The 62,566-nt window shown below is 39.7% G+C and overlaps 3 protein-coding genes across 3 annotated transcripts in view; 2 read left to right on the top strand and 1 right to left on the bottom strand.

Moving 5' to 3' along the window:
- The first annotated feature begins 1,923 nt into the window (after positions 1-1,923).
- scara3 (scavenger receptor class A, member 3) lies at positions 1,924-27,075 on the top strand. The gene is made up of 12 exons (XM_039782499.1): positions 1,924-2,456; positions 12,245-12,280; positions 13,202-13,243; positions 14,159-14,278; positions 16,397-16,477; positions 18,483-18,601; positions 19,298-19,542; positions 20,351-20,570; positions 22,211-22,299; positions 24,141-24,333; positions 24,895-25,072; positions 25,145-27,075. The coding sequence occupies exons 1-12, from the start codon at positions 2,450-2,452 to the stop codon at positions 25,618-25,620; spliced, it is 1,806 nt and encodes a 601-aa protein (XP_039638433.1). The 5' UTR covers positions 1,924-2,449; the 3' UTR covers positions 25,621-27,075.
- A 20,728-nt stretch (positions 27,076-47,803) lies between these two features.
- Positions 47,804-53,286, bottom strand: LOC120546553 (adenylate kinase 7-like). The gene is made up of 18 exons (XM_039781532.1): positions 53,075-53,286; positions 52,818-52,970; positions 52,575-52,689; positions 52,390-52,484; positions 52,199-52,309; positions 51,927-52,010; positions 51,734-51,822; positions 51,555-51,645; positions 51,360-51,437; positions 50,818-50,967; positions 50,312-50,440; positions 50,043-50,148; positions 49,520-49,648; positions 49,370-49,435; positions 49,005-49,202; positions 48,346-48,563; positions 48,068-48,226; positions 47,804-47,967 (listed from the first exon to the last, which is right to left on the bottom strand). Exons 1-18 carry the CDS (start codon positions 53,156-53,158, stop codon positions 47,932-47,934), a joined length of 2,091 nt encoding a protein of 696 aa, XP_039637466.1. The 5' UTR covers positions 53,159-53,286; the 3' UTR covers positions 47,804-47,931.
- A 5,280-nt stretch (positions 53,287-58,566) lies between these two features.
- The window catches only part of actc1a (actin alpha cardiac muscle 1a), a 4,844-nt gene continuing 844 nt past the window's right edge, over positions 58,567-62,566 (top strand). Inside the window, exons 1-6 of the mRNA XM_039781530.1 lie at positions 58,567-58,719; positions 60,643-60,793; positions 60,917-61,045; positions 61,155-61,350; positions 61,456-61,617; positions 62,435-62,566. The exon at positions 62,435-62,566 is cut by the window's right edge and continues 60 nt beyond it. Coding sequence (XP_039637464.1) covers positions 60,665-60,793; positions 60,917-61,045; positions 61,155-61,350; positions 61,456-61,617; positions 62,435-62,566 — 748 coding nt within the window. The 5' untranslated portion in view covers positions 58,567-58,719; positions 60,643-60,664. The remainder of the gene's footprint in view (positions 58,720-60,642; positions 60,794-60,916; positions 61,046-61,154; positions 61,351-61,455; positions 61,618-62,434) is intronic.

The raw sequence follows: 62,566 nt of genomic DNA, 5'->3' as shown, positions 1-62,566 counted from the left end.
GAAAAAGGTAACAAACCATCGGCTACTAGTTCCTTTGTTTCTGTAGTTATCAGTCAGCAATTTATGTAAGCTAGATTTTAACATCACACAGGCCAACAGTGCACATGTGGAGCAACAGTTTGCTGGCCCCCAGGTGTGTGTTGATCAGTGTTGACAGTTTACCAGCCAGAAATCCAGTGTGACTAAACTAATTATCTGTTACGTGACCCTTTGCAAACCTGTGTTTTGCTCCACTTGATCACTGTGTGTGTGTGTGTGTGTGTGTGAGAGAGAGAGAGATAGTGTGTGAGTACATCATGTGCCAAGCTGCTCCAGGATTAAATTGGCCAACTATTGAACTGAAACCATGTAGCTCTGCAGCTAATCCTCAACCAGTGGCATGGATTTCAACAATTCAACACACACACGCAAAGAGAAAAAGAGAGCTCTGAGTGAGCTGCTCTACTGGCTTCTAACACAAAACATAATTATCACCAGGCTTAATTGGTCCCATCGGTGGTACTTAACGACCCGTGGTTGACAGGCCGCAGATGAACTTCAAACATTTGGATGATTCTGGTATCAATTTAGGGGAAATCGTGTGGATGCATGAGTATGAAATGTGTTGGAATGTGCATGAGCCGAGCTGATTAAGAAACTTCACGTTCTGATCAAAGGATGGTGACTTTGTGATCAAAGTCCAGCTGGCTGATGTGGGTCATTAAATTGCCTTTCTCATGGGATCCTCATTTTTACAAACTGTAGTATCCAAAGTCCAAATAACGTGTAAAGGGAAAGACGGAATGTGGCATCAAAGCCATTCAGGGATGTAGAAGCAATCATCAAAGGGGCGTTAGTCACTCAGTTTACAGTTGAGATGGAGATGTAATGCCAAACAATTGGCAGCACTGAAATGTGGTGGTAAGAGAATCTACAGTATATTTACAGAAAGGAATGTTCCTTTGGGGCTGGAATGTGTTTATCTAAATAGTTTTTCTTGATTGGTTGACCATTTGTTGACTGTATACCTTGTCCTTTGTCATGTTGGCTATTTGCCTGATGAAGACCTGGTTGGGCTGGAAGTGGCAGTATATAAAGTAACATTAGCTCCACCTTTACCAGCTGCAACATTAAAGTGATACGTACATTAATCTATTGATGATTATAATCCAATAATTTAATATTATTTAAAATGGGCCATTCTGCATAATGACTCCTTTGACTTTTGGGTACTTAACAGTAAGTACAATTTGATGCTAATACATTTTTACTTTTACTTGTAGAGTCTTTCTACACAGTGGTTTTGCTACTTTTACTTAAGTATCCTAAATTGAGTACTTCTTTCACCACTGCTTAAGTGAGAAAAAACAGCAGCAGAAATATATCTACATTTTGTGGATTAGTATGAATACATATATATATATATATATATATATACTGTATATTCAAGTGTCATAGTGAGTGCAGGAGAGGAAATTAAGGAGCTGAAACTTCACAATGCCAGACCTCATCAGCTGGATGTGTGTGATGGTGAGAATATTACACCTGCTGTTTAGTCTTATACAGTGGTAGTCGAGGTTAGCAGAGAAGGCTGCGAGCTTGTGTGTGTGTGTGTGTGTGTGTGCGTGTGTGTGTGTGTGTGTGTGTGTGTGTGTGTGTGTGTGTGTGTGTGTGTGTGTGTTCACAGAAACTATTTTCCTATCTCGCAGGCCAAGGCCACAGATATTCAAGGTGCTCACTCCACAATGTTCAAACATTTGTTAGCAATTAGCCTCGGCCACAAAACTGACTTTCAACAAAACACGGACCGTCCCTCCCTCTCCCTCCCTTTTCTCTTTTTTCACCCTGTCCCTTTTCCAGTCCCTCCCTCATTTTCCAGTTTCTTTGTTCCCCTCCCATGTCTCTCTCACTTTCTTACCACCCTTCTTCTTTCTCTCCATCCCCTCTTGCTCCGTTTCCTCCCTCCCTCTCTAAAGTTGCACATGGTTTCTGTCTGAGGAGGTTTAGTTTCCTCAGGCTCTGGATGGGAGAGGTATAATGCCAGAAATCTGCAGGCAAACACACATGTTCAAAACTTTAGAGGAGCTTTGACCTATAGCACTGATAGACGATCAAGGATATTTGAAGTAATCTAGAAAGCAGGCTGTTTTTTAGGTTGCAGAGGTGCATTTTTTGCCCATATGGAATACGATTTAATGTGGCTGTATCCTGGAGTGTTTGCTTGTTGTTCACCAATTTTCAAATATGTGGAAGTAAGACATTTTTGGACTTTTGGGCCTTCTTTGGAAGACTGGAAAATGTTTCACGAATGAGTTTGCTGGCAACGTTGCAGACTACCTTTTGTTGTTGTTCCTGGACACTTGCTTTGTGAAAGAGAAACGTACAGAGGACTGCAATATCACCACTATCAAGTTGAGCATCAGCAAACTAGACCACAAGTTGTTTGTAAAGGATTCTTGAGCAAGGAATCATGAAAGGTAGAGTATTTTTACTGATTAATTCTGATATATTGTGTTAATTCTGAGCACCTACAAATCCCATCTTCCTACTCTAGTCGTACAAAAAACCATTTCTTACCAATACCTGGTGCATTTGCCAAAAATACAAAGAAAATGTAGACGGGAACAGCATGTGTCATTGTGGCATGCAGGCAGGCACCTGCGCAGAGCACTAGCAACCACATCTGCTGTGAATCTTGGCAGTATGGATCCTGAGAAAGTGTCGGTTTGTTGTTCTTGGATGTGAGACTTTGATCAGTCAGCTTTAAATCTCTATGTGTGTGCGTACACACACACACACACACACACACACACACACACACACACACACACACACACACACACACACACACACACACACACACACACCACAGTCCCATTTCATAAAACATATTTGTTCTCTAGCCCTGCCAATCTGCCGCAGATTGACTTAATAACCCCCTTTTAAAGAGGGTGAGTGAAAGCATAACATCTGAATTCAAGCTTTTTCACAACACGGCATGAAAGGAGAGCTGCCACCGGCTTTGAAGAGACGTACAGTATGAGAAGTGAAAGGCAGAGATGGAGGGATACAGTGGGAAAGACGGGAAAACAGAGAGGTAGCAGGAATTAATCCCACATGTGGGGTAGCAGCTTGAAAAGATGTCAAGAAGTGTTGCCATATTCATTACCAACAGTCATTGGCATGGATCTACTCCTGTATTTATTATTGTTAACTGAATTCTAACAGTATTATTTTCCCTTTTTAAACTTGTCGTTCCTTGGATCTTGTTGTTATGGTGTTTCAGTTGAGTGCCATTTTAATTGACCCTTCACTAAACCCAAACAGCAATTATCCAATCATATAGCAACTGTAACTACACTCCAGCAACCCCAGCCATAGTTACTTAAGATAGCATTACTCATGATCATTTAGTCATCATCCTAAGTGCCATATTTCTCTTGTAACGTTAAATTTGAAAACTGTTTCGCCAATCTGATCTTACATTTTTCCTTATTATACTTGAACAAATTGGCTCTACACAGCAATACAAGAACAACGCTGTTTCTTTAGTTGGCATTAGCTTCAGTGTAGGGTAACTACTGTGGCAATAAATTGCTTTCTGATTCTTACATGTCGTCTACATAGATCATCAAGTGGTAAAGATACTTTTGCCCGGGACGTCGCTTCAGCTATTGCCTTTTAGCACGATATCATGTATGTGGCCATCAAGTTTATATTTAAGATCCCTTTTACAAGTCAGCTGTAAAAATTTAACAGCCAGCTGAAGACTGTGTTTGACTAGTCTTGCTTTGCCAGACCTTCCTCCACACGCTGCGGAGGAGGGTCTGGCTAGTCCACACAGCATTCTGGGATGGGAGAAAAACGTGCTCTGGTTTATTGACATTTCTCAATCACAGTCGTCATGGGCGGCGCTAAGCTCCACACGGAGCCACTACAAAATAGCCTCGGGAAGGAACTTGTTTAGGTGGAACGTGTAATTCAAAAGTTGTTTTAGTCGTGCGAGACAAAACTCAGACAGATAGTCTAGCTAGCTGTCTGGATTTACCCTGCAGAGATCTGAGGAGCAGTTAACCATAGTCCTCGTAAATCCACCAGAGTTTTAAATTCCAGGTTACATGCCGCCACTCCGACATGCTTCTATTCAGACGACGCTATTCCGACATGCTGCTATTCCCTAACCCTAACCCTTAACCCTAAACCTAATGGAAAAAAAAATTGTTGGAGTGGTGGGACGTTTGATAACAATGGAAGTGCCACCACTCTGACAATTAACGTCAATGTCGGAGTGGGGGTATGTCGGAATGGATGGCGGAACCCAAAATTCCAACACAAAGAAAGCGGAAGTAAACGGACATTGGCGAAAAGACCGGCATCCGGTGGAATTTCCTGCGGCACCGGAGCAATCCCGGAAATGGAACGTCGTCGTGGATATAGACTTGTTTGACCAACTAGCTTACTAAACTAGCTAGCTACAGCCAATGAAGTCTGCTAGCAACACTTGTAGCAACAATTCTGCCGGCAAACTAGATTGGTTGAAATGACTTCCTCTGTTGGAAATTAAGGACTTATTTTTTACATAGTTTCTTCTTTTACTTAGCTTTTACAAAATAATTTAGTTGTGTTTTATTTCCATCTGTGGTAGACAGTTGCAAAAACATGTATTTAGGTGCAGGTTAATATTCTAGTTATTAGCATTTAATAATTCAATTGCTCAATATGTTTTTTTTTTATTTGTTTATAGGATGTGGGTTCTTGGGGTTTTAGTGCCGTTTTTCAGACTTTGAAGAGTGTGAAGGATTTTACTTACTTTACATGACCAATTACAGGAAATCACGTAAAGCTTATTAGTAAAAAGGAAATTAACTAAAAACTAAAATTCAAGTTGACACATTGTTTCTTTTCAATTGTGGCTCCTGTCGAGTCTTGAGGAGAGATGCTGCCTAAACCTAGCAACTACGAGGCTATGGCAAATTAACTCCGAAGAACATATACAGTACTCTCCTCGGCCAAACAGTACAGGAGGTCTGTTGATGTGGTTTCCAGTCTTGCTGAGAGTGGGTCCAGCCCTGCCTGACCAGAACTAAACATGCTGCCTCATACATTCCTAACAGGGCTGGAGAGGAGGGGGAGTGAGAGGAGGTGAGGCAGGTGTATGTTTGGCAAAGGAGAAGGAAAGAGTGAGAAGAGAAAGGGAGGTACAGTACACAAAGAGACGGATTTTCTTGTTTTCAAATCCACTTTAGCTGTGGCAGCCTTATAAATTTACAATCAAATTGAAAAGAGAAAATGAGACCGTCATATTGACTTGTTCTCTCTGTATGCAGTGTTCACTTTTTAATTTATTTATTTGTGCTCGCTTGGATTCACTTTCTGAAATGTTTCTGCTGGACTTTTTTCTGTTGTTACACCAACTCCAGCAGCATACACATAACAATATTGAGTGTGCAGCAACTCAATACTTAATTAAGAAGGTAGTGATGTTATTAGCTTGGTTAGTGATAACAGCTGTTTATTTTTACTAGCTTTTCTTTACTTTTACATGTAACTTTTATACCGATAAGGCAAAAGGTAAGTGGAAACTCCTGTCCACGTATAGTTCCGTGTACTTTTGGTTTTCAGAAAAATCTCTGCTTATAACTTTGTGTCAACAGTGTTCCTGTTTGTGTGTAAAGTCCTTTCAAAGTTCTTCCTAACTAGTAGCTAGTTTCAAATTAGTGATTAACTGGATGAGGTTGCTTTATGAAAACTTAAAAATCAAATACAATCAACTATGTAAACAGGAAGTTACAGTAGCACTCATCATTTGAGCTGACAATTTGTTGAACATATAGGTATTGCTGTTTTTTATACAGTATATGTCTGCATACATAGAGAAATGTGGGTGTTTCAGAGTGAGCTGTATTCACGCAGTTTAGATTGAGTGACCATAACTTAACCAACGCTATTTGGTCATTTAGTCTGACTGTGCAAGTAAAAAATAGTTAGAGGCGTTAGAGAATATAGTACACGCCCTTTGTCCTTGAAGCCCTGTAAACCTAACCAGGCTTGTCTTTGTGCCTCAGCCTGGCGGTCCAAGATGGTTTTGGTCCTGAAAAAACACGATAAGTTTATGGGATCGTGAAAATCTCCCGTTTCACTGCCGAACCACAGAAAAAGAACAATTTCTTGTAATAGCCCGTCCATAACTTCAGCTTTTCAATCTGCAGCAACACATACCAGGTGTTTATAGTTTTGCGAGGAGACCACACATTCCATTCAGGGGGCACCTTAATGGCTTGGATGTCAACAGAGGGTTAGAAAGGGACTCATTTGGCTTTATGGGTTGTGGTCCAGACCGCCACTCTGATCTGGAGCAGGGCCCATCTCGTGACTCCTGGTTTCACTGAACGCTGGGACTTGCTGAGGTTCTTGAGGGGAATTTTCTGGTCAAAAGAACTTAAATGAATTAATGACAGGAACATGGAACTGCATTTCATGTTTGCTATATGCATCTTTATATGGAGAGTGCATCTCTATTTGCACGGACATTCAGGACTTGCTACTCACCAAGGATAACATTTTGCACAATCCCATGGCGAAAGTAAAGTCCAGAGGGGAATAAAGGGAGGGACAGCCTGGGGAAGGGGTTTGGAAAGTCCAAAAACCCCCTGAGAGGAACCACCACAGAGGAACCACAGACATGAAGTGGTGCTGATGGTTAGCTGACTCAACTACAGGCCTGGCGCTGCGCTCACAAACACAAAGGTCCGATGGCGAAAGACAATGGAGGGAGAAGGGCTGAGTGACTCCATATGGGTGAAGAACAACATCCTGATACTTGAATTTTTTGTTTTTTTGTACTTTATGAAGTTTCTAGCCTTGCCTTTGCTTGCTCCTAACCCTGTGGATAATTCTGTAATTGATACCCACATTCACCTGTACATGTATCCATATGGAACTGATTAGAAACAATCAGAAATGTTTAGGAAAGCTCTGTAAACTAACCTGTAACATGTCCCTCTCATATCCTGTGTGGGCTGTTTTATGCTGCTTACCTTGATATTTTCATAGGTGTGGTGGCTGGTCCACTGTACACCATCTGACCCAGCAATATGCAGTACAGTATACTGACTGAAACAACAAAAAGCTCCTACCTGAATGGTTAAGAATATAATGTTGCTTTGAAAGCATTTTTTGAGAGGATTTTGTAGGGATTATCTTTTTTTTTTTAGAGAACATGTATTCCTATTTTCTCTTTTTCTGAGGTTTGCTCAAACTCTCTTAGCTACATTGTTCTACTTTGTGATGGTGATTTGACAATAGGCCTGAAAAAGATCCCAGTTAGATCGAAATGTTGCTCTATTAACTTTAAAAAATTAGGAGCTATCAGTACAGTGTAAAGATCTTTTATCTGATTTTTGCCAACAGTTTGGGGAAGGCGAACGATCACATTTGGGTGTAATGTTAGGGTGTCGACATACTTACGGTCGTGGAGTGTAGTTCTTATTTCACCAAATACTACGTATAATGGTATTGTAGTATTTCTGTGGCTAGCAGCAGTGTTATTTTCAGTTCAGGGACCTTGACCAGTGCAGAGTGGTTAGCTGCTTTTAAGGTTAATTACAAAACCAAGGGACCAGATGTTAAAACTGCACTTAATAGCGTTGTGATATTATTAGTATTCTTGGTAGAATTGGGAAATGTGGCCATTTTCCTGATCTTGATGTACTGTTATTGAATTATCCACTGTTCAGTACTACATCCTTTGGAGAAAAAAAAAACTCTTGAAAACCCATTTTTCAAGCCACTCCACACATCCCTACTGAATATTTACTTCTTGTCACAGCACAAGTGCATATTTGCTGCAGTGTATTCAAGCTGCGAACATTTCCCATCCTCAGTCTACCTCACTGTCTGGATAAACAGCCAAAACATGTCTAGTTTGGTCTTTCACTGCTGCAAATAATCCAAACATTTCATATTATAATTTATGTTGCATTACAGATTTGTAATGTAGAATGTACTGTATTTCTCAATTTGTCAAGAACAAAGCTTTTCTATTGTATTTTCTACTGTCAGATGTGCATTCTACTGGTTAAATGTTAGAATATGTTTTATTGTCTATTACATTCTTTTCAAGTTTCTTTATACTGCAGAATTTGGTCCCAAAAGACATTCAGAATTGCTGGTTGTTGTTTGTAAGTAGTGCATCCCAGTAGTTCCTACTACTACTACTACTACTACTACTACTACTACTACTACTACTAAGGTAGGTACATAGGTTGGTGTATTTGTGACTTATTGCATATGTCTTCTGCTAATTCTCAGAATGCCCCTTTATATTTCAATAACTTTTAGAGCCCCAAAGAAGTACAATTCTCCAGTAATCCTCAGGAATAAAGGCATAGATTAAAAGAAAAAAACTGTCCCTTGATGCAGATTGTTTAGCAAAAAAGAACACACAAATCCAAACCAGTTGGACCTTGTTGATGGTGGTTTTGAATGGTCTGATCCCACTCGGGAAAGTAAAGTGTGTTATCTGTTAAACATGTCATGAAGTCATGAAGGGCAGATGCTCCGTGTTTGTGCTTTGCTGCGCCAAATTTCTGACCAATGAGGTTGTTGATGAAGTACAACTCACTTGAAACTTTGACACATAATCAAATTGAAGTGTAAATTTGACAAAGAAAGAGTATGTCCACTGATTTAGTAGTTCAGTGTTGCCATTGCCTGACTGTGTAGGTGTGACCTGGCCGTTGTTCTGCTGCTGTCAGATCAGATAATTTCTGCTCTGTGAGTGTTGGACAAGTCCACTTCCTCACTAACGAGACAGACATGAGGGTTCTTTCCACAGAGAGCAGCGGAAACATGAGGAGAGACAGAAAAGGAGAACTAGGGAGGTGAAGGAAGAGAAACATAAACGAGGAGCAGCCAGATATTTGAGGGTGGATACTGATGAGGATATTTTGGAATTTCAGCTTCCAATAGCGAATAATGTGCTGACATTCAAACCTTTGAATCCAACCATTTTTATACCACAGAAGTCCAAAAATGACAGGAATTCAGTTTTCCCCCCAGAAATGTATTTAAATCACGGTGGGAAAGTCAATGAAACAGGATTTACACCATATGGGACATGGAAACTCTCCACTGGAACCCAGAATAATGATATCTGTGTTCCACAATTGAAAGTAGTTAACTTTTTTGGCCACTTGGGTTGAGCAGAACAAGCTGTAAACACATTTTCAATCATCTTATAAAGTTGATACCATTCCAGGAGACACGGATCAACATTAGCATTCATTTTGTCATGCTTCTGGCAAGCTGGCCAACAAAAGTCCAATATTCATGCTGCGCGTTGGTCTTCACTCTCTTTAGCTGCTAAATGTCTGCTGTTTGTTGTTGAGCAGGTAGTGTATATTGGTTTATCAGAATTTGTTTCTGCTGAAACAGCTGCTGTGAAGCACAACAGTAAAGTCAAAGCCCTCCCCTTGTCCTTGTGAACTATCATAAGATGTTTTGGCAACACCAAAGCAGCGACAGAGTTTTCCGAATTTTTCACTTTAAAATATTCTGCGTGGACATGCAATTCTTTCTCACTTTCTATCTTTAACGTACTTTCTTAATTCCTGTCTTTTAGTTCTTTAAAGATGGCTGCCTTCACCTCTCCTACTTTGCTCTCTCCTCCCTCCATCATAATGTCAGCCTCAGTGTTTTGTGACTCAGACCCCTCAGCTGTTCCACCGCTGAATGAAATAAACATTCACGTCATTGTGGCGTTTGTATACTTATCTAAACTTTACAAAAAAAAAACTTTTTTTTAAGAAGATTACATCATGGGCTTTATCATTTCTTTTTCTTTGTTTGGTTGAAGCATATTTCTCAAATAACATCCCTGTTTGTGTCACCACCTATCCCATAATGCTACAGTACGTGCAGACTGTAATTTGCTTCTCACAGACAGTGAACGAAGGTAAACTTTGATTACGAATATGCAGTTTAAGGTAAAACATTTGCACTAAAACAGTCGTGTAGAAGTGTGGAATACATGATGAATACGAATGTTTTGAAAAATCTTTATTTATGACAAATGATGTCTTTGACACTTTAGATCTTCATCAGACATTGTGTGCAACTGCTCCTGGTTTTATTCACTTCCCAGACATTTTTTCTCTTGTTCTCTCCCAACGAGAGGCCAGACTTCTCTTCATTTTGAACTGATTATGTGGTTAACCACAGATACTGATCTACAGCAAACATTTTGGTTTCAAAAATGTTTTGTTTTTTTACTGGCTTGAGAAATGAAATAAAACTGAAAAATAAAATATCCTTTTACAACTGAAAATGAAGTGTAAACGAGTAAATCCACACTTACAGTTACACCAACTTTTCACTTACATAAAAACACACTAAAGGGAAGTTAAGGTTGCACAGTGGGAGTGACAGAAAACACAAGTCACACTTTATGAGTATCACACCTTCGTTCCAAAACGACTACAATGGATTCCAACCCAGCAACCCAGTTCCTTTCAAACCATCGTATGCTTACTATGTTCCAATATTTAGCCATATTTTCACCAAAATAGGTAGTAGATTATAAAGGCTGCTGTATTACCAGTGTAACTATTGTTGGATGTTATCAGTGAAATGATGAATGAGCAGCTGATACCAAGCATGGCGTCAGTTCTCTGCCTTAGCTAACGTGAAGCACATTAATATACAACAAGGAGAAATCCTGAAACCTTTCAGAGCAATTTTAAAGCTTACAGTTGGTGAGTATTTGATGATTTTGGTGGAATATTCCTTTTAGATTACATCACATCTGTCTAGACTCAGTCAACACACTTTCCACATTTTCACGATCAGAAACGCCATTGCAAAGTCATTTAACTGTGCTCATTTTCAGAAACAGGTCGGCAGTAACGTGCAACCATATACAGCGATGTTTCCGCAGTCTGACACTGTTTGCTTTAAGGCCAGCTCCTTTGGCAGTGTCAACACCATTGCAGTGTCCAACTGTCTCTCTTCAGCTTGTCAGCAACCTGCCAAACCTCTTTTTTCCTGTCTATGAGTGTATATGAATATGTTACCCAGCTCTTTTCCTTCAGGAACAGCCTCCCCTGCAGCTCCAAGTGTTTTTGCTTCCTTAACATAAAGGGCCCTATTTTAACGATCTAAGCACATACGTTTGTACCCCTTTAAAAGCCAGGCTCGTTAGCGCATTGCTATTATGATGGCAGATTTGCTAAGCAGGAATGAGAGATTTTCAGGAGAAGAAACTGATCTGCCCGTACGTGAAGTGAAAGCGCCAGTAACCATAATAACATAACAATAATACTATTTCACATTGTAATATTTTTTATTTTTTATCTTTTCGACCCTGTGTGTGTAACAAGCATAGTTTTCGTGCACATTTTACTAATGTGCTGTTAAAATAACATTGACTAATGTGCTGTTAAAATAACAATGAAATGCTGCGCTATTGACTTTAGACCAGGTTTTTGTTGGTCAATGTCGTGATCATTTTCCGCTGCCTCAAGATAGCAATACGCCAAGAATGCACCTGAACACACCTCCCTGTAAGACCAGCACGCCCATGGGTGCACAGATGGGTGTAGGTGCATTTGCTATTTAAACGACGTGGGCGCTGGACGGGAAATTGACAACTGCATTGGTCTTAAACCAGCGAAGAAACTTGCGTTGGGCTTTGCACTGCGCCAGGTGCAAGATAGGGCCCAAAGTGCCTAAGGTGTGGAGTTGGGTACCAGTTTGGGTGGTGTGCAGTTAATGACATGTTGCATAAAGTCCATTACTGTTATATACAGTTATGAAAACATGACGTTGAATGTATCCTTCTAGGCCTTGTGTGGTTTATTAGGCCCTTTGGTTACATTCTGTGGACGTCATGCTTCTTATTTCAGTCCTTTTGAGCAAAGAGTGTGTGATGACAACCTCCTCAGACACACAATACTCCCACCAGAATCAGCACACAAAACCAACAACTGTTCTCATACTTTCCACCACTGTGGGGCTGATTCCTCCTGAGTGAGCAGAGAAAACATTTGAGCAGAACAAAAACCTTCCTTTTTTATTGTGCTGAGATAGCAGCTTCATGCTGAATATGCTCAGTAAAATGCAGAGACTTCAGGGGGAGGCTGTGGGGGATTGTGAGGTTTGTATGATTAATGACAGGAGCAATACATCTTGTTAGTAGCTCCAGCAGAATTGGTTTCAGTCAGTTAAATGCCTTTATTTTTTTCTCTGTTTCTTTCTTATTTGGCAGACAACTATGGAGGATACGAGAACCAGCTTTTCAAAGGTAATGATCACAGTTCTATTGTCTAAGAAACATAAATGTCAACCAGTTCGTCATACGTGATCATCGGCCACATGATAAATGTGGTACAGTCAACTGAGAAGTTACACTTTTGAGTTTTCACAATCTTTTGTTAGTGTTTGCCTCCCTTATTTGATCTTGCAAGATTCATCTTGATAAGTTTCAGAGAAAAGTAAATGAGGTTTAGGCATGCTTTTTCCATTATATGTTAAAGTGCTCATATTATGCTCATTTTCAGGTTCATAATTGTATTTAGAGGTTGTACCAGAATAGGTTTATGTGGTTTAATTTTCAGAAAACACCATATATTTGTTGTACTGAACATTGCTTCAGCTCCTCTTTTCACCCTGTGTGTTGAGCTCTCTGTTTTAGCTACAGAGTGAGGCATTACACTTCTGTTCCATCTTTGTTGGGAGTCGCACATGCGCAGTAAGTAATGCTAGCTAGTCAGTTGCAGAGTATGAGGGAGTACCATGCTAGCAGCTAGGCGAGCATTATAACGTGTGTTACAAAGTGACACACATTTGTCACGGAAGTAAAGGCTGGACTACAATAGAGCTGTATGGAGCAGTTTGTGAACAGTGTTTTCCGTTGGAGATGGTAAGTTCCTTTGGGTGGACTTTGGGCTTTTTCACTTTGTAAACCTATAACATGCACAAAAAAGATATGTAACAATATAGGGAAAGGGGAAAAGCCAAAAAGCATAATATGAGCACTTTAAAATAATTTTGGGACATTTTTTTGCATTCTTTACAAGAACTGTGCTGCTGAGTGAATAATGTGACTCCCTTTTAGGTATTTCCAAAGAAATATTAAAGTTTTTATATTCCATGAATATTTCGTCAGTAGTAGAACATCGTGTTTTCAAATTATCATGTATGAATTGTTTTCCTTGTTTTTCAGAGGAGGATTTCACTGGAGAGGAGGAAATGCCTTCATTTAGAGGTTAAGGACACACACACACACACACACACACACACACTGTCAAACTACAACTAAATAAACAAATGTAAATAATGTAATCTGCATTATGTTTTTTTCCACCAATGACATACTGTGTACACACAAGCCATGTGTGTGCATTATTTGTGTATAAATGTATACACAAATGTATGACTGCGATGACAACACTCCAATACATTTCAGAAGGAAATAATTACTCAACTACATTTATTGATTTAATAGCTATAGTTACAATTTCTCAGATTCAGATTTTTCTAACAAAACATCTGATAAAATATGTTGCATCATTAGAGATTAAAGTACTACTAAAGCTGTTAAAATTAGCTCCACTTCAGTCATACATCATTTAAATGCTTCTATCAGTGAAAATGATCAGATATACATTATAGTATGAAAATGAGCAACAATTTTAGATAGATTAATAATGTTTAAGGAACAAATGCATTTTCTCAGTATTCTATGATAGTAAACTAAATAACTTTTGGTTTTGAGCTGTAAATTGGCCAAAATAAGTAATTTGAAAACGTCAACTTGAGCTTTGGGAAATTGTGATGAGATTATATAGATCAAACCATTAATTTGGTCAATCAAGATAATAATTGGCAGATTAATAAATAATGGAAATAATCAGTACTTCCAGCCCTAATAATAATGTTACATAACACTCTAAACAGGGCTATTCTCCTATAATGAGTACTATACTTTTACGTCTCATACTTAAGCACATGTATTGTTATTACATTGTAATACATTTATATTGTATCATCAGCAAAAACTCATATTATAACTCATATTTCAACAAAGTTGAATAATCACATCAAGTCAAATGTAGGCGCACATACTTATCATATTCTGATCGTTTTAATTTCTGTGTATATTTAATTCTTGTTCTTCCAGGTCGTAGCAGAGGTGGCTGTATGAGGTGCCAGCAGAGCCACTCTCTCCAGCTGGCTGTCAAAGTCCTCTATGGATTTGTTGCATTACTCATCATTACTGTGGCAGTGCTGGCTTCCCTTGGTGAATTTTTTTATTTTTATTTTTAAATTTGTTTTAACAATCAGGTTAAAATCAATGAATCCTGTGAAGTAAAAGTCTCTAAGCCAAAAATCCCCCAGATATTATCTCCCTGACTCCCCCACAGATACACTGATCTCTAAGGTTGGATGCAGTCAACAGCCCTGTGTTTAATTAGATTATTCTACCAATTAATGCTGACACTCTCCATTGAGAAGTAGGCTTCTCATGGGAAAAAGATCATACTTTTCTATGAATGTGTGGGTCTTAATAAAACACAGCCCATTTGCGGTAACTCCCATAGATCAAATGAATGTGGTCCTGGGCCCCATGTGCCATGTTTTACCTGACAGCTGCTCAGCACCAACAGACGCTTTTCACATCACATTTTATTGGGTTTGAAAGCTGTAAATCTTTATCGTTTACTACCGTTCGGGGATCTCAAGAGTAGAGAGAGAGTGAGGCTTGGTGAGAGTGATGTAAAATCCCACAACTTAAATAAAAATAAATAGCTCACTAAAGAAAAAAGAAAAAAAGAACAGGACTACTGGTGACACCCATCCCCCAAATAGATCTCCATATATTACACTGGTGAATGTGTGTTTGGATGTCAAAGAGTGAGAGAAAGGAAATGTGTGTATATTTATACTGCACATAAATACATTTAAACTAAATTTTTTGTTAGTTATACTACCAATAATATTGAGTACATGCATAGTGAGGGTAGAAGAGTTTAAGTAATACCAGCTGTCAGATGCTAGCAGGTTAATGTTTAACATTATAATGATATGACATGTTTCGCTCCCAAGTGAAATGTCTGCACAAAGATGGAGTGTCCTCCTGAATTTCAATGGAGCATTTCAGCATCCTGGGGACAAGATCAATATTCTGGGGAAACATAATGATCATTTTGTAAATGTCAACATTTTTATATAGTATATTGAGCATCAGCAAAGACAATTGAATCAACATTTACACAATACTAATGCCAACACACATATAACATGCGCACCACCCTATATAAAATCACTGCTTTTACAAACAGAAACAGAACTCACATTGTTTGTGTAAACTTCCAGCGCAGCTGTACAACACCAAAGCCCTGGAAACTTAAGTATAAACAGAAGATATTTCACTTGGCTGCAACTCCCAACTGTGCATGAGGACAAGGAAAAACAGAAACAAATAACCTTTGATTTTATGCTGTTCCCTGCTGAACATCTGTTTTATAAAAGAAAAAAATAGACATTCTTCAGCAAAAATCTGTTAAGTAACAAACTAACATATGTTTTGGTCCTTTGCTTCATGGAAAAAATGAAGAGTTTGGAGTAAAAATGCATTTTGCCAAGTCATAACATCCAAAGCATTAAAAAAAATACTGCTGGTAATGAATGTGTAGAAATCTGTAGTGGTTGATTTACACACAAACTATAAGAATACTGCTTAAGCATTGTTGCACAGAGTTTACCAAAAGCCCCGAGCCATGTTCAGCATCACTGTCACAGCAGCTAATACAGTAGAGCAGGTGGTATGTGCATGCATGTGGAAGCATTTATATATGCAAACACTATGAAACAGACCTGCATTAATCCCCTGAGTCAGGGCTTAGGATGTGCGGAAGAAAAAAAATAGACATAATACAAACTTGCACTCTCACAAATGCACACTACACACACAGAACCTCACGCTCGCTAAATTGTTGTTGCTCTCTTGGGAAATATGTTGGGAGAGCATGATGTGGCCGGCTGGCTAAACCATAATTCATCAGTGTTTTGGTTACATTTGTTAGCTAATGAAAATTTCCAGTGTTTTGTTGTCAGGGCTTAAATTACAACTTCCTGTTTTTACTCCTTAAAATACTTCCTATGTCCTGTTAACACCAACTGCTGATGTTAATCATTTTTCTATCCACTCCACAGCATTCAGAACCACCCTCCATGGTTATTTGCATGGTTACTTGCATGTTTAATTCAATTACCTTGCACTGACTTTCACAATACCATGTTTCTTCACTGAAATGTAATTCCTGAACTCAGGAATGATAGTATGACATTTTATAACCCTTAAACTTTTTTTTTTTTTTTTAACATCTTAACTTAATCAATGTTGCTGTGTCTCCAGTGTTCAGGAAGGTTGACAACCTGTCTGAGGAGGAGTCGGTCTACCACAACACGATAACCAGGGTTCAGCAAAGAATAGAAGGTGAAGTAGCTACAATTACTCACAAATGGTCTTTTTTTGGGCATTTTAGGTCTTTATTTGTATAGGACAGCTTAGACTTGAAAGGGGAGAGAGAGGGGCAATAACATGCAACAAAGGGCCGCAGATCAGAGCCAAACCCACGGCCGCTGCGTCGAGGAGTAAACCTCTATATGTGGGCGCCCGCTCTATCAGGTGAGCTAACCAGGCGTCCGCAAATGGTCATTTTTTGAGTCAGGGAGACCTCATTGACCCATGTTATGGGAAAACAATAGCAATGGAAAGACTCTTATGCAGAAGTAGTTCAGAAGTTTCCTAAATCGATTAATTTACAGCACTAAAAGGATAAGATAAATACACATTCAATAGATGTTGGAAAACAAAAATTATAATAAGAAATAGAAAAAATAGAGTAATAATAGCAATAGTAATATGTAGGACTATAAACACCCTTATTATATACAGACTGGTAAAACATATATACAGATTTACAGATGAGATAAGGTGCGGATGAATAGAAATGGCATATTGCATAGTAGGAGGTGACACAGAGTAATGAAAAAATGTATATGCGTAGTTCAGAATATTGTGAAGTGATGGCTCGTGTTGCAGAAACAGCCAGTAGTGCTACATTATAATGTTGTACTAAAGACTCTGACTGCTGCTGGAATGAAGGCCCTGCGGTAGCGCTCCCTCTTGCACTGAGGGTGCAGCAGTCTGCTGCTGAAGGAGCTGCTCAGGGAACTCACAGTCTCGTGCCGGGGGTGAGAGGTGTTGCCTATGATTGATGCCAGCTTGGCTAACATCCCCCCTCCTCCTCTATAATATCCAGAGGGCAGAGCTAGCCCTCTTCACCAGTTTTTTTTCTGAGCACTTTAAGGCCTTCTTGTTCCTGTTGGCTTAGAAAGAGATTTTACATACAGTAAACAATCTTGTTAACGAGCAGCACAACTCATTTCACATACGTGAAATATTTAATATTTAAAGCATTTAATGAACACTCAATCGAGGAGACATTTAAGCAGGCAGTACAGTTTAACCACGATGTGGTATCGTGCAGTGCCGTCCCAACTCTCTGAAATTCCTGTCTTCCTGAAGGTGTATTTAAACTCATGCTGGAGGCGTTATGTTTAGCTGAACCTTTAAGGTAAACATAGATATTACAGGCGCCCAAACACAGATGCTAAAGCCTATATTTCAGTCTCTCTCTCTCTCTCTCTCTCTCTCTCTCTCTCTCTCTCTCTCTCTCTCTCTCTCTCTCTCTCTCTCTCTCTCTCTCTCTCTCTCTCTCTCTCTCTCTCTCTCTCTCTCTCTCTCTCTCTCTCTCTCTCTCTCTCTCTCTCTCTCTCTCTCTCTCTCTCTCTCTCTCTCTCTCTCTCTCTCTCTCTCTCTCTCTGGGAAGTATGCTAAAGTGTGGCTGGCCCACCGACCTCCAAAAGGAGACAGTCCTGAGACAAAACATTCCCTTATCATGCAGCTGCCTTGATTCCCTGAATCTGTAGAGACAAACATAATTATACATGAACAGGTTTGGTTATTAGAGACTGGCCGAATATTCTCGTCCCCTGACCTGTGACCTATCAACGGCCTGATGTTGTCTAAGCTTTCCCTTAGTCTCATCATACTACAACATGGTGTTTCTGGAAATTCCACCACAGATCTCACAACAATGTTCATTTAGTAGCGGTTTGGTAAAGTTAAAATTACATTTGGTGACATTTAGTAACTTCCCATCTGCTGAGGAAAATCATATGAACCTGAACAGCCACTAAATGGACCTTGTGGTCTGATTGTTTTTTTAACTACATAGAGTCGCATAAGGTCATTCATGAAGTGTGTAGTACAGATGATTCAGTGTGATGTCAGGGGAGCTCAAAAGATCTTTTTCTCTCTCACACATATGGTTACCAGAAGCTCGTATATGATATAAATACATCTAGAACTTTCATCCATCTGCCTCACTGTCTCTCATCTACTCTCCTTTCCTTTCTCTGACTCCGTCTCTCAGGTCTGAGCTCCACCTCTAACTGTTCAGCCTGTCTGGATGTGACTCTGTACAGTGAGGAGATCAGCAGGCTAAAGAGGGAGTTTGAAGACATCCAGAGAATGATACTGGGACAGGAGCAGGTACTTTATGGTGACAGTCGATTGTTGTGTTCAACCAAAAGCTTAAAACCCAAAGACATTTAATTTGTTAAAGTGCTCATATTATGCTCATTTTCAGGTTCATAATTGTATTTAGAGGTTATATCAGAATAGGTTTACATGGTTTAATTTTCAAAAAACACCATATTTTTGTTGTACTACACATTGCTGCAGCTCCTCTTTTCACCCTGTGTGTTTAGCTATCTGTCTTAGTGAGGCATCTCACTTCTGTTCCATCTTTGTTGGGAGTCGCACATGCGCAGTACCAAGGTCAGCAATACAGTCGGTTGCAGAGTATGAGGACGTGCCACGCTAGCAGCTAGGCGAGCATTATAACGCGTGTTACAAAGTGACGCACGTTCATCACGGAAGTAAAGGCTGGACTACAATAGAGCTGTTTGGAGCAGTTTGTGAACAGTGTTTTCTGATGTAGATGGTAAGTGTGGGGTGGACTTTGGGCTTTTTCACTTTGGAGGCCTATTACATGCACAAAAAAAGATATATAACACAATAAAGGAAAGGGAAAACGGCAAAAAGCATAATATGAGCACTTTAAGTTATCAAACGAAGAAAAGTAGCAAATCCTCACATTCTTTGCTTTTTAAACCTGGGTACAGCCCATGTTTACAAAAGGTTTTGATCACTAATTCTGCCTCTTTGATCCCGGTCCCCCTCCAGGTCCTTGACCAGGCCTCCCAGACCCAGACCACACTAAAGACCACCAGCAACCGGCTGACACGCGACATGCAAAACCACCTCATGTCGATCAAACTTCTCAACCAGTCGCTGGAAAGATACCTGGATCGGGTGGAAGGCTGGAAGGACGTGATCGAGGAAACTGAGGAGAAAATGAAGACGCTGGCAGAGGATCAGTACGACATCAAAGCTACAGCGCAGCAAGTCAACACGACGGTGGCACTCAGGTGAATGAAGAGATGTAGAGAAGAGAGAGATGGCCAAATACTCTAAACCCAGATATCGATATGTGACACATAAATTCTTCTGCTCGATTGTTTCTACAAAAATGGATACGATTTTGTTCTAGATTTTATTTTAAAATTCCATTCAGTCAGTTGTTTTTGTCAGCGATATTCGTTTTTTTTAACTTCTCGTCTTCGTCATGAAAAAAAAAAAACATTTCCCCACAATTTTCCTTAACAAAATTAACACTGCTACTACTAGTATTCATATGATTTTATGAACCCGATGGTACAATAGATTATTATCACATCTGGTAGCTACATGTTCACGTGTTGTGATGACCTTTTAGTGAACTGGCCAAGTGAGAACTTAAAATCAGTGGCTGACAGCAGACAGGAAGCCAGAGTCAAAGCTGCAACTGCAATTTTCTGACAAGCAAATCATTATTTATGAAAGCCATTAAGAATGAAGGACATTAAGAATAACAACTGGATTTCAAAAAAGGCATGGCTGGGCCACATAATGCTAATGCTTAAACCTACTGTAGAATGTGACCAATGGAGTTTATCATCCATTGTTTTTTTAGTTGTTTTGAAATACTACTATACATATAAATGGGGTGATATGTCTTGCAACGTGCACATGATTTATTAACAAGGAAAATGTGTTTTTCCTTCATTAAGGTAGATACATTTAGTAGTGGTTTATTCAAATATCTACTCATCATTTAGTTTGGGCTGCTTCCATAGTAAGTAAAAAGCTGTGAACACTGCACCTCACATGTCTCCTTTGTTCTCCTGTGCTCTCCAGTACAATGTGGATCGATGCCCTGCAGAGGAAAGCAGATGAGGAGACTCTGGTCCTCCAGAAGTTGACCACTGACTGGCAGGACTACAGCCGAGTTCTGAGCACCATCAAGTCCAACACCAGCAGCACCACGCAAACCATGCGCTTCCTCCAAAACAGCATTGTAGCAGATCACCAGAGAATCACCACGTTCACTGAGGTGTACTACGACCTCACCCAGCAGGTGTGTGTGTGTGCATTACTTTAGGAAACAGAACAGCTGTGATTGGTAGGCTTTTAATGTAAAAACAAATCAAGTATAAATGACGACCAATTGAAAGGTTTATCAAAGAGGTATTTCTATTAAAAATTAGGGCTGTCAATCGATTAAAAAAAATTAACTAATTAATCGCACAATTTGCTGTAGTTAATCGCGATTAATCACGTTTTTAAATTGAGAAGCTTGTAGTAATGGATATTTAAATGCTAAATCACTTAACTTTGCAAATATGAAGAGAAAACAAACAAGGAAAGGTTCTGCTAAGTTCAGAATGTTTAATATCTTTCAGAACAACAGCAGCAACAATTTGGCTTATTTAGTCCTGCTGAAGGCTGTTGAAACGGCTAGAAACTGTCCGACTTGAGAGCAGATTTTTGTCACCACCCCCAATATTAGCCACATACCTAATATACCATATTCTGAATAATATACAAATGTGTGTGTGTGTGTGTGTGTGTGTGTGTGTGTGTGTATATATATATATATATATATATATATATATATATATATATATAGAGAGAGAGAGAGAGAGAGAGAGAATATAAATTACAATCTAGGCAGTACTTAATATCATAAATATTATAATATATATAGTGTTTAATCTGAATGACTAAGCAAAGCACATATATCTAAACACAGAAATGCACATCAATATCAATATCAATGTTACACATGAAACCAGTAACCCAAAACCACAAAGGTGTATGTTGGCGTAAAGCCAACATTGAGAAGCCAAGTGAAAACATTGAGTGTAGTTTTAGATAGCGACGCTGTGCACAGCAATCCATTACCAATGTAAAGCGATTGACTACATTTCCCTTCCAGCACCGCAACCAGGAAGTAGCTTGTGTGACAGTGAGACGCACCAATTTCAAACATTTACTGGAATATAGTCACGGATACTATCGAGTCGACAGCGTTAAACATCAGACTGCAAATAAGGTTTTACCAGCGTGACCAACGTAACAGTTATCAAGCAAACAAATCGCGCACGTACATATCGGCAGCACAGCAGTAGCGCAACAGACAAATCAAACTTAAACTGTAGCTCTATGTAGCGAAACTGCAGCTTACCGGTGGCGCATCTCTCCTGACGAGACAAGATGTCGGAACTAGTACTCGGTCCCGTTTATAGCCCGTGCTCATTCATTTCTGGATTCTAACACATCATCTTTTTTCTCTTTTGGGATCTTACTGGTCCATGTTTAAACTCTTGACTGGCCCGTAGGCCTACTTCAATTAGGTAAGTCCCTCCTAGAGTAGCGCCGCCTGCTCTTATGGAGACGTATTACGTTTCTCAGCCGCCACATGAAGTAAACAAACACAGCTGCGTTAATTTCGTTAATTTTTTTTAACGAGTTAAATATTAAAAAATTAACGCAAATATTAACGCGTTAATTTTGACAGCCCTATTAAAAATATAAACTTAGAGCAGCAAAGTGGTTAGTATAACATGACTGTTGTACTGTGCTGTTGTTGTAGGCTTCAGGTAAGTTTACTCGCCTCAAAGATTTTGTTACAACACTGTTAATGAACGACCTTTATATGAGAATTTATGGTTTGTCAATGAGGAAAAATATAACATATGTCTGTATTTCCTCCAGGTGATGAACCTGCAGATGCAGCTTGACAATGTGACGTCTTTCATGGATGAACACGAGGAGAACATGCATGACCTTCACTACCATTCCAGGTAACACACGTGTACTACTACTACAACACATGAGAGGACATTATGTTGGTGAACCGTAAAGGCTGTTTTATGCTTCTGCATCGGGCTCGGTCACAGGCGTACCCCTGCAGACCCCTCTGCGTTGCCGCGAACCCCTCTCCGAGCCCTCTGCCATAGCTCGATGTGCACCTCCAAAAATGTATAACTTTGCGTTAAGGCGACACAGACTGCAAGGACTGTGATTGGTCAACTCTTCCTGTGTGTTGATAGTCGGTGTTTCAAGCAGTCTACTGTGGGGAGTACCAACATGCTTGTTCACTGACATAAGCTTTGCAAATAAACTCAGACATATTTTGGTTACAATGACGGGGTTATCCGTTTGTAAAGTGTCTATATGTCAGTAACGTTTTGAAATTAGCACTTTGCCAGCAAACTTTGTGGGCAGTTGTGCTAAAGTTTGCTTCTAACATAACAAACTGGCTGGCAGACACCTCGCAAATAACCTCAGACTTATCACCCCCTAGAGTTATGGCGGTGAAATGCACCGCAATGCAAAGCAACCCCGACGCAGAACGATGCCATAGGAGCGACGGCGTAGCTACAGCATGGAGTTGACGCAGAAGCATAAAACAGCCTTAACCTTTCATGCCTGATCCCTACCATTACCTTCACCTTATCATAAGTCAAATTATAGCTTTAACCCTAAAGTCAACTCTTAAGTAATGATTAATAGGTGTCTGCAAAAAAATCAATTCACATACAGTACGTATCGCAATTCAAGCTCTACCGATTCAAAATTTATTTATATTATATATTTTTTTCGTTTTGTAATAGTGTGTATACTATTGTCCTGAAATTAGTTTAGCTCGCCATTCCCATAGATGGCACTACGTCAAATTCACACTGATGCCTGGGCACTCTGGTCATAATCAAAAGAAGAACGAGTGCAGCAGAAGTAGTTTAGTCAGCGCAAACAACGGCAAACCTCACAGAAAGATTTATTCAACCTGCTCCATCCTCATTGAAGGCAAATGAAAGCGTTTGGGCACATTTCGGCTTTTATAACCTCGAGGGGAAGACAGAACTTGATAGGAATCATGCCATATGCACTCTTTGCAAAGCGAAAGTTAAGTATTTTGGAAACTTGAGAACTCACATGGTACACCATCACCCAGAGATTAACATTAAAGACGTGGACGAACAACAACTTAAAGTACCTAACATGCCAGTCAACCAACGCACTCTTTCAACGCTCTAAACTCCCACCGAACTCTGAATGAAAAGCTCTTTTTATTTAACAGTTTTATTTTATACTTGAATTAAATGTATTTGAAAGCTGGCCAAAGCTTGGCACTTTGCAGTTTTTAGTTGCAAATGTTTTTATTTTTGTATGAAGACATATAAAGTAAAATCAAACTACATTGAATTTGTTGTGTTTCTTTTGTTTTAAATTGTATGTCTCCTGCAATCACATGGGAAAAGTAACTACATTTACATGCTGTGAATCTTTTTTTTTTAATCGAGAATCATTTTTGAATCGAAAATCGAATCTTGAGCCTAAAAATCGATATTGACTCAAATCATGACATTTTCTGAATCGTGCACCCCTAATAATTAAACTTGTGGGGACCAGAGTTTTTTTTCTCCGATGGGAGGTGAGTCCCCACATGTGACATTGTGAACAGATGTCCCCACAACACAATCAATATATAATGTGTTAATAAACACACACACACACACACACACACACACACACACACACACACACACACACTTGACATGCAGGCATAGAAAGACAGAGCATTATCATTCAGGAAAAGTAAAAACAGACGCTGTTACCATCCTCAACCGTCCCTCTTTAGGTACTATGAGAACCGGACAGGTGAGCGTTTCTCTGCATTGGATGGTCGTCTGAACTCCATCTCGATGGAGATCGACACAATCTCCTCCAGCATCAACGCCACCGTGAGCCATGTCCAGAGCATGTACAAGTACATCAACATCGAGAGCTCGTCCTGCCAGAGTCGCATGGGCAGACACACTGAAGACCTACAGGTAGTAAACACAAAAGATTTCTTTCCTCTTGCTTATGTAAGAATGCAGGTGAGAGCTGTAGTCCTGCACAGTGAGAGATTATATGTTTCAATGTTTTATAGTAAACCATATAGTACCATACTTGAAAAGTATTTTTTTTTATAGAGCCAGGGGACCTTACCATGGATAAACTTCTAATGTGTGTGAGCTCATTAAATGTAAAGTTGTGTCTGATGACCCATGTGCAGCTGGAGCTCTGATACTTCAGGACAAAATAATAAAAAGATAGCTATAGCTAGCAAGTATCTTTGATTTGTTCATTAAAAATGCTCATGCACTTTTTATTGATATTATTGACAGTGATGACATATCACTTAGCTTAAATGTAAGCTAAGATGATTTGTAAGTTTTGACACTTAGCCCAGTCTGCCAATGAAATTTCCCTTACTTTATTTTAGCAAATTTCTCCTTCCCTTTGTCTCCTTCTACTCTGCCGGTTCTTTGTGTTTGTGTTCCTACAGATTTTCTCATTTTGCTTCTTATCTTTATCCTCACATCCTCCTCCTCATACTATATGTGCAGAACCTGAACAACACGGTCTTGCTACTCCTCCACTTGGCCGACACACTGAGACAGCAAAACATGTTACTGAATGTCCGACTGGACGTGGACGTCAGGAACCTGTCCATGGTGATGGAGGAGATGAAGCTTGTGGATGTTCACCATATCCAGCTCATAAAGAACTTCACTATACTAAAAGGTACAGTAGATGTTGCCATATATGCAATGTGCACTTTATTTTTTAACTTAACCTCACCGTCATCCTTAATAGGTGCTCCTGGAGTACCAGGGCCCAAAGGAAACCGTGGTGAGACCGGCTCAAAAGGACCCATGGGACTGACTGGGAGCAAAGGGGACCGAGGCCCTATAGGAGTCCGTGGAACGACCGGAGAGAAGGGTTCTCCTGGGCCCAAAGGAGCACCAGGTGAATTGGGCCCCAGTGGCAATAGAGGGGCAGTAGGAATCAAAGGAGCTAAAGGGTCTCTTGGCCCGCCAGGACCAGCTGGTGAGAAAGGCCAGAAAGGTGACCTTGGCCCCTCAGGTATAGAAGGCCCCCCAGGAGCCACAGGTGCTCCAGGGATCCAGGGTCAGGCAGGATTACCAGGCATTATTGGGCCTCCAGGAGCAAGGGGGAAACCAGGGCCAGTAGGGCCAGCTGGACCACCTGGAACCCCTGGACCTCCAGGTTTGCCGTACCCCCATGTCCGAATCAACACCCAGCAGTGGACCGTGACTCCTGCTGTCTAAGAGACAGTAGAAAGATGGACGAAGACGTGGACTCAGAGGTGATTTGACCGGTACAAAGAAGAATTATTGACAGATAGATGAAGGAATATCATCCATTGTGACTGGAGACGCAATCATCTATTTCTATGGGATTATGCAAGACGATCGAGAACTTAATAAACAAATGCGACAAATCAAATTCAAGATGGCGCTTTGAAGGAGGCATTCCCCTGATATTATGACATGGCCACATGAAATGAACCAAGAGGAAGGTCGAGAAAATAGAAAACAGAATTGAACTGTTGTTGAAAAGTGAGAAAGAAGAAGGCCAGAAATGTGTTTGGACAGAATATGAACATGGTGGAGAAAACTGCCACGACACGTGTCTCATTACTACTTTTGATGAGTGTTTCCTTGTAAACAAAAGCCAAAGAATACCAAAAGACAACAAGCTTCATCCATATATGATGACATAGTATGAGAGTTTACCAGAATTGAAACTTAGATGATGAGATTAAAAGGAATAAAATAACACATGTATTATTGAAGTCTTGCCTAGTTGAATGTACTGGAAGTGATGAAAATATTTGAGGTTGTTGTTAAGCCACCAAAGTCTCTTGGGGCATAATAAATAGGAGAGCTGTGAACCACAGAATTGGACTAAAGTGTTGGTGTTTTCCTATCCAGACTACTCAAAGGTTTACATTCCCATGCACTACTATATGGGCACAGAAAATATATCTCTTTGTTTGTTACATTATGTACACGTTGCCACATCCTTTTCAAATGGCTGGCACTTTATTGGTTCTTAAAGTGTGAAAACTTCTACAGATATTTCAGAGCAGGTACTCTGAAGACATTTCTTCCATATTCTGGGCAAAGCTGTCCTTTAATGATAAGGGTTTAAATGAATGGCCTCTGAATTTGTGTTCTGATGACCTTCGTTTTACATTGTTTGCAACATTTGCTTCTATTGTTGCTGTAAGAGTGAAGAAAGTAACTCTCTCATTGATTCCCGTTGACACGATTGTGAAACCATTTTGGGAAATACACCCGGGCGCTTTCAGTTCCTTGAGAAGATGGATACCACTCTACCTTATAAAAGTGGTATTAATCTTCTTATCTAGCTCATGGAAAGAAAGCAAATAAGCATATTTCGCAAAATGTTGAAGTATTCATTGTAAGAGGTATGAAGGCTAGGAAGGTCATGACACTCATTTACCACATAAATGAATAACAATGTTTTGTTTGAAGTAATAAACTATACAACACCAGACTATTAACACTTGTGATAACAGAATAATGTTATGTTAATACAGTAAGAGGTTTTAGGTTTTATGATACATACATAATAACCTTTTATATTACATCAAAAACGTCTTACAAAAAGGGGAACGTACTATTTTTGTAAACCTGTGTGTTGTAATGAGATGCGACTGGCTTGCATCGAACTTCAATAAAGCTTTTTTAACACTCGTTTAAGTGTCTTACTGTACTTCCAGAGCAGAATGCTATCATTGCCCTGTAAGGGGAAAAGGAGTAGCCATTAATTCAAAACACATGTCAAACCCCTCCCATTAGATTTTTGAGGTTTGCGTCTAGATTTACACTGTTGCTTTACATTAACATAGGTACTCGACAGAAATTTGCCCTACAATTAACATTTTGAAGTTCATAGTAACTTTTTTTTACATTTTTTATGCTTACGCAAAGCATTTATCCTCTTAAAAATACTTTAAAGAATATTTTAATCTTACAATCAGCGAACATTAATGTCTAAAACAGTCGTATGTGGGTGTGTTGATGTTGAAAAACAGCTGATAACCTCCTTGCAGCAGGCTGCCCTGATCTCTTGCTGACTAATATTTTCACATTTCCCTCTCATTCTCGGTACTGGAGCATGACAGGCCTTGTGGGATGTTAGGAACCTGATCTCCAACAAAAACTTCCTTCAAGAATCCACCCTAATCCTGTATTACTGCAGTCCCTACAACTGCATATGAGCATGGAACATTTGACCTAAATCATTAGCTTTTTTCACCTCAGAAACCTGAAGCAAAGGCGTAAAAATTGCTGCTCTTTCTGATCTATGAAGATTAGATTTATAGCCTACAGGTCAGAATATTTGAATGATTTATTCACACGTCAGACCATTTCTCTGCTTGTGGTGAGGGAGACCTCCTGCAGACAAAATATTCCCACATGTGGAGCCATAAATCACCAGGACTGTTACTAAACTGTTGGACAGGGCACAGTATAACATATGTCACCACATGTAGCCACAAGAGAGAAAGCAAAGAGACAATGGAAGAAAGAGTAGGAATTTATAGAAAATGTGAAAAAGAGAAGGAAAGTCCTTTACATTCACTAAAACCCCAAAGACCAATGACTAGTGATTGACAGAATATCAAAGATTTTCTTCAAATATGATTATTCTGCCCTCACTATGCATGTAGGTTACCTCTCTAGCTAATTATTACTGTAAAATTAATAAAAAATGGAAATTTGTTAGTGTGAAAAACCTTTCATGTCTTTCTACATCTTCCCATGCTACTTCAGTGTGTAATTTCAACATTTTATCGTATTGTCATTGAGTTAATTTGCTGTTGTTTATGCACCAGAACACAACATAATCACTTTGGATGTTCTGCCATCTTTGTTGTAGCTAAAAACTAAAGAGTCTCAGATTTAAATGTGTATTCAAGATGTGGAAACAAGACTCCAACTGAGTGCTAATGTTGCTCAGTGTCTACTGGACTTATTAACTTGGGTAGTGTACTTTTGTGTTTGTATCTGTTTTTTTATCATGTTGGTTTATTGCATGGTTTTAGTACATGTTTTTACGTGTATGTTTTAGTGTGTGGAGTTAACAGATTTAACTAGGCATGTATTTTACAGCCCTTTTTGCCTTTAACTCTGACAAACTCAAATGACTAATTAATTGCTATTACTAATTATTTTCTTGGTTCATCAATTTTGTCCATAACTCAAAGATATTCAGTTTACTGTCATAGAGGAGTAAAGGAACTAGAAAATATTCACATTTAAGAAGCTGGAATAAGAAAATACTGACTTTCTTTTCATAAAAACAAACGTACAACCTTTCCAAATCCCAATATCGAAGCTTTAGTTAGGCTAATCCTGATTCCATACTACACCTTGTTTTGATAATTAATTCCTATCTTTTCAGTGCCTTTTCCAGCCTCAGCACCATGCAGCTCATATCAGTTACAGCAACATGCAGTGATTCATGTTTCAGATTGTCAGCCCGTCGTCAAATTGAGGTTCACTTGAATAATATGGGAAAAGGGGGCTGGGAACCAAGGTCTGTTTAAATTGGCAGGAATCGCTTGCTAATTTCGGTTTGCTGTGTACACCACATGCTTACTACTTAAAAGGTATATTTGAGAAAATTGCCAGTGGTTACTGGAGGGGGATTTTTGAAAGGAGCTTAATTATTGTTTTTCTACTAACTATAATGGCTCAGCATCTCTAATGTTCTAAAAAAAAAGATGAAAACCTCTAGTGTCATCTTTTGGGTGAAAAAAGCAGCAGTGTGTTTTTATCGTGGGTTTTAAAAAGGCTTAATTAACCTGAAGGTAGTATGATTACTTTGAAACTACAGCAGCGAATGAAGTTCAAACATTAAATTCTCCAACATGGACAGAGAGAAATAGAGTGAAAGGAAGTAAAGTAAAAATGTGTGAGGAGTGTGGGCATAGTGTGCTAAAGCTGTGGTGAAAGACACCAGGCCGAGCCAGCATAAACCCAAAGGCCAGATGTGCTTTCTGGAACCTCTACCAGCTCTGACTTTCCCAGGTGGAACATATTTCATTGCTTCATGTACGTGTAATTTTCCCACCCCAGAGGCTTAGCAACAGGCTGAAAGCTCTAACTTCATAATTTATTTTTCTGAGTCATTAATGACCAGGATGTAACACCTCTATCCCTCTTTTCCACATGAACATTTCAATGCTGATTGGCTGTGAAGTGGATTGAGTAGCTGTGATGTACTGTAATGGAGTAATGGTTTGCACCACACAGGACCAGTGCTTTCTGCTGACTTAGTGATGTGAAGTCATGCCTGCACATGGCTGAGATGAGATGATGAGTGAACGTTTCATTTAACATAAATTTCATTCATGTTTAGATGGTGTTTGTCACAAAATGCCTGAATGGTTTTATTGCCATTTATTAAATCATACAGTCTGATTAATGTGGTTATAAATGGTGATCAATGGATACTGAATTTTGAACTGGACCAATATTATCAGCTATGGCTCTTTGTTCAGTCTTTCGGTTCACCACTTTGGTCCAGAATAAAATATCTGAACAATTATTTGATGGATAGTCAGGAAATTTGGTTCAGACATTCATGGTCCACAGAGGATGCATACTACTGACTTTGATGATCCTCTGCCACCTTGAGGTTAACATTTGGGATTTTGAGTGAAATGTCTTGACAACTATTGGATGCCATGAAATTTGGTGCAGACATTCATGTCCCCCTCAGGATTAATTGTAAAACCTTTGGTGAACCCTTTACTTTTCACGTTATGCCATAATCAGGTCAAAACTTTACATTACACAATACTTGACATGACCAAATACCTGCAAAATTAATGACATTCCCATCAGCCTCTGCTGTACTTTGTGTTTCGTTCTAATTAGCAAAACCTAACATGCTAATACATGAAACTAAGATGTTGAACATTATCATTGGGAGCATGTTGCCATGCTAGCATTAGCATTTAGGTCAAAGCACCGCTGTGCCAAAGTAAAGCCTTACAGAGGCAACAAAACATTTTATTATTTTCAGAAAATAATTAACATTACTTCCTCACATTCTCACATCCAAAACGCTGTGTCAGCGCTGGAGTATAGTCTGGCTACACCGCTTATTTATTCTGGGAGATGGGAAATAATGCTCTGGCTTGTTTGTATTTCTTTAAAAAAAAACACCTGGGCGGATCTAAGCTTCTGATGCAGCAACCGTGCCCTTGCAAAATAGATAGTGGAGATAGCAGAAGGGGAGGGGCATCTGCTGTGTGAGAGACGCCCCGGATGTCAGGCTTTATCCCAGCAATGTGCATACCTTGACCCACACTACCAATTTCCAGACTTTGGCCTTATGATGACAACTGAGCTATCTCTGAGCAAATTCATTCCACAATGGACTTTGATTAAAGATTATCCAAAGTCAAAATTGAACTTCCACACTGAGCTTTAACACACTTAAAACTCTCAGTAGATGATAAGAAAGGATCATCCTAAAGGAACACTACGCAGTTTTCCAAATTGATGTGTTCTTCCATGCCAAAAGCAAACGTGTGTAACACTTTCCCTTTTCACAGCCTCGCAATTGATACATTTTGACCTTTCTTATTCCTTTTGTGGGCGTGTTTTTTTTAATAGTCATTGACTGCTCTGCTTACATTTTTTATTAGGAACAACAACAATGGAAACTAAACCCTTCACCTCTGCAGCGTTCGTACCACTCATTAAAATAAGAACTTAGTAATGCAGATCAATACCTTTTTCAGCTTTTCTCTTCTTATCTTTTAGTTTTAAAATGTACAGCTCTCCATGCAGAATAGGCTTAATTGATTTATCTTGATATTTCCCTTTTAAATTGCTTGCTTTCTCTCAGCCTTCTGTCACTTTGATTCCAAGGTCACATTGTGTAATTTTAGTTCTGATGACATTAAATCTGTCAGTTGTGGATGGTGGCACACAGAGTAATTACCTAACTTGGACCAGCACACACACACTTGCACATATGCACATAAACACACGATTTGAGACGTTAGCTAACCGTCGACTTGACAGGCCCCCAAAGAGCTCATTACGTAGACAGCTGTATAAACACACTTGGCCTTTCACTCTGGCTCAGGTAACCATTATTCTGTGTGTGTGTGTGTGTGTGTGTGTGTGTGTGTGTGTGTGTGTGTGTGTGTGTGTGTGTGTGTGTGTGTGTGTGTGTGTGTGTGTGTGTGTGTGAGAAAGCGGGGATAACACCTGCTGCAATTTGTGTAGTGAGTCAGCAAGTAACTGAAAATAAATAAAGTCGTCAGGCCTATGATTGAAATGCACAAATTGTGAAATTGTGATTGCAATGGTGAGGCTCAGGGTAAAGTTCAAGCTCAGGTCCTTACACCTAAGAAACACAATAGGGTAATTTATCAGTGCTTTCCAAAATGAATATTTAGTTTGGGCAAATAAAATAAATTACGTAAAGAAGGGGGGAAAACCTTTTCAAAAGTCAAAGAACTTATTCTGGGTTGCTGTTATCCACAAGTTGGCTGCACACTGGCGTCACTGTTCCCTCATTGTAGTTTCAAGATATTGACTTAAAAAAGGGCCTGGACAGGCCTTTTGAACCCCTTGAGTCACACAGCTTGAGACAGTATTTCTGTTGGCAGTGACTTCAGCGTGGAGGGTGAGGACTCACTCAGTGCACGACAGTGTCTGCAGACAGACGATGGAGGAACAGTCTGAACCCTGTTTGTGTCACTACTGAGGTACTTCACAAGCTTTCCCTTGAAGTTGGGAAAACAGGATTCTGGTCATGGTTGTATCACGTTAGAGCGGAACAGATGTATTAAGTTTACAAATCCGCACAGCTTTTTTCAGGATTACTACTCACCATCTTTCCATTAGCCTAGGCTAGTGATTGACTAGTCTATCTTAGCAACGCCAACGTTAGAGGGAAACTAGCTCGCCAGCTAGCTAGGTTCTGTCAGAAGCCTGCCAACACCTCTAACGTCGGCTGTAACAGGTTTCATTTGTTAAATCGGTACACAAACAGAAAGGTAGAAACAACAGTGAATTAGGTCCTGTAGGCTAACCTTTTCCTAGTTGCTGGTTCCAGCCCGGATGATAACTCCCTCTAACACCCTTTTGCTTGTGTATGGATTAAACACATGAGCTATGTTAATTTGTGAGTTTTGAAATGTCAGCAGGGCGTAGTTTTGATCGTTAGAGAGAGACAGCTGTGTTCCCCCTGCTTCCAGTCTTAATTAACTCCCAGTCTTACTTAATGCTAAGCTAGGTTAATTCCCTCCGAGCTCTAGACTTAACGTGCAGACATGAGAGTGGTATCATTTTCCTGAGCTAAGTCTTTGAAAGAAAGCTAAGAAGCATTTTCTCATACCATTTTCGTATACCTTTTTAACGTCATGACTAGAATGCGTGCATCTGTCCTGCATGTATTTACACTTAGCTTTTATGAGACTGGTCTCACTGTAATGTGAAGTGCAGCCGCAGCAAGAAGCACCAGTGCTCCCTAAACTGCAGCCACACTGTCCACAACATAGAAACCTCTGTTGTGGGATAGAGCTGCTGCTTCAGTCAGGTCTTTTTACTTTTGTCTAAATTTCACTGGCTGAATGTCTGTTTTACGCGTTATTATGGATCCCATGTAACTTCTAGGCAAGTCCCGCCCTACGAAGCAGCTTGATTGGTTACGTTACCTTGCGTAAGCATGGACGCCTGGCCAATAGTAGTGTGTGAATGCTATTTTAAAGGGCGGGTCTTGCCTAGAAGTTGCATGGGTTCCATAATAATGCCTGTTTTACTGACTCCTCTGTACATATGGAATATACTGTATATGTATGCATCTGGGTGGGAAGATAGTGTCAATATGATGGGGTGCTGGTCAAAGAAAAAAAACAACATCAATGCACAAAATAACCTCAAACATAATAGGCGTGAAAATACAGACTTGCAATTTTCACATCACACACCTGTTTACCTTGAGAATCGGCCCAGCTCCTAATGCACTCACTGAGGCTGTTTTCCTTCACTAGAGGAAAAATGACTTGGCTGCAAAACAGCTTCCTCCAGACACTCTGAAGTTATTTCAGTAAGTAACTCAACATTTCATACAGAGACTAAATTAAAGTATTATATGTTTGTTTGCTTTGCATGGCAGCAGGGGAAAAAATGAGGTCTTGTATTATTATAACCATGTGTTTGGAGTGAAGCTGCAGCCCAATGAGGAAGATTAAACTGCAGTCACCGGCTGGAGAACACTGGCTGATTTGTTTTCCTTCATTTTATTTTCGGCACATTGATCCAACGTGTCCCGTATTGGCTCCAGAAACTGTTTTGTGAACTGGTTCAGTTTTGAAATGCTTATTTTATTGAGGCTAATTCCAATAAAATGCTGCGTCCCAGTTGAAGCCTGGCGAGAAATCGTAATGAGTAACGCCTCGGAAGCATAAATCAGAACATTACACATGTGCAGCCGACATATCTAAATAAAAATGTCCGAAAAAAAAATAATTCTAGACAGAGTATTGTAATAAACACAACTTTGTTATTTTTGTTTTGCCTTTTTCTACCGATATGGAAATAAACAGCCCAACAGTCGAAACCTTTACTTTGAAAAACTCATGACTAGTTTTCCACATTTCCACAAATAAGTTTTTTTCAGTGTAAGCACTCTTTGGATTTAGTCATTAAGGTGGAAATTGGTCATCTGAACTCCTCTTTTGCAATCTGAGATGTTTTGTTAATGAACTACATTTGCCATCTTTGTTCTCCGGCTTTGCCAAACAACCAATTTGAATGTAATAGCTAAAAGCTCCGGGTCCTGGATATCGTCATTGCAATTGTGGGTTGGTGGGTTTTTCTCTCATTGCTTTTTCTTGTTCGGAAAACAGTGTGTACGAGTCAGCGCCCATATGGCAGACAGCTGTGGTAACCGAGAGGACGAGCCGTGACAGTTTCTCAACATTAAAAACCAGTCACTTGGTTATTGAAATAAAAACATATTTCTCTTACACATCTCAGTCACAAATTACTTCCAGTTTCATCGATCAAAAGCAATTTTTAACAATAGTTTAACCACACATCAGGGACTGTAGAAAAAAATACAATTTCATGTCACCATCTAAATCCACATTTCAGTAATAAAAATGTTCCTGTTGGTCAATTATGTTTGCGTCACCACAGATAATCAGTTCAATAAGGCTGCTATGGCTTTAAACACAAGAGACCTCTTTATCCAGCTGATGCAGCAGAACAGCCCTGTCCGATGGGAAACTAAAGCTTATATCCATGTATGCTCTCTTTAAAGCCACCAAACTCCTTTGACAAACACAGTAATTTTACCTGATAGAACATGGGAGCTGCTGGTCTACCACTGCCTCGATCGACTAGTTTCAAAGAAGTCTGGTGAATACAATAGATAAACAGCTTCAGTTCCCCATCCTAAAGGGCTGTTTGACAGAAAGTCAAAGCTGTTAAAAATATTTTAAATATAGCGTACACTTGAACTGATATAGATTGTTTTAGGTGGGCCTTCTTTTAGGTGGCTAAAAAATGTTTAGCTGCTGCCCCCATCCACAGCAGTACATTGCTTAGCTTTGGCCAGTACTCCTTGCCTGGCTCCGCCCTCCTACGTACTTCGGCTCAATTTTCATTTCCCTTCAGTACTCCGTCTGGGTTTGTGGTATATTCTTGGGTTTTCTCCGGCCAAATATTTGGCGGTCCAATCAGCGAACAGAGGGAGTGGCTGAGAACGATGACGTTGAGGACGTGTGCTAGAAAGATGCGAGAGAAGCCATTTGGTCCGTTGTGGCAACGCTGCCGAATATCCAGAAGTTAAAGCCCGAGCAAGAACAATATTTGCTGAGTTGTGTTGGTGGCCATGATGTTGTGGCCCTCCTCCCCACAGGGTTCAAGAAAAGTTAGATTTTCCAGATCGCTCCGTTAGTGGTGAAGGAGTTGGCCAAGGCTAACGCTTGCAATGCTAATGCTAAATATAAACCGATAGTTGTCAGTCTCCCCTCTTGTTGCACATGCGCATGACATACGTCACGACCAAACATTAGCGATTGGTTATGGCAGAGCCAGAGTGGCTCTGGGCAGATCCAATAGTTTAGAAGTAAACTTCAACAGAGTACCCGCCTTCAAGGAAGTTAACACTTGTCAATGGAGAGTGGCCAGACTCTCTGTACAAATGAAATGTACGAGAGTCTGGTAGGACCAGGCTCCGGTACTCCTGCCTTCTTCTCCAAACCGGGGGCGTGCCGACCACCATCTACTGTAGGTAATAGCTTGTACAACCCTACTTCAATAGATCCAAACTATCCCTTTGAGACCCACAACATTTTTGTTTTTGTTTTTGTTTTGTTTTCTATTTTTTTCAAGCTTCATAATAATTAAAATATGGCTTCTTTAAAAACTGCACCCAACACATGATCCTGTACAGACACACAGTCAGACCCTTGGTTAACCCTCATCCAGTGTTTTTGGTAGGAGCTGCAGTATAAAATCCTCTCCTCATTTCCCTCCATGTGTTTAGAATAACAGAAGTGCAGCTGCTCAAATCACTTAACTCTGCTCTCTCCTTCTCTCTGTTTTATTTCAAGTGAAGCAGTGCCTCGTTCATTCAGCACAGCAGCTCTGTCAGAGGAGGGATCTTGGCCATTACAAATTTAAATAACCTCTTCCCTGTGTTATGTAACTAGGCTTCATACCCTGCCATACATCTGGGTTCTTCAATACTGTATTTCTGCCCTCACTACACACATTAAACATAAACATTAGGAGAGACACACATGTGCATGAAATTAGTTGGTTTTCTGGGTTTCATTTGCAGATGTAGGGAACAAAAAAAAGGCAGGAAAACAAATTGATGTGTGCTTGATAATATCACTTATAATTATGTGATGTAATGACTCTTGGTGACAGATTTACGGCATGTTCCGTCTTTGCAAAGAATACATCTGATAGTTTTAGTTCCTGACCAACAACATGTATATTCTACACTTGCATAAGAAGAAAGAATTTGTTGTCCAAAAAAACAAATGTTCATACCAATTTGAATCTGTTTAAACAGTTTGACTTGTGGTTCATTACAGACGGTTTTGGAGGAGAGAACGAGAGGGAAAAAGTTAAAACCATACATACGGGTTTGAAGTTCATCCCCTGCTTGCATGGAGTCATAGGAATGCCATAAAAAAATATAAATCTGTTAAATATTAAGAAATAAATGTGGAAATAAGAAAATACAAAATGTGAAAATATAAATAAAAATAAAATACAAAATGATAATTATAAGCAATTTCATTTATGTTTACATTTATTTGTGAATTTATTATATACATTTATTTAAGTGTATATATTTATATTGCTTTTCTAAGGTTTCTTCCATTTGTGTGTATATATTTTAGTGCTGTCAGTTAAACACGTTATTAACGGCGTTAACGCAAACACATTTTAACGGCGTCAATTTTTTTTATCGCGAGATTAACGTTCTTTTTGGCCTAGCAAACTTTTGAGTTTTTTTTCACATGCTGTTGCAACAACTATTAACGTTAGAAAACTACAACACCACACCGGATCTAGCTAGACCGGAAACAAAACAACAGGCACGCCGCACACACTTGTTTGGGCTTGCGAGCCGTCCAAAGAGTAGTAGGCTAACGTTACGTTTTGAGTGGATGGCGAGCGCGAGACGTCGAAATGGATGACTGTCCCCAGGAATGGTGGTCCACACACATGAAGGGGCACACAGTGAAATGGCCCACCTTGCACGCAAGTACTTAGCAACACCGGCCACATCAGTACCTTCTGAAAGATTGTTTTCACTGTCTGGGCATGTTGTACAAAAGAAGCAAGCTTCCCTGTTGTCTGGAAATGTCAACAGGCTTGTCTGTTTGAGTAACTGGCTCAAAGCAAAGAAGTAGTACGCTTACCTTTTATTGGTAACAGTTACTGTTCATTCGTTCTGAAATAAGAGGCTGGGTTGATGAGCCTCTGGTGTATAAAGAGCAGTAGCCTGACTGCTATGTTCAAAGCAAACTTGAGAAAAAGAAAGTATTAAGCCATGGTTTAATTGCACTATAGGCTGAGTCCTAGTTTACCTTACATGTGCACTTTGTAATTTTATTTTGTATCGCCCTGTTTTGATCCCTTAGAAAGGGCTGTTGAAGAGACTGTTTGTGTGATAAAGTATTTTTTTCCACCCTTTTCTTGAAGGACATTGTTACATTGTGTGAGAGATTATTTGCTCCAAGTGTGAATGACTGCTCCAAGTGAGAACGTTAGTGTGAAATTGAAAACTACAGTATATGCCAATGTTGTTTTCAATAAAAAACATTTGCACAAAGCAAGCCGATCCACTTTTCCATGTTGATAAGAGCATTAAAATGAGAAAAAATAATAGGACAAAAAGAAATCAAGGGACATTTAGAATAGATAAAAATGTGTGATTAATTACGATTAATTGCGAGTTAACAATGACATTAATGCGATTAATCGCGATTAAATATTTTGATCGTTTAACAGCACTAATATATTTTAATAATGTATATTGGAACCAGATTTGCTTACTATGTGTTGGTGTCAGAACAGTATATGTACTGCACAGTTTAAATGTAGTAGGGGAAAAATTTAAACAATGAAATGTGACAAACAGGATTTGTTTTATGTTAAGAAATCCATTTCAAGATAGATGTTTATTTCCATGGGGAAGCAGATTATGGCGGATCTGTTAATGTGACCAGGTCTTAAATGTTCTGATAGCAGTTGCAGAGGTCCCCGGGTAGCCTAGAAATCTAGACACACCCTAGCGGCAGCAAATGTAATTTGCAGCCAGGGGGTCTAGCAACTCTCCGTTGGCTTGCAAGCTGGAAAAACCAATCTCTGGCCGGGCCAATCACATCGTGTATAGAGTCGGTGGGCGGGCTTATGACTAACAGCGGTCTTTCAAATCGGCTTTGGCCGTGACTCTGGAAGACTTGGAGTTAAGCTAAAGAATGGCACTGAAGTCATCCTTAAAAAAGGAAGATGTGTTCAGAGTTTTGCCGACCGGATACGGCAAAAGATTAATCTATCATCTAGCTCTGCTAGCTTCTTTGTTGCTCTGGTTGGTTGTAGCGCTATCCTATTGCGTACAGTGGGAATTTGAAAGACAATTGGTTATCCCGCCCCTCAGATTGAGCCCTGCCAATGGTGAGTTCCCAGACCCAACATCTTGATGTGGGTCTGGCTTGTCAGGCTAGTTCCCGGGGCAATCAAAGATAATTATGGGAGGTTTATAATGTCGGTGCCTGAAACACATGTAAACATGTACACACACGCAACCACCGACCCACCTACACAACACATTCTTCACTCATTCACTCACGTAAACAGAAAAATAAAACACAAGATTTTTTTTGTATTTAGGCCTAAGTTCTTAAGAGCTCAAAGTATCCATATCTAGAAGACCCTTTTATTCTTCAGAATGATGGATCTTTGCTGAAAAACTACTGTACAGAAAGACTAATGGTGTCCCAAACTGAGCCTTTTCCTGCTGGTAATTCTTTTTGTATTGCATCACAAATCACATCTTCCCTCTTTATATTTAAACAGCTTCTTCTCGCTGTCCAAACATTCCTCTGACATACTCACAGGAACGTCCCCTTCGAGGCCTCAGCAGACCTGGCTCTTATTAACATTTGGAGACCGTTCAGATATTTGTATCTGTGATTCATCGAGAGAGCGCACGGTTACCCTGGAGCCTGCTGAAAAGTCACGAGTAGAACTGCTGACACTTCCTCTACTCAAACTGATGCTCTGAGAGGATTAAATAAAATGTTGGCCAACGTTTTTTGGCCCCTGCTTGACCCACAGAGGCTTTATTATGCTGTCAAGAAGGTGTAGTAAATGAGTGCTCAAGTGTCACACCTATCATGTCAGAGGTGCACAATACTAACTAGCTGATACACAAACAAGATCATGTATCCACATATATGGAAGCAGAAAGAGGCAATATTTTTCAGGTTCAAACTTTGTTTGAGGTGGGTCTGTGTACTGTCTGTTAATTTTATATTCTGGAACACCAATCCATCCAATAAAAAAGAAGGCATTCAAGTACTGCAGCCAAATCCAGTTTGCGAGAGGATACAACAGATTAGTATTAAAAGTGTTTTTTGTGTAATATTTTTCATCTCACCCATGGTCTCATTTTTAACCATAGTCTTGTCAATACATTGGATTTAATATGACAATGAGTGGAGTAACTGACCTGGTAGAGCTACTGCAGTCAATGAAACAGCAATAAATATTTTTTAATTTTTAAATATTATGTTATTGGGCATTTCTGCACAGCATGAAAGGGGAGAGAGAGAGGGGGAAGACCCCCAACCTCTGCATCAAAGGAATATACTCTTTTATGGGGCGCACTCTACCAACTGAGCTACCCGGGCTGAAACTGGATGGTCTATGCTGTTTTAATGGAAACACGGTGGATGGTTTTAATTTAGTTTCAATAGTTTGACTTATCTATAAGATGCTCCATTAACTCAATACCAAGGTGCAAGGAGGAGATAGTACCGGTAATATTCCATACATTCCATTCCATATTGTGCTCATTTTCAGGTCCATACTTGTATTTTGGGTTTATACTAGAACACGTTTATATGCTTTAATGCGTCCGCCCTCCGGAAACAAACATGGACATGGAAATTTTGGACAACTCAAATTTCTTTGAGTTGAGTCTTCAATTATCATATCCTCTGCTGGGGTGTTCACAAGGTATTACAGTAGTTGTTATTGTTGCCAGGTAACAGAGCTTTAATTTAGCTTGATGTGGACGACATCATTTGGAAAACTGGTGAAACCCACATCTTCACCAGCTGCACACAGACACAACATGAAACCAATGAGGGTTGACCTTTTGGACCCCTTGTGGGTGACTGCTTTGCACGCACGGTGAAGCATGTCTGTATGCAAGAACACATACACACATGCACACGCACACACACACACACACACACACACACACACACACACACACGCACACACACACACACACACACGCTCTCTCTCTCTCTCTCTCTCTCTTCAGGCTATTTCATTATCCAACAAAAGCAAACATTGCTGTTGAACACAGCTTGGTAAAAGTTTGTGTGTGTGTGTGTGTGTGTGTGTGTGTGCATGCATGAACATGACACTGTGCTCTGGTGTGAGGTAGGTCAATATGGCCGACACATGGGGTCGAAGTGAATAATTTCTTTCTTGAAATGTGGAGAAAATAAATGCAGGACTAGTTTTGGTATTTGTGTTATCACAATGAGAAACAGCGACATGGTTTACTACACTTGCCTATCCACACACGTAGATGGCATGGTGTGTGTAATTGTGTGTGTGTGTGTGTGTGGTCCTCTTCTAGCATTTTTCAACCACCAGCAGATGTTAGGGTACACCACGGGGGTGGTGGACGCTATTTCCATGTTTTCAGTGTGTGTGTGTGTGTGTGTGTGTGTGTGTGTGTGTGTGTGTCCGCTACAAGGGTGGTAGAGGTTATTGCGACTGGAAACCTAGCAGATAAAACAACATGGCTAACTGAGACCACCTCAGACCTCACTGACTCTTCCCTAAACACACACACACACACACACACACACACACACACACACACACACACACACACACAAGCTGTGTGCAGACCACTTGGCACCATGGGTAATTTAAAAAAATGGTTCCCTATTCTACGAGCCCTCTCATTTTGCTGTAGTTGGAGGATGGACTATGGAGAGGTTGACAACATATTTCCTACACAGGAACACACACAAACACACACACACACACACACATCAATGACAGTGCTGGAGCTACTAGTATTACTGTCATTGATAAAACCACCAAACACAAAGTTAAAATAACACATTTCATTTCCACAGAAGAAATGAGGATATAATATTAGGAAGCAATGAAAAGGAAAATTGCTCAAAATAAATATCAGTTATATAAAACAGGCATTCAAACAAGGTCAAGGAAAGAGGACTACATTTCCACCATAAGTTCTGTATTTGAGCCAGTCGAGCCGACGCCCTGCAACACAGAATGAAACCTTTCTTTCTCGCTTGTTCAGGTGAAAGTCCTCACTAATACACTATTTCTGGCATCCTGGATTAAAGGTTTTCCATTGGAGAGCAGCCATTATGGTAGACCAGACAGTGACCTCTGGCTGTGACCACTGTGAGATTTTAGAGACCAATACAGAAGTTTTTGATCATTTATCTACTATTGTATGTCAACGTAGTAATAATACTGTAATATCATTGTGGCAGCTGTTATCATAAATGGTAAAAGTAGTGAGAAAAATGGAACAGTAATACTAGTCAGAATAATAGCAGTAATATAGCATTTATAGGAGCAGTACAGGAGTGCACTTTATTCAGCCTGTTAAGATTTTTCCCAGCATGCTTTGAAACAGGTGAAACGTCTAAGTACAACAGGAGGCAGCTGGACCATCTGGGCAATGACTCATGTTTCCCAAACAGACCTGAGAACAAATACAGCTACAGATATTTACATAGGATTCTGAGCATTTCTGAGCAACTGTTTTTAGAGTTTACAGCTTTAGGATGAAACTACTAACTCATTTCTAACTTGCTCCAGTGCATCTTGGGAAACGCAAATGTTAATGGGAAGAATAATATCCTCCTTTTACAGCAGTAAAATACTGGAAATGAGGACGGGGCCGGCTGACTTTGGGGTCCAGTAAAAAGCTGAACGACACATATTGAAGACATGAATTATGGGAACTGTGGGTGTTTGGCAGGACATCTCGTCATTTCCCCACATAAATGTGAAACTAAATGTCAGTGACAGCGCTGGACCTGCTCCCTGCAGGGGAAGTCTGTCCTAATTTGTTCTGCCAGACCACTCTGCCTCTCCCAGTGTCACCGCCAACACTTTTAATGTGGCTGATTGGGCCGACCCTTTGCCCTTTTGCAGTGTCTCTTGACAGTTTTTTTTTATCCTGTCATTTTAGAAGCTGTCATTCCTTTTTCTGTCCTGCAGGAGTCACCCAGCTGCCCACCTGCTCCAAATTCCCTCATCAGCTCCCCTGTATATTTACTTTGAGCAATTGTTCCCACAGCCTTTTGTTCTCTTGTTCCTGGCTTGTGGTGACCCATTGACTGACCTTTTGGACTTCTTACCTGGACGTCCGACTGCCTGCTTGTTGCCGATCGCTGCTTTGAACAATGACACCGTAAACTTTGCTTTTACCTTACTTGTTTTGTCTACATCTCATGCATTTAAGTTGATTTTACTGGACCGTTAAAATTAGTTTTCCCATGAGCAATGGTGGAAGTTCTCAGATCTTTTTACTTTAACTTTTACTAAGTAAAAGTAGCAATACCAGTGTAGAAATACTGTTGGTAAAAGGCCTGCATTCAAAATCAAGTACAAAAGTATAGGCATCAAAATATACTTAAAGTACCAAAAATAAGAGTACATCTTATGTAGAATGGCTCATTTATTATATAATTGAAGTTTAACTATTGATGCATTAATGTGCACAACATTTTACTTACTTTACATCCTGCTGAGTAGCTTGTGAACTTCCCCCTGGGGATCAATAAAGTCTTATAATAACCTAATACTTAGTTTTTTTGGTTGATTATATTTTGTACTATTAATCTGAATCTTAAATGTAACTACCAACTAAATCACACTTTCTTCTCATCACTGGAGGAGCTCTCTCATTTGACTATAACTTCATCAAGCTTCAAAGTGTATGCAGGTAACAGACATCCCCATAGGGCAATTCTTGAGTATTCATTGTTTAATCTTTACACCAGAAGGACTGGTTTTGTGAGACCAGGATATACTGTACACGTATCAGTTTGCAGTTCTTTTGAAAACTGAAAATACACTACTGATTGTAGACAGTAGTACAATGCAACTACACTGATGACATTGATGTTGAGATGAACAGACAAAGAAGATAAGCAGAAAATCAGAGGAGGGCTGCAGAAAGAGGACAGTGGGCCGGTAAAGCCGAATATCTTTTGGTTGTTGCAGGAAATATGGTCGGCCTGGGCAACGTGTGGAGATTTCCTTACCGCTGCTACAAGGATGGTGGAAGCGAGTGTATTATTTTGTATTATTCTGGGTGTGGTGCAATGAAATGGCGTTAATATCGATTGTTCGTGAGTTCAAAGATATTTCAAAATGTCATTTACATGAGGGTACATGTCGGTATTTATTAGGTTCCTTTCTGGTGCCATATGGTCTTTTAGCTGTGGTGTGTGGGGATACCTCTGTTCCTACTAGAGACTTCAACTGGTCAGTACACCCAGGAAGGATTGATCACCTGCTGGAGTAAATTGTGTCCACTGGCAGGAGGTGAGTTGATTTGTACTGAGGTAAAAGATGCAGTCAGAGGGAGAGAAAAAGAATGTTTCACTTTGTACACGATACAACATCAACTGTCCCCTGAGCTGCACGTTGTCATAGTTTTGCTTGTTGATGTGGTGCTGATCATGCATCTGACACTGTCGATGTTTTAGTGACTTTGTTTTGCGTTAATAACTGACTTAGGCCTTGGACTAACTTTAGCAAGCTTTGTCATTCTTATAAAGAATAGGCTGCAATCTCGAGTCCTAATGAATTCATATAGACTGAAACAAATAGTGTCATTATTAAAATATACAGTAAATAAGAATATAGAAGAAATATAAGAAATATAAACCTACATAATATTGAACTATTCGATAAAAGTCAAAGACGTTCACTTCCGGGATTGCTCCGGTGCCACCGGAAATTCCGCCGGATGTCCTTCTTTTCAGCCGGATGCCAGTTACCTTCCGCTTTCTTTGTGTTGGCACTCTAAACTCCGGTGGATTTCTGAGGACTATGGTTAACTGCTCCTCAGATCTCTGCAGGGTAAATCCAGACAGCTAGCTAGACTATCTGTCCAATCTGAGTTTTCTGTTGAACGACTAAAACAACTTTTGAACGTACACATGTTCCACCAAAACAAGTTCCTTCCCGAGGCTATTTTGCAGAGGCACTGTGGCTCTGTCCAGAGCATAGCGCTGCCCATGATGATTGTGATTGATTTAAAGAAATGCCAATGGCCCTTCCTCCGCAGCGCTGTGGAGCAAGGTCTGGAAATGCTAGACTATCTTTCTGTGACCTCTAGGGACTGCTTTTGGCTCGGTCTGCTGAACAGCGCGACCAGTTTTGTTGCTGGATTTGTCGTCTTCTCTGTGCTTGGATTGATGACTCAGAAAGAGGGTGTTACTGTCAACACTGGTCGATTCAGGTACAGTAAATTCAAAGATTTTATCAGATGCAAGATCTTGGTACATGCAAAGTTTAATGCAATGTTCTAACATGTATAGCTTTATGGTATCAAGTCTCTCCTCGTTCACTTCACAGGTCCAGGTTTGGCCTCCATCGCTTACCTTCTGGCAACAGCTATGATGCCTTTGCCACAGTTCTGGACTGTCTGCTTCTTCCGGATGCTTCTTCTACTGACTGTTGATACACATATAATAACATTTGTCCTATTGAAAAATATTTGTTTAAGACACAAATCAAAAAGTCTATTTAATTTTGTCCCAAGTTTGTGATGGTGGAGACTTTTATCACCACAGTGAGCGATTTGTTTCCGAAGTTGTTTCGTGCACCAGTGAGGCACGAGATGTTTGCCTTCTTCATCGGTCTCCAGCTTCCTCATACATCTTACCTTGGTTACGGAGGTTAACCCTTGTGTTGTCCTGCCGGGTCAAAATTAACACTCTTTTAGACACTTTATTATTTTTTTCACATTTTGCTTGCTTATTTCAATGTTTTTGGCACTATTTTTTTTCCATTACCACAACTATCTTCACCACTAGAACCAACTCATTTACATTAGTTTTACACTTTTTTTCTTTGGGAATTAATTGTCAATAAACCTTATTTATATGAAATTATACCTAATTTTTGTGTAAGAAAAAAGCAGAAATGATGAATGATTTGGACTAATGGTTAAGATCAGAGGAATGAAGGTAATGGATAGTCACAGATATGTCAAAGTTTAGTTAGGATATTGCTATGAAATTGAATACAACACCCACAATTCAATGAAAGTAGAGATCTGATCCTTAATGTCACTTGTGAAGAGCGTTGTATGGAACCATCCATGTTATTTTGAGGCAATTCGGTTGAAAGAAACCCAAATTTCTGATATAGAAACTTTGAAAACGGGTCAAATTTGACCCGAGGAAAACAGGAGGGTTAATGAAACATATTTACATACAAACTGTCTTTGTAAAAAGAAAAAAAAAAAATTGAAGAATTGTAAATGTATTTCATTTAAAAAAATGTAATCTTAAGTATTTTGTTTCAAATCTTGCTGCTTTAGACACACTCTGCTGTTCTCATGGTGCCCCTGTGGGCAGCTGGACAGAAAGGTCAGTGTCCATCTGGCTCGATGGTGTTTTTTGGCCCCAACTGCTCCTTTCAGGCAGCTGCCTGGAAGGCGCCTTTGGGGCCAAAAAACACCGATAAACGTCCATCTGTTAGTTTAAACAGTATACTGTAGCAGACAATTCTCATTTTTGAGATAATGAAAGTTTACTTCTATCACTCAATATGCTGCAAGTGCAGCTGTTTTTGGCATTGGGTCGATCACTAGGTCTAAAGAATGTAAACTGGCCCAAAATGTCTCCTAAGTGTTTATTCCCGTGTTCCAGTGTTTGTCTGTCCTTCGTCGTCCTGCTGAAGATCCAGCCAGGCAGAGTAGAGAAATGGGAGAGGAGCAAACAACTGTTGAACTGAGGACGTCTGCAGTGACAACTTAATGTGACCTGCAAAGTCAAATTAACTAGACATTTCAGCTGTCATACTCTATGTAAGCTATTTGCAATCAATGTAGCAATGTATGATGCATGTATGTTACAATAAAAAATAAGATGAACAGATAAATGAAAATAATCATTGGCTGCATGCTGAGCTCCAGTGATGTCCTAGTTACTGGAAGATAGTAATTAGTTACAGTTACTAGTTACCTCATTAAAAAGTAGGTTAACTAAATAAAAAAATAATGGGTTCCTGCTTCTTCCAAATAGAGCCTACCAAATGGTTTTGACAGACCAAACATTTTGGCCCTGTCTATGATCTGATGTTTTAATAATTCATATAACTGATGCAACTGTGCTTTACTCCATTACCTCTTTATTTCCTTTGAATTCATGTTGAGAGTAACGCAGGACTTTAGTGTGTAAAAAGTTCACTGGAATGCAGGAAATGAATTGTCTGACACTTAAAATCCCATGGGGGTAGATGGAGACTGAATTTGCATTAATGTCAAAATAATACTTTCTTCAGCTTACGGAGTAAATTAAAGCCCTTAAATAAAAGTGTTTTCTTTTACTCTTGTCATAGCACAGGCATCGTAGTCCTGATACTTAATACAATTGAAGGTAGCCTCATGTCTGTACCACAATTTTTTTTCTTTTAAGAATTTAAAGCTAGAGAAATGTCTAAATACAGTATGTGATATCGAAGAAGTTACTGTACAACAACAAAAAAACTCAAGTATGTATAAACTACTCTCCACAGCAACAATTATATAGTTTTGCTTTGCAGCTTTAATGACCTGAAAATGCTATTCTTGGCATTAATTGTGGTACGACTTTGTGCATAAAGTGACTGTGTGGAAGGGAGTGCTTCTGTTATGATTTATTTTCCATACGGGCATGCCTGCAGACAGCTTCTAATTAGCTGGTGGATTCCACTGTCTGTCAGTAACAAAAAAAACTACAAAGCAAACTCCAGACACCAGTTTAACGTCCACAACAAGCAGAGCAAAACATTCCTATTTTACGACACATTTTACAACAACAAAGGTCCTTTTCCACAGCCAGAATAATTTTTTTTTTTTAAAGCACAGCAAAGCATGACACCGGCATTTCAGTGCATCTTGTAACATGACAACTCGGGTCTTTAGGTGGAATTGGGAAAAATATAAATACTTAGACACTTGAATCAAAGTCTCTTTAATACCGCTGTGTAGTTTCTAGATAGAATTTCTGCACCACCTTGTGTTGAAAGAGCAGACTTAAAAAAAAAAGATGGCTGAACTGAAACATGAGATTGTTTTACATTTTGCATAACTGCACGCACAGTGATCTCTTGTGGTTAGATGCTGAAATGCAAGAAATATACGTTGATTATTTTCTGTACCGTATGTATTCATTTAAAGGTATTTTCTCATTTTCAGGTTTATACTGGTATTTGGGGTTTCTACTAGAACATGATTACATGCTTTAATGTTTAAAAAAACACATTTTTATCATACTGTCCGTCTGAATATACCCTGTATTCACCTTCTGTCTGAAACACTCCGTTTTAGCGCCTGTCTCTTTAAGGCCCCCCTCCGGTAAAGGATAGGATCAAAAACTACATTTTGACAACCTAATCAAATTCCTTCATATTTATTATAAGCCTATAACACTGATGCAACACTCTTTTAAATTTTTAAACCTTTTGATTACATTACTGTAGGATAAACACAGCCTCAAATGAAACATGGGGATAATTTCCTTGTTATTCTTTTTGGTTGTTCCGCAGTAGATATTCAGCCTGCAAAAACAAAACATTAAATATTAACTGCTGCCTCAATTCCGTCATATTTAACAAAGAGGCGCCTATGCTAAGTGTAGAAGGTCTACCGTATAAATACCAAAAAGTCGACGGGGTCCTCTGGTTTGATCTTGGAGCACTCCAACATGGCCTCAGTGAGCGAAGGCATCACGTTCTTCATGAGATAGTTCCTCAGAGGAAGAGCGTGAGCTTCCAGCAGATCGTGCTCCTGTCTCTTCACCACGGACAAATTCTTTTGCTAATCAAAAAGAAAACAATTTAATTGACTTAGTATTTTTCCAGTCATTGTTATCTATCAAAGTACCCACTGTGGCATGGTAATATATCACTACCATTTGTGTATAATACAACACTTACCCACTCCTCATACTGAGCAGCCATCTCGGCCAGTGCAGATTCATTCCTGCGTTTCTTCTCAGCCGCCTCTGCAGCCGCTTTCTGCTTCCTCTCTTCCTCTTTCTTTCGGTCCTCCTCTTCCTGCTCCTCTGGACTCGGGCCATAGTTCTTCGGAATCCCCACCATCTCAGTGATCTTCTTGATAACATCTGTGTACTCTGAATCACCTGTGCTGACCTCTGGAGGGGAAAACAAGGCACAATTACTGTTAAGTGAACTGTCATGTTAATGTGCAGTACCAGTCAAAAGTTTGGACACGCTTTCTCATTCACTTGAATGGGAAAGGGTGTAAAACTTTTGACTGGTACTGTATATTTTCAAACATATGTTAATACAAAAAGAAACTATTATCAAACAATGATTTGGTGGCCCTCCTGCAGTAACACTAAGGACCCCCTAGGGGTCGCGGCCCCCCTGTTAAAGATCTCTGGCCTCGGACATGATCACATTCATCATAGTCGCATCATATAAAGTGTAACAGACACAGACAGACCGGCACAAATGTGCGTCTCATAATGACCAAACTCTCAACTTTTCTACAATTTCATTTTCTACATCTGAGGTCATTTCAAATAACCGTTGGTGGTCTAATATGAGCTACGTGTCTTTGAAGAAAATACCTATATGTTCCGGGTGAATCTCAAGCTCATCAAAGTAGTCCAGCAGGGTTTCTTCAGCCGTACTGAATTGTCTGTATCTTGTCAGGCGAGGGACAAATTCCTCCTGGGTGTAGCACTTTTTCTCTGCCACACTCTGTGGAAGTCCCAGAACTCTCTTTGTCAGAAAATCATCCGTCGCATCGAGGGCAAAAACATGCTCTGCAAAACATAAAACAAGTAGAATAAGAAAGTGCTTCAGTCAGGATGGTTTGCATTATTATATATGTTTGGCAAGTTCTGGGACTAGGATTATTTTACATAGGATTCCTAGTATCACGTTCAGTGCCTGCTGTGCTGTAAGAATTAAATGTCCTGTCATCAACAACCTGGAGTGATGTTCTTGTTGTACAAAGGTTTTTCGGGCATCAAATCCTGGTTATCCATATCCTCATCTAAAATATAAAAGCGCCACATCAACATTAGTGTAATCAATATTAACAAACATACAGTAATTGAACGAATGGACTTAAACTTACCAGAGAAAATCAGCTTTGCTTGCTCATAAGTCTTGGGGAAGCCATCGAGAACAAATCCTTGGTTTGTGCATGGCTTTGAATTTAGCTTTTTTTGCAAAATGTCAAAAACCAGATGGTCGGCCAGTTGACCTAATGGACCAACAAAGTCTTTTAAAACCCATCAATAATCCAACCACAGATACACCAAACACAAAGGTCTCAATATTATGACCGATTAAAGCACAACCGCCTGACCCAGATTGTTAGGACAATTTAAGCTATGGTTAATGAAAACTTAAATCTTTCAGAATATATTAAAAGTTAACAGTTAACACACCATTTCCTTCCCATCACAATGACTAAACAGCAGAGCTGTTTCTGGACAGGTTGTGGAGTAATAACATGTCTCTACCTCACTTTTATCATTGTCATGATTATCATTAGCGTAAAAGTGTGAAGTAATCCAAAGGCTGCTTTAGTCAAACATCCAAATCACAACTTAAAATGCCAATAAACCAGAAGATTCAAAGGTTCCCTAACTAACCTCCGTTCATTTCCCTGCTTGTGTTAAAGAGTTCCAATTCCTTCTGTGCAGCCGCCACTTCCTCTTCACTGACATTCTCAGGGTTCCCTTCATTAACTATCCCCACCTGTAGCATATGACAAGAAACACGGCAAATCAACTATGAGCACGTATTTGTAATTAAAACTCAAATTACAAAAAAAAAAAAAGAAACTTCCACAAGAGGGCAGTGAGAGAGTAAAAAATGAAGTCTGGTAGGCGAATGCAATGCTTTTATTTATTCCACTGACCAGTTGTGAGAACTTTTCCTCAACGACTTCTTTGATCTTGATGTGGTGTATGTGGTAATGACTGCAGAGCTTCTCTGCAACAGTGGTTTTACCCACAGCTGGAGGTCCAACCAGGCACACTCTGATTGGCTAAGGAAATAAATGGTGGAAAAGAAATCATGGCAGCATTTATCTGGTACCAAAAAAAGCTTTCATATTAAAATCACATTTATTGTGGCACATGTATTAGATATATTTCTTTTTTCATTTGCGATTTTAATTTAAATTTTTGTTTACCTTGCTTTTCTTGTTGTTGTTTTTTCATGAGTATTTTTATTAATATCACTGGGTGGATTGTACAGATATGTATATGAAAACTACAAAAACAGTCGCAATAATATGAGAATTGTACTGGACCGTAATGTACTGTAAATTAAGGGAATCAGTTGCAAAAGTATCAAAGGCTGCTTCAAGTCTTGTAAATAATATCAATTAAGTGTCAAAAGTAAATAGCTTTAAACACTCACAAGTAGCTGCCTGGTGTCTCTGTATTCTTCCACAATGCTCTCCATGTTTTCAACCATCCCAGCTTCAGACTTCCAGCGGAGATGGATGGAGTCTTTTATGATAAAAGCATCCAGGCGGAGGTTGATATTTAGGTACTCCAATTCCTCTGGCTGACGTTAGAGAGGACACATTATATCAACACAGTATGTTTTAGATTAAACATTTACTGGAAAAATATTCAATTATGTGCCATGAAGGGCAGACAACGTTTTCATACAAGCATCTAGAGCCACTAAAGCTAGAAACAACTCTGATATGAATGTATGTGTGTGTTGTGTCTTTACCCAGTTGTAAAATGTATATTTGTGACAGTTACCAACTCTCACTTAAAGTAAAAAGACAAAAAATTTAGTCTTGAGCCAGCGCTTTCATCCTAGATCCTAGAATAGTTGTGCCAGATAGAAGACACTTTTTTAAGGAGTAAAGCCTAATCCTCCATTTGCAATAATTCTGACCAGGTTCCAATTTATTGAAAATAAGAAAAGCAAATTACACACTGTACCTTAAAAGCTTTCATGGAGATGGCGTCCTGCTGTGGTAATTTGTTAATTTTTCCTGGCCCAAGTGTAGCGCTTATCATCTGAAAGGTGATCAATTCAGTCTTGGGTCACCAGACAGACCAACAGTAGTGTTTTACAAAAATCTCCTATCAATTTTCTTAAATGTGTTGCTGCATTCATGTTTATAACAAGGTTACCTTTACAATATCCTCTAAAGTGTTTTTGGAGTCATCGACCGCAAGAATGTACTTTGACTTTGGCTTGAGTTCAATGATGTTATGGATCACTCTGAAACAGGAAAACAAGTCAGCCCTGCAGTAATTATCTCAAAAACTAAATGACGGCATGTACATAGGAGTATGTTAAATTAAACCACCCTGCAAGGTCGTATACGTGAATCATGGGGATGTGATTTGTGCCCTGTCCAAAGAGAGGAACTTTAGGAAACTGCATCAACCAAGCCACCTGTTTCAAAATACAAAAAAAAACATTTCACAGTAGATGATATTGCAAATCAGGCATGCAGTGTACACACAGACATGCAGTATAGAGATCACATTAAAATCTACCTTGAAAAAGTAGTGAAATAGGTTCTCTCCCTTTCCGTACTGAACACCAGAGCCTACAACATATCCAGTTAGCTTGTTCTTTTTCTGTAAGATTAGAAAATCACACAGAATCCATAGGGTTTAAAAGGCATTTTTCCAGTTTGTATTTTCATAGTTACATTTATTTTTCAAATTGCTGAAGTTGGGACAAAAATAATTACATTGTGTAACTGCTACCATGCTGTTGGAATATTTTGAGTATGTTGAACTTTTCATCCCAATAATGTACTTACAACTCTACCCAGTTTGAGCACAAGTTTCTCAAGATTATTGTGGTTTTTGAAACTGGGATGCGGCCTTTTTCTTCTGTATTCTTCTTCTGCTAGCATAACATGTGTTTCTTCCTGAAGAGAGAAATTATAATCACATTGGTTGTGTTAAATATTCACAGGACAAGTTTGCCTACGTTTTCCTACAGGCTCACCGGATTCTGTGGCTTGGTCATGGCCCAGGTCATCACGCTTGAGACTAAAATGAACATTTTCCGAGATGTGAAGTTCCCCATCTGGTCATGAAGGGCTGTTTGTAAAAGAGGAGGGGGTACACGTATGATAAAGAAGATCATACTTAATCCAGTCTGCTGAATAGTAAACCTACTTAATCCCTTACCTGTGATTGCCCATGTTGCTTCTTCAATCTGCTGTAGTGTAGCACTTTCTGAGATGTTGTACACAACTACGTCACACTCCAGCAGGTGCCCAAGAAGCTCGTCTCGAGTTGGTGACTACGAAACGAGATCATATACCCAATTACACATAAGTCTGTAGTTTGCATTGTCCAGAAATAAACATAATTTATATAAAGTTGTTATAGTCCCTGCGTGCACACACAAAGTAGCAATGCCTGACTCACCGTGTACTGTTCAAGTAGAAAACTTTGTTTTTCATCTTTAGTGGAAGGAGACACAGTTCCCACTAGTTGGAAAGCAAGTTCACCTCGAGGGGTGGTCTCTTCTGCTTCGACTTCCTCAGAGGTCTCTCCGGCTACGCATGATGTCGATAAAAACTGATAAGTAGGTCAGAAAAATACTGTAAAACCAGTGGATGAAAAGCCATTTTAAATTAGCAATAAACTTAGCTCTATCTAACGTTAACGTTAGCCAACGTTACCTTAGCGATGTGTTCGGAAGAATATCTGTCGACGTCGTTGACAAAAATACGTTTCGGACGAGTTCGTTTATTTGTATCCCCCATTTTAGAGGCGAGAATTTTCGGTTGTAAATGCTTTTAGCTTTTTGTAGAAAATATTAACTTAATAACAAAAAATATGTGTGTTAAAGCTCTCACTGACGTAGCAGTCGAGCTAGTTGTTGATTTCTGTCTCCGTTTCTATGGACTCATTCCGGTTGCTACGGTTCAGCCAATGAAATGCTACGCTGAGAATGCGTGGGGTTGACACGTTACGCGCACACTGTTGCAGAGTTAAAGAACTAACGTCAAGCTCTGGCATTTTGCAATGTAAATGTATCTTTGTATTGTCTTTTCTTTTGTTCCTGTTTTGTAATGTATATTATATGTATCTGTGTGTAACTTTATACAATAAAGAATTGAAGAAGATAAAAGATTTATAGTCAACACTAAATATTGCACATTGTAACATTTCAGTTGCCCATGTATGCCTCATGGGGTAATTGTTGCATTGATGTAAAGCCAAAAGAGAGAAGATTGGTGTTACTGTCTTGCCATGTTGCAGTTGATGCTGTAGCCTATGATATAGTGGACTTAAAGGTCCCATGACATGGTGCTCTTTGGATGCTTTTCTATAGGCCTTAGTGGTCCCCTAATACTATATCTGAAGTCTCTTTTATATAGACCTTAGTGGTCCCCTAATACTATATCTGAAGTCTCTTTTATATAGACCTTAGTGGTCCCCTAATACTGTATCTGAAGTATCTTTTATATAGACCTTAGTGGTCCCCTAATACTATATCTGAAGTCTCTTTCCCGAAATTCAGCCTTGGTGCAGAATTCCAGCCACTAGAGCCAGTCCCACAATGAGCTTTCCTTAGTATGTGCCATTTCTGTGCCTGTAGCTATTGAGGAGGAGAGAGGGAGGGGCAAGGTGGAGGGTGGGGGTGTGGCCTTGACCAACTGCCACTTTGCTCGTTTGAAAGCCATGATGTCTCTCTCTCATGGGTTGGCCAAATTCTCTGGGCGGGCAAAGCAGAGAAAGGGGAGGTAACCTTGCTTGTTATGACCTCATAACAAGCAAGATTCCAGAACAGCTCATCTGAGCTTTCATTTTCTCAAAGGCAGAGCAGGATACCCAGGGCTCGGTTTACACCTATCACCATATCAAGCCAATTGGGGACCATAGGCAGGCTGGGGGAACGCATATTAATGTTAAAAAACCTCATAAAGTGAAAATGTCATTCCTTGGGACCTTTAAAATATTAAATATGCGTTATTGACCTTATTGCATTTAACTAGTGACTAAAGTTATCAAACAAAAAGTAGTGGAGTAGAAATATAAAGTTGTATAACATGGAAATACTCAATTAAATTACCTCAAAATTTTACTTAAATACAGTACTCAGTTACATTCCACACTTTTGTCACTATTCCTATGTGCGCGAACAAACACACACACACACACACACACACCTGTAGGCCTTTATAGCCCATCATGGACAATGGGGTGCTGACATGGAAACTTTTAAAGCACCCCATATATTTATAGAGCTGACTTTATCTGGGAAACTGCTGGCAGTGTTTGATGGTGTCTGCTCTACACAGGTCTCAGCACTCAGTAAAACACACCCTGTCATTTATTCAAAGCCAAGTGATGCCAAAGGGAACTGCTTCATGGATGGTTGTTAATCACCGTGTATAGTAAACCTCTAAATTTGATTTAACCAGTTCTTTTTTTTTAAATAAATGTGCTCCATTCAGCCAAACTCCTGTAATTCCTGAAATATCATGAGATGCTGAGTCATGTATTCCAAACAAGGGAAGTCAAGGAATTTGAGAAGTCAGGGTATATATGGGAAATGTATCAAAATGCAGCACAACTTAACTTTGCTGAGCAAAATAACGAGTCTTACGAGTTAGTAGAAATCAAAAACAGAGCTAAAAGAGAGTGAATATTGGCGAGAAACACAGCTTGAAATGAATGATAATGTTGCTCCATAACTGCTGGATGTGTAAATAAGGAACTATTTGCTAACTTGCCATGTACTTTTAGGTGATGCCAACCTTTGGTGGAAAAGTCATGAAAACAGAATGTTTCTGCTGTCACATTTCTAATATTTTCCTTCTGTATAATGATTTACAATTACAAAATAGCTGCTGATGTGTTTGTACCAATAAACATGTCAACCAGCATGTAATTTGTCAAACGCTTTGGAGCCATCAGCTGTTTTCAGCAGGCATGTGGCACATTACGATGCGGGCTGTTGGTGCCAAAGACAACATTGCATGTTCATTGTCACAGAGTCTATTTCTGAAAGTTACTCCTCTGAAGTGATGTTTTGGTAATTGTAATCCTCTGGTGTTATGGAAGTGTGCAAAACATGGCAATCAAGGTATCAGTAGTTTGAAACTTAATAAAACAATACATCTATTTATTGTATAGTCTGGAAATAGTAACAAATCGAGACTGTGTGAAAGTACAGTAACTTAACTGAGAGTAATCAGCTTGATTTCAACTAATTTTACTATTTTGACCTCGTGATCACATGTGGAAGAGTTTCTTTTTATTCAAATACCAAAAAAGCCTAATTTCTGATATGTTTGTACAAAGTTGGATTCAAAGGTCTTTCAGCAACATATCACTCTACTCTATGTGGCATTACATGCACCATGCTTAATTCTCCTGTGCTCTTTCTCTAGTCATTCCTGCTAAAATATGTATTGTAGCATTCTCAATGGTAAACAAACCACTGTCGAACTGCAGGACTTGACTGTTAAAAAGCAATTGTTGCTAACAGCTGCTGAAGTGAGTGCATGTGGTGTGTGTGTGTGTGTGTGTGTGTGTGTGTGTGTGTGTGTGTGTGTGTGTGTGTGTGTGTGTGTGTGTGTGTGTGTTGGAGGAGGTGGGGGTTGAAGTGCAGAGGGGGCAGCTGTCAAGACAGGCAAACCGTGTGCTTCCTACATGCCCTTATAAGGACAAATGTCCCTCAAACCATGACCCATTTAAGACCGATCTGCTTTATAAGTCCTGGTGATAAAGATAGGACGGTGCCAAAAAGTGCTTCTTTGACTTGAAGGGAGCTGTTGACAAAACACAGCACCAGTTTCATCCAAAAACTGGATGAAACGGATGTTTCTGACTCCTACTCTCTGCTCAACAATGTGCAGCAGTTGTTCCTTTTACTGAACAAGATAGTTAATATGAGTTGTTGAAACATGAACTGTTTGATTGGTGTAAATCTTATCAACTCATTCAGAATCATGAAACTTTGTCGTTGTTTCTTTGTTGTCATTTCTGTGTTATTCACCAGGGAATGAAGACTATTTAGTTTGTGAAACTTCTGATTTGGGATTTGTGGCCTCTAGAAACTTGATTGTTGTCTGTAGTCTCACATAACTAAGTAAACTTACTCAAATACTGTACTTACGTACAATTAACAATACGTACTTTTCTTGATTTATTATACTTTATACTTTAACTCCACTACAATTTAAAGGAAGATATTGTACATGTATTTAACACCTAACATTGCAGGTTACTTTTTAGATTTTTTATAACCAAAACATATGATCGGTTTATAAAATATTATGCATTGTAATAGATTAAACACCCAACAGTATATGAAGCAATTCTAAATGACTTCACCAACAAAATACAATATTAAAGTACCACTTGCATATGACATAATAATGAATATCGATCTTTTGATGTTTGAATTTGATCGTTGGTTACTCACTTGTATTAAAGTACATCTTTTAATGTATTTTTATAGTGTGGTATTGTTACTTTTTACTCCAGTAAATTATCTGAATGCTTCTTCCACCACTGACTGATGTTGCAGACTATTAGAGGGCTCCTAAAGGACTGTTTATTCACTATCTTTGCTGCTGTTACTGTGGCCAGAAAAACAATACTGAGTTAAGATATAACCTAATAACATTAATTCATGTGTCCAACTTCAAGAACAGGATCGTCACATGCCTTTATATTTTAGAGATGTAATCGCAAATCCTATTTTTTTTTTTAAGTATTTCTCTTTCGTTGGAATGATCATAGAGATTTCTTGGTAACGTCATCACTACACAGCGTACAAAAAGCTTTCAGGTATGCAAATAATATGCACATCCTCTGTTAACTTCACTATAAGTTACCCAAAGTTACAGTCATGGTATGCGCTATATTGTGATGCTATATTGTCAATTTATGTTTAATATTTTTGTCTTTCATTTTGCTTTTCTAAAACAGACAAAAGACAAACTTTTTTTCTACTTCAGCCTTCTCGATTGTGAGAGATTTGCTGCTTTCTTCATTCAATGGGAAAGTGAACTGAATGTCTAAATTTTGTATCATTGTGTTGATTTGTTTTACATGACCTTCTTTACAAGACATAAAACACTTTGCAGACTTCAATTCACCCAAAATTCACCAATAGTTGTCAGTTGGCAAAAATGTATGAAATGGACAAGTTGGTTAGTAGCGTCTCCCTTTGAGGTGCATTACAGCACGCGGCTACGAATGGAATACTTGAAAGTGTTAGGGGGTATTTACATTCTTATTGCACTCACAGTGGCCCGATAGGGCTCCAGCATGGACGTAGGCACTGTGGGAGCAGTGCGAGGTGACGAATAAGGAGCCTGAGCTCTGGCCGCAGTCTGTGGCGACATGCAGCCGCTGGTACCTGTTACACTCCATTTCCCTAAAAGGAGACACTGGAGCCAATCAGAGCTCAGAACCAGCGCTCGTCGCTCCATGCACAGGCCTTCCCAGGGATCTGTCGTCTGCTGGAGGTCTGGGCCCTGGCCTCAGCTCCCACCCTCCTCTTACAATATTGCCTCTCAGCTGTCTGGCATGTTTTTGCCCCCCACCTCCCCTCCTCCTTCTGCACACATGCCATGACACTGGCAAACTGTCACAGGCAGGTTACCGTAGACGGCTCCTTCACCAGCTAGCTCAGACAAGATCTCAGATTACAATCGCACCCCCCAATCACCCACCTCCCCAGTGCCCTGCTTGAGCTTAGTCATATTAACACATCCTTAGGGACCTGAAGGAAGCTCCACAAAGTACAAGTGTGAAAAAAGATGTTGCTATGTACTATGAGGAAAGAATCTGAACTTATCTTGTTGATGATATTGCAGTAAAGGGTTTTTATTGTCCCCATCTCTCTGTCACATTAATTTAAAAGCCATACATTTATTCTTAAAGAAAGTAATTTGACACCTAAAATACAATTTAGATACAGCACACTAATGTAAAAACCATATATAGTAGTCTCAAATGTGCATGTGGCGATTTAAGGATATCTTAGAGCTCCTTAATAACACTATCAAACTGTAATGTAACCATTTGTCCATTCAAGCCTTCATGAAACTTCCGACTAATCCGCACTACTGTCCATTGCCTTTCCTCTCCAAGGCAACATCTTTCCAGTTTGATGGAGTCCCTGACACAGGATCCACTTTACTGAACCATTTTGCAAAGCAGCACTTAATTTGGGCTTGTGTGAACTCCTGAGCCCGCCCACCGGCCCCCCAGCCTCAGCATGCTGGGACATACTTAAGGACCCCCTTGCAGCATCGGCCCGTTGTCCCAGTGGAAACTCCAGTCTTGTGGTTACAACTTGGTGAGTCCCTTTGCAGTCTTCTTTCATTTCAGCCGTTGTTGTTTTTTTGGACCGTAGGGATCAGGAAGGATGAGCCGTTGCTGCTGCTGTAGGACATTTTACTGCCACAACATGGATTCTTTTGTTTATAGTGGTTTTAGTTTCTGAGATTAGAGCTGATAATGTGTTGTTTAGGGGCAGATGAGGGCTGAACATAAGAGAATGGAAAGCTGAAAGACAGAAAAAAAAGATAATTGGAAAATTGGTGGCATTCAAAGTTCAGAGAGTGTTGCTAAATATGGACAGATCATCCAGTTTTACGAACAGTGACCTGCACTCTGCAGACTATACGAAATACTCTGAGGGATGCAGGGATGGGATGCTTGCTGTGGTGTGGCAGCCATGAAGCTCTAACTCAACTCAGATACAATCTAAAGAGAAACCTATTAGATTCAATCAATACTGATATACTTTTTGATTAAATAGAGTATATTAAGTCAGTGTGTTACACAAAATGTATTTTCATGAAAGAAATGAAAACCCTCTGAAGTCGGATATAGCATTGTGAGAAACTAAAAAGTCTTCGCTGAAACCCTAAATAATCAAAGTCGAGTCTGCCTATTTTGGCCAGGACTTTCTTATAAAAATAGATTATTAATCTAATGGAGGCTTTCCTGGTTAAATGAAAATGAAAAGCAAGTCATTTTCCTGCATCAGTAGTAGCTATTTACATAAATGCAGGTTGGTACACTATGGAAACCTTAGAATAAAAATGACCTCTTAAATTATTTTGTGCATAACTTATTTTTTCTATACTTTTTCTAAAATCTTTTTAAAGAAAGTTTAAAACCTTGAAATGACATTATTATGTTTAGCTGCAAGTATAGTGTCAATAATGTTAATTAGATGTTAAGATGAAGAGATTCTTGTACTTGTGCTCTGGTCAGAAGAAGAACCTAACTTATAGCCTCAATGAATGGCATTGATTTGCAAAAGTTTATATAAAATTCAACTATATTGGCCTGGTGAGGACAACCTCAGAGGAGGAATGTAAGAGTGGACAGATAAGATAGATGTTTGATTTTCCAGAGATGCTCAGTGGTAATTTCATAATTGGCTCATTTAGAGTTTTGTCAAAGCACAATTTTACTGCTTCATAAGTCTCATTCACAGTTGAGGCTGAATTCCATGACAATATTACTGAGAATGGAACAGCAGCCATTTAAATTGAACTTACTGTACAGATTTTGATTTGAATGAGGAAGCCTGTATGAGGGGAGGGGAGGGGGGGATGCAGGATGCACTTGGGATGCAGGCTGTGTCCAGAGATCCTGGAAGGATCAGAGCACATGGTCTGGCTCCAAACAGAGGAGAGCACTATGTGGCGACAGCTGAGGAGAACAGGCCTCCTCCTGCCACTTGTCAAAAGACACACCACCTCAGCTGTTAACTGGCCCTGGAATAATGATGAGATACAGAGGACAGGTTGTGGGGGCAAAGGAGGGTGACAGGAGTCCCGAGGTTTTAAATAGACCTAGGAGTGTGTGTGTGTGTGTGTGTGTGTGTGTGTGTGTGTGTGTGTGTGTGTGTGTGTGTGTGTGTGTGTGTGTATGTGTGTGTGCGGGGGGGGGTTCAGGCAGCTGTGATACTCAGAGAGAGGAGATTAGAGCACACAGAGGTGTCTTCATACTAAACATAGTGCTACAGTGTTTATCAGGATTGCATTGTTTAGTTTTTTTCATGTTAAATATGAATCAAATGTAAATATTACACTTGATAGGGGTATTATTTCCTGCAAATATTAATCTTGATTAACTGAAACTTTGTTAAGAAACTTTAAGAGAGCGAATAATGTTCAGTGTTTTGATGTAAACATTCCGGTGGATATTAAAAACGTTGTGTTGATGTTTTGCCTGTGTTTCCATCCTCTGTCTTGTACACAAGGCCAGCGCAGAACAGACCAAACATGTGTGACGACGACGAGACCACCGCCCTGGTGTGCGACAACGGCTCTGGCCTGGTCAAGGCTGGGTTTGCTGGTGATGACGCTCCCCGTGCTGTCTTCCCATCCATTGTTGGACGCCCTCGTCACCAGGTAAGAATTCTGAAAGACCTACAAGCTGCTAAAATGTTACATTTTTGTAGCCTCGTCACAGGTTGTCTGTATGGGTCTGTGTTGTTCCTGAGATTCTGAGATGTGTTTGCTTTGCGTTCTCAGGGTGTGATGGTGGGTATGGGTCAGAAGGACAGCTATGTGGGAGACGAGGCCCAGAGCAAGAGGGGTATCCTGACTCTGAAGTACCCCATCGAGCACGGCATCATCACCAACTGGGACGACATGGAGAAGGTGAAGAAAAACAGCAATATCTTAATATCTCTTTATTTATTATTGGAGCCTAGCTCTGAGTCATTTTACTTCTATCCCTAACATAGTCTTCACTGTTCCTGTTTCACAGATCTGGCACCACACCTTCTACAATGAGCTTCGTGTGGCCCCAGAGGAGCACCCCACCCTGCTTACTGAGGCCCCCCTCAACCCCAAAGCCAACAGAGAGAAGATGACCCAGATCATGTTTGAGACCTTCAACGTCCCTGCCATGTATGTGGCTATTCAGGCCGTGCTGTCCCTGTACGCCTCTGGTCGTACCACCGGTGAGTCTCTACCATAAACTCCATGACTGTGGAACATCGCAGGTCGATAAAATACATATACAGATAAAATTTGTCTTCTGACAAACTGCTGCTTTTTGTGGACAGGTATTGTGCTGGACTCTGGTGATGGTGTGACCCACAACGTGCCCATCTATGAGGGTTACGCTCTGCCCCACGCCATCATGCGTCTGGATCTGGCCGGTCGCGACCTGACTGACTACCTGATGAAGATCCTGACTGAGCGTGGCTACTCCTTCGTCACCACTGGTAAGAAAAGCACCAGCAGCTAACTGGAACCACAAATTGGATGACTTATAAGATTAAGAAAGGGTTTTCTGGAGGTTCATGTTACACACTATGTATGTCACATGGCAACATGGCAACAAGTGACAATTACAGGCAGTGGTGGCAGAAGCAGGCCTGCTACTAGTAATAATACTACAGTGTAAAATACTCTACTGTAAAAGTCCTGCATTCATCATTTTACATAGTAAAAGTATTGTCAGCAAACATACTAGTACTCTTTGATACCAGAATTCTTTTGTTTTAGACATTGATATCTCCACATTGGCTAAACATATTTTTAACCATTCAACCTGCATTTAGAAACGGCTCCCTTTATCCCTTTATTCATTTGCAACTTGAACTGCAAAGATAACCCTTACCAATCTCTTACAATTTTATATTAAGAACATAGGACCCTGGGAACATTGGGATGAACTCCCATAAGCTACTGGTCATAACAGGCCAAGTAAGGCCGTCACAGCAAAACCACTGAGTTTATGTAATTGAGCAAGGGTGGGTTTTATTTCTCATGAATATGAATTCAACTTTTCATTTAGAAGGGAAAGAATGCATTATTCCATATTTTAAAAGTTTCAGTTTTATTTTAACATTTAGGCTAACATTTGCCACCTTGAGCTAACATAACTGGTCATACCAAGTATGGCATGGCAGCATGAAGAAGAATTATACTTTTTATTTGTAAGAGAAAGGTGTTATTTTTTTCTTTCAGAGAGCTGTTTGTAGATTATACATCATGTGTGATTAATGAACCAAACTGTGATTGATTTTCTCCCTCCAGCTGAGCGTGAGATCGTGCGTGACATCAAGGAGAAGCTGTGCTACGTCGCTCTGGACTTCGAGAATGAGATGGCCACCGCCGCCTCCTCCTCCTCCCTGGAGAAGAGCTACGAGCTGCCCGACGGTCAGGTCA

The sequence above is a fragment of the Perca fluviatilis genome, chromosome 18, assembly GCF_010015445.1.
Source record: "Perca fluviatilis chromosome 18, GENO_Pfluv_1.0, whole genome shotgun sequence".
NCBI classification, from domain to species: domain Eukaryota; kingdom Metazoa; phylum Chordata; class Actinopteri; order Perciformes; family Percidae; genus Perca; species Perca fluviatilis.
This window is presented reverse-complemented; position numbering and strand designations above follow the sequence as displayed.

Bases quoted from the DNA above. Each gene is read 5' to 3' on its own strand.
- scara3 (XM_039782499.1), top strand. The intron at 19,543-20,350 runs GTGAATGAAGAG...TGTGCTCTCCAG, and splicing joins AACACGACGGTGGCACTCAG to TACAATGTGGATCGATGCCC. The intron at 24,334-24,894 runs GTAGTAAACACA...CTATATGTGCAG, and splicing joins GACACACTGAAGACCTACAG to AACCTGAACAACACGGTCTT.
- LOC120546553 (XM_039781532.1), bottom strand. From the start codon at position 53,158: ATGGGGGATACAAATAAACGAACTCGTCCGAAACGTATTTTTGTCAAC. The intron at 51,646-51,733 runs GTGGTTTAATTT...TTCCTGTTTCAG, and splicing joins CACGTATACGACCTTGCAGG to AGTGATCCATAACATCATTG. The intron at 47,968-48,067 runs GTATTTATACGG...TTGTTTTTGCAG, and splicing joins AGGACCCCGTCGACTTTTTG to GCTGAATATCTACTGCGGAA.